This window comes from Melanotaenia boesemani, chromosome 2, assembly GCF_017639745.1.
Source record: "Melanotaenia boesemani isolate fMelBoe1 chromosome 2, fMelBoe1.pri, whole genome shotgun sequence".
Lineage (NCBI taxonomy): Eukaryota > Metazoa > Chordata > Actinopteri > Atheriniformes > Melanotaeniidae > Melanotaenia > Melanotaenia boesemani.
Genome location: NC_055683.1, coordinates 15,089,344 through 15,160,639, shown reverse-complemented (window position 1 = coordinate 15,160,639; position 71,296 = coordinate 15,089,344). Strand labels below are relative to the sequence as shown.

The 71,296-nt window shown below is 39.7% G+C and overlaps 4 protein-coding genes and 2 long non-coding RNA genes across 6 annotated transcripts; 2 read left to right on the top strand and 4 right to left on the bottom strand.

Annotated features, from left to right (window-relative positions):
* The first annotated feature begins 4,735 nt into the window (after window positions 1–4,735).
* On the top strand, window positions 4,736–6,952 carry LOC121649146. The gene is made up of 2 exons (XR_006012072.1): window positions 4,736–4,779; window positions 5,944–6,952. It is a non-coding gene; the product is annotated as an uncharacterized LOC121649146 (long non-coding RNA).
* Window positions 6,953–10,771: 3,819 nt separating this feature from the next.
* LOC121649157 lies at window positions 10,772–26,442 on the bottom strand. The gene is made up of 3 exons (XR_006012075.1): window positions 26,256–26,442; window positions 21,174–21,184; window positions 10,772–11,484 (listed from the first exon to the last, which is right to left on the bottom strand). It is a non-coding gene; the product is annotated as an uncharacterized LOC121649157 (long non-coding RNA).
* An 8,045-nt stretch (window positions 26,443–34,487) lies between these two features.
* tspan35 (tetraspanin 35) lies at window positions 34,488–41,983 on the bottom strand. Its single transcript, XM_041997127.1, has 8 exons — window positions 41,739–41,983; window positions 39,855–39,930; window positions 37,669–37,884; window positions 35,666–35,740; window positions 35,468–35,575; window positions 35,256–35,387; window positions 35,068–35,160; window positions 34,488–34,983 (listed from the first exon to the last, which is right to left on the bottom strand). Exons 2-8 carry the CDS (start codon window positions 39,909–39,911, stop codon window positions 34,924–34,926), a joined length of 741 nt encoding a protein of 246 aa, XP_041853061.1. The 5' UTR covers window positions 39,912–39,930; window positions 41,739–41,983; the 3' UTR covers window positions 34,488–34,923.
* A 4,857-nt stretch (window positions 41,984–46,840) lies between these two features.
* On the bottom strand, window positions 46,841–57,715 carry znf653 (zinc finger protein 653). Its single transcript, XM_041974590.1, has 10 exons — window positions 57,299–57,715; window positions 57,109–57,149; window positions 55,024–55,341; window positions 54,409–54,914; window positions 54,150–54,327; window positions 52,077–52,161; window positions 51,838–51,955; window positions 51,643–51,757; window positions 51,275–51,374; window positions 46,841–48,657 (listed from the first exon to the last, which is right to left on the bottom strand). Exons 1-10 carry the CDS (start codon window positions 57,712–57,714, stop codon window positions 48,480–48,482), a joined length of 2,055 nt encoding a protein of 684 aa, XP_041830524.1. The 5' UTR covers window position 57,715; the 3' UTR covers window positions 46,841–48,479.
* swsap1 (SWIM-type zinc finger 7 associated protein 1) lies at window positions 57,686–60,316 on the top strand. The gene is made up of 2 exons (XM_041974597.1): window positions 57,686–58,195; window positions 59,555–60,316. The coding sequence occupies exons 1-2, from the start codon at window positions 57,926–57,928 to the stop codon at window positions 60,110–60,112; spliced, it is 828 nt and encodes a 275-aa protein (XP_041830531.1). The 5' UTR covers window positions 57,686–57,925; the 3' UTR covers window positions 60,113–60,316.
* A 1,201-nt stretch (window positions 60,317–61,517) lies between these two features.
* Window positions 61,518–65,703, bottom strand: epor (erythropoietin receptor). Its single transcript, XM_041973502.1, has 8 exons — window positions 65,450–65,703; window positions 65,102–65,237; window positions 64,714–64,880; window positions 64,123–64,274; window positions 63,876–64,032; window positions 63,645–63,732; window positions 63,423–63,510; window positions 61,518–63,334 (listed from the first exon to the last, which is right to left on the bottom strand). Exons 1-8 carry the CDS (start codon window positions 65,544–65,546, stop codon window positions 62,594–62,596), a joined length of 1,626 nt encoding a protein of 541 aa, XP_041829436.1. The 5' UTR covers window positions 65,547–65,703; the 3' UTR covers window positions 61,518–62,593.
* Between the last annotated feature and the right edge of the window lie 5,593 nt (window positions 65,704–71,296).

The following is a 71,296-nucleotide window of genomic DNA, read 5'->3' as shown; positions in this document are numbered from 1 at the left end:
TAAAACAATACAAAATATAACCAAATGCCTCTTAATAAAGCAAATAATGAATTACTCCTAATAACTAAATTTTTCTAATCAGATGTTATGTACAGAATAAACATAATTTTTATATGGCTCTAACAGAAATGTTGAATTAAATAAATGTTTGTGCATTGTGCACTTGGTTTTCTCTTAAATATGAAGAGAATAAAAAAAAAACACTTACAGCATTTAATTGTAATATTCAAAATATTCTGTCCTGTGAAATTACAGGAAATCCCTAAAATGACAGGAAAATCCTGGCTACTGAGTTGTCGTAAATATAACTTTGTGCTGTAATATTTACAGTATTTCCTCCTGTAAAATTACAGGAAGTTCTAGTAATTTTACATTATTATATTGTAATTAATTACAGTTGGTTGTTGTATTAGTTACAGTACATTGTTGTAATTATTTCACAGTAACACTCCTGTACTGTTTACAGTAAATTTACTATTAGCCCGGAATTCCCTGTAAAATTACAAGAACTTTCTAACAGTTATACATACTGAACTACATTCTGTATATTTTATTCAGTAAACTGTGCAAAGTATTTCATTAGAAAATCGTACTTAATTCTAACTTGCTGGAAATATTTTCACTTTATAATCCAAATGATTAATGTAAATATATTTTATGTCCCTCTAATGTGACCACAGTTATCATTGAATTGTACTGAGTGTGTGTGTTAGATTAATCAGAGAAACACAAGTATACATTTTCTTAATGTGTGACTATTGAAAGTCTTTCCCACCTTCTGGCCAACCCAGAATCCCAGTATCAAAGTCCAGTTCTGCCACTGTCAGGGAGTGGCCATTACTGTATGTTGTCTTTCTTCTTTTATTTATTTGTTTATTTATTTTGTTTTAATGTACTTTTTAATGCTTCCTCCACACCCTTCTGTATTGAATTGTCTGGTACATGACATGAGTTATACAAATAAACTTGCCTTGTTCTGGAGTGACCCCATTCCCTTACCTGGACTCTACAGACATGGTCAGACCCCAAACCACTTCAGGTCCTCACGTGACAAGCAGGTGGATTGTGACTGGTTGTTCAGTAGAAATAGAAATAGAAATAGAAAGTTCATGCAGTGTATAGAGCCACACCTTGTAACAGAGCTGCTGTATGCTGTTTATGAGCAGGGCCAATGTCTTTTTCTCTGTCAATTTCCATGTTAGGAAAATGTCTAGAAAGAGTTTGTTTCAGTCTCAGCAGCTCAAGTTGATGTGCTCCACTAAATAGGACCAATCCTGTTACCTGCAGATTCATGCTCCAGTTCATTTATCTTTTTATTTTTGATAACATTTTCAGAATGTGGAAAGCAAGTGTGACAACATGTATATAACTAAAACTTCATGTATGACTTTCGCCTTATCTGGAAGAGGTTTAATGGTGTGTGGCTTGGACTGCATTAGTGGTCTGATATCCTCAGGTGACATGATATATAAATATTGTAATTTTTTTCATCTGACAGTTTGTCCAAAGACAGCAGTGTGTGTGTGTGTGTGTGTGTGTGTGTGTGTGTGTGTGTGTGTGTGTGTGTGTGTGTGTGTGTGTGTGTGTGTGTGTGTGTGTGTGTGTGTGTCTGGGGGAGCTCATTTTCAGAAATATGATAGATGTTTGACAAGTGAATAACTGTATGAATCTACATGTTCTGGGTTTGTATTTCAGAGCGTTTCACACTCAGACATGGTTTTGTTCTCTCCTCACACTCAACACGTCTCTGCTTGTCTTTAAAAATGACCTCAAACCTGTTTTTACTCTCAACCCTGATGCTGTGTGGAAAAACTTAACTCTCTGTGGACTTGACGTTTCTTTGTAGGTGTTTTTATTTTACTTTGCAGTACTTCGTGGGTTTCTGTCCTGTTCATTGAATTATTATTTCATTACAGTCATATTTTCACTCATGATCATATCTTTATATTTAAGAACACGTGAACAGCTTTCAGGACAGACTTCAGTTTGCTGGTTATACTGGGATTGGTGTTGAAGATGCTGTCATCTACCTGCTTCCTAGAGCCCACTCTCACCTGGACAGATCAGACGGGACTGTAATAATCATCAACACAGCTGAGTTCTGGTCAGATGATGGTCTTGTTACTTTGGTGCTGCGTAGGGCTGTTATTGTTAGATGTATTAAATAATGTAGAGCTGGATTTGAGGCTATAAACAGGTTTGAGGTGAAGTACAACATGTTTACACACAAACAGAGACTTAATGAGTGTGAGAACAGGGATCAGAGATGTAGTAGTACAATGTTTGGATGTAAAAGTCATGAAAAAAGTTTTTTTTATTTTTTAAATAAGAAAAAGGTATTACAGTGTCCAAAATGTCGTTGTCCATACTGACCATAAACACACCATCTGGTTTGTGGGTCATCATCTAAAACTTGTGATGTTTTGCTCTTTTTTTCATCTGTTGCTCTGGAAGAGAAGTCTGCATCAGCAGCTCTCATCTGTCCATCTCTTTCAGCTTTTTACTGGACAGACCCACAAACCCATCATGGGCTTTATCAACCAATAGAAAAGAAAGACGTGGAGGTGGTCCAGGTGATTGTCATGTTCAAGGAGAGTTGGCCTGGCTGTATTTATACACTGAAAAAAGAAATTTGAGGTTTAATTCTTCAAACATCTCAGTGGGTTTTCCATCATAAGCAGCAACCATGTTGTTGTTAGCTGTTAACCCCAAAAAGAATAGTTGTGGCTTTGCTATGGGACCTTAATCAACTAAATTAAGGTGTTTATAAATTCAAGACTAATGAGGGGTTCTTTACAGATGCATCATTTCACCTGCAGGTTGTACATGTTAGGATTAACGACCTCAGGAGAAATTCCCTCACATTTAACCTCCTGAGACCCGAGTTTTGATTTGACCTGCATTAGAGATTTCTTATTTGGGGTTAGGAGGAACCAATAAATAGAATTTTATGATGATGAATTATTAATATAATTATAAATATACTTATTAATTAAAAAACAAAATCTCTTCTGACACCACCAAATGGCAGCCTTCCACAGGTTCCAGTTACACAGCATTTATTATTCTGGTGCAAGAACAACCAAATACGTGATGTCCTCATAGAAGGAGGATGGGTTTCAGAAAAGGTAAACTCGTAAATGGCAGATACGATGAAATTTAAAGATACATGTGGGTCGGGAGAATTCATGAATCTTAAATTTACAACGATTTTTATTATTTTTTAAGGTTTTATTTTGTTTGTTGTATAATTCTCTAAAAATATAAATGGTTATTTACTTATATACATCTCATAAATCTTTCAGTGAGTCATGAATCACGTATTTTTATATACAATTTACATTTACTGAAACAAAGCAGCGAGCCTGTGTGAGGACGCAGATCTCGAGCCTCCGGACTTTCTTTCAAACATGAAGTCCGGAGCAACACGAGAGGAGACGCAGCTGAAAACTAAACACTACTAAACACCGCTGCCCTCTCTCTGTGAGTGGAAATAGTTTGTGTATAAATAAATATGATTTATAAACTTACTGGAAAAGAATGTATGTAATTATATTTTTCATTAAATTGGATACACAAAAACAGAATAAACCAAATTTAATTTTGTTTATAAAATTATGTGATTACTAATACAAATATACATTTTTCTTTCCAAATTTGACCGAATAGAGAAGCTCAAATAAAAAACTTATTGTTTAATTAAACTGAAATTTTATTTCCGCTTCGTTTCTTAACCCGGTGGTAACTTCAAAGTAGTTCTGCACAAGTCAGTAATTTTACCAGAGGCATGTAGATTCTTCTCGGTTAGGATTCAACACTTCACATTTTAAAAGAAACGAAGCTGCTGCTGCAGGAGACACCTTGTCCTAATCTTGGAGGAAAAGCGTCGCTGAAAGAGCCGCACCGACGCCGACATTCCCCATGCGCAAAATGTGAGCCGAGCCATGAAGCCTTTGTGCCCGTATGAGTCAGAGCTGCATGTGTCTCCTCTGGTTTCGCTCCTGGCTTCATATTTGTTCTAAGAAACTCACGAGTTTCTTGTTCTAATCTAATTCTGTGTGATTCCTATACTCACTGGAAGATTATATATATATATATATATATATATATATATATATATATATATATATATATATATAGTCGCTGCATCTGAATGTCAGCGGACACAGCTGCGTCTCATCTGAATTCAGTCATGGCTTTGAGGGAAGGCACGGGCTGGTTCTCGGTATTAGTGTCGCCATAAAGAAGATCGCATTGATCTCCAGGTGCAGCCTCCAGCGTCGCTGGGACCGTGGATCGCTGGTGTTCACCGTGAGGCGCTCTGAGCAGCAGGGAGTGGATTAAACCGGTGTTGTCAGCTCCGTTTGTCCGTGTGAGCTGGCGGTGATTCTGGGGCCGTGTGTGTGCATTACACGAAAAAAAAAAGTAATAATAATAATAATAATAAAACTTAATAATATAAAGTTAGTAAATTAAAGGTTCGTGAATGCTTTTGTTGTTGAATTGATAAAGAAGAAAAACACTTAAATTGTTTTCATTTTTGTTTTATTCGACATTGAAAATGTTTGCTGGTCGGCTTCTTCAGCTGCTTTAAGTGCTACCTTCAGACCGTCGTTGGTGAAGTATATTTCACTTTTGTCTCAGATCGTTTTGTTTCATATATTGTTGTGTATTTGCTGTTTCTCTGAGGCAGGCATGGATTGGGTCACGTCTTTGCCCACGTTTAGTCGGTGGCACGTTGCTGACAGCGCTCGTTGTTAAGGAGAACCGACTGGGTGCGTGAAAGCCTGCGTCGTCGAGTTGAACGATGAGATTTTTCCAAGTTAATTTTAAGCTACCAGCACTTTAACCGCACAAACAAACAGAGCTGACAACGCCGCTTTTATTAGTTTCCTGTTCCCTCAGGGTGAACATCAGCAATCCACGCCCCCATCTCCAGCGCCCCCAGCGCCGCTGCCAGCTCCACGGCCCCAGCGTTGCTGGAGGCTGCAGTGGAAGGTCAATGGGAGTCTCCGTACGATGACAGAAATATCGAGAACCAGCCCGTGCCTTCCCTCAAAGACCAAATATACACGAAGCCATGAGCGATTATAGATAAGACGCAGCTGTGTCCACTGAAGTTCAGCGACTCTTCTTTCCATTGTTCCAGAAATTTTAATGTTAGGGAGTTGTTCTTGGTTGCAGTCAGTCTCAGCAAGTTAAACTGCTTTCTTCTCTTTCTTTCCACAACTGCCTTCAGAATCCGCTCAGCACCCACTATTTATGTGTTTGGCCCGCCCACAAGTGTTGGCACCGCCTGCCATGTCAGAAAGTGGAGGATTTCATTGGTCCTCCTGACATCATAGATTTCTTCGGTTGTAGCTTCGGTCCTCCACACATGGAGGATTTCTTCCGTCCTCCCGTCTTCCTTTCATGGAGGATTTCTTCGGTCCTCCCGTCATCGTGGATTTCTTCGGTGCTCCCGTCCTCCTCACATGGAGGATTTCTTCGGTCCCACCTTCCTCCCGACATCGTGGATTTCTTCGGTTTTAGCTTCGGTCCTCCACACTTGGAGGATTTCTTCGGTTCTCCCGTCCTCCGCACATGGAGGATTTCTTCGGTCCTCCAATCCTCCCGACATCGTGGATTTCTTCGGTTTTAGCTTCGGTCCTAGCTTCGGTCCTCCACACTTGGAGGATTTCTTCGGTTCTCCCGTCCTCCCCACATGCAGGATTTCTTCCGTCCTCCTGACATCGTGGATTTCTTCGGTTCTCCCGTCCTCCCCACATGGAGGATTTCTTCGGTCCTCCAATCCTCCCGACATCATGGATTTCGGTTGTAGCTTCGGTCCTCCACACTTGGAGGATTTCTTCGGTCCTCCCATCCTCCCTTCATCGTGGATTTCTTCGGTGCTCCCGTCTTCCTTTCATGGAGGATTTCTTCGGTCCTCCCGTCCACATGGAGGATTTCTTTGGTCCTACCCAAAACGTGGATTTCTTTGGTCCTCCCCACATGGTTTGAACCTCTCCCCAGCCAGGCCTCGAACCCGCGATGTTCTTGCTGTGAGGCTGCAGTGCTAACCACCACACCACGGTGCAGCCCATGTCAAAATGTGAAGTAGTAAGTAGTAAATCCTAATCGAGAGGACTCTGCATGCCGCTGGTAAATTGACTCTGTGAGAAAGCCCTGCAGGTCAAGGTTCAACAGCACCCTCTGCTGGCGAGAAGAAGAATGATGTCTGGACAGGATGGGGCTTGTTCAGCCACACTGACAAGCCGCAGACTAGTTGCAAGTAGACTGTACGAAGCTGCGTGGACTTTCTGTGTGTTTTCCCAGTTATATGTGCGTTCTTGAGGAAATGCTTTCCACTTCTGAGTTATGGATAAGTTGTTCATTATTCCAATTCATGTTACTGTGGTTTACATTTGATGCTGTTAGGACATTTTTTTTTGCTCCTTGCTGCTTGTTAATGATGGAATTTGCACTGTTTCAACCCCCAATACTGTGTCTACGCTATCATACACTTATAAAGCAGTTTCTTTGTAATGTTTATTGATTTAAATGCTGAATATTATGTTGAACATTTTGTAATACATTTTATTATTTTCCTTTCAGACCACACACACACACAGAGAGACACGTATACCAGTATCCTGTACAACAATGTTAAACCTCAGAAGTTCTATTAAAGAAGAAGAAAACAGATCTCTCTCTCCAAGTGCCATGATTCTCTGACCGGAATCATAGTCCATAATCTGCCGCCTCAACCAGCATTCCTATTATTTGAGACTCGTCCCCTCAAATAGACTCACTTACAGAAGAATCAGAAGGTAAAAGTTCTCCCACCGAGAAGGAAAGAGTTTCACAAAAATATGCCCTACCAACGTGTCTGCACAAGAAACGTCCGTGAAAGCAGGTGAAGAAACTGAAATCCATTTTCAGTTTGGAACAAAATAAAAATGAAAACTTTTGACTTGTTGTTCTGTTCTTGTTCAGTCAGTCATTGAGAAACATGAAAACCCTACATTCAGTATTTGTATTTATTAATCTTATCTCTATGTAAATTCCTAAACAATTTTATTTTTTAAAGTTGATTCTTTCTTTATGTAGGTATAGATTTCATGAAAAATATAAATGCACACATCCTATTCAAATTTTGCAGTGAGTGTATAAATGATTCACACACAGATATATGTGATTATATCGCAGAGATCAGCAAAATAAATAAATAAATAAAAATGGGTCTGTGTGTGTGGGTGGTGGGGGGGAATTAAATAGAATATAATTTTATGATCATACATATTTTTTATTAATATACATATTTTTCCATACATGATGCAGATATAAATATAATCATTAATTAAAAAACTATGTGTGTCGGGAAAATTCATGAATCTTAAATGTATACACTGATTTTATTATTTTTTAAGGTTTTATTTTGTTTGTTGTATAATTCTATAAAAATATAAATGCTTATTTACTTATATAAATCTTATAAATCTTCCAGTGAGCCATGAATCACGTATTTTTATATACAATTTACATTTACTGAAACAAAGCAGCGAGCCTGTGTGAGGACGCAGACTTTCTTTCAAACATGAAGAGCAACACGAGAGGAGACGCAGCTGAAAACGCTCTCTCTGTGAGTGGAACTAGTTTGTGTATAAATAAATGATTTACATGTTCTGGGTTTGTATTTCAGAGCGTTTCACACTCAGACATGGTTTTGTTCTCTCCTCACACTCAACACGTCTCTACTTGTCTTTAAAAATGATCTCAAACCTGTTTTTACTCTCAACCCTGATGCTGTGTGGAAAAACTTAACTCTCTGTGGACTTGACGTTTCTTTGTAGGTGTTTTTATTTTACTTTGCAGTACTTCATGGGTTTCTGTCCTGTTCATTGAATTATTATTTCATTACAGTCAGATTTTCACTCATGATCATATCTTTATATTTGTGAACACGGGAACAGCTTTCAGGACAGACTTCAGTTTGCTGGTCATACTGGGATTGGTGTTGAAGATGCTGTCATCTACCTGCTTCCTAGAGCCCACTCTCACCCGGACAGATCAGACGGGACTGTAATAATCATCAACACAGCTGAGTTCTGGTCAGATGATGGTCTTGTTACTTTGGTGCTGCGTAGGGCTGTTATTGTTAGATGTATTAAATAATGTAGAGCTGGATTTGAGGCTATAAACAGGTTTGAGGTGAAGTACAACATGTTTACACACAAACAGACTTGTTAAGTGTGAGAACAGGGTTCAGAGATGTAGTAGTATAATGTTTGGATGTAAAAGTCATGAAAAAAGTTTTTTTTATTTTTTTTAAATAAAAAAAGGGTATTACAGTGTCCAAAATGCTGTTGTCCATACTGACCATAAACACACCATCTGGTTTGTGGGTCATCATCTAAAACTTGTGATGTTTTTCTCTTTTTCTCATCTGTTGCTCTGGAAGAGAAGTCTGCATCAGCAGCTCTCATCTGTCCATCTCTTTCAGCTTTTTACTGGACAGACCTACAAACTCATCATGGGCTTTATCAACCAATAGAAAAGAAAGACGTGGAGGTGGTCCAGGTGATTGTCATGTTCAAGGAGAGTTGGCCTGGCTGTATTTATACACTGAAAAAAGAAATTTGAGGTTTAATTCTTCAAACATCTCAGTGGGTTTTCCATCATAAGCAGCAACCATGTTGTTGTTAGCTGTTATATGATGACATTAAACATGGGTTTGCATCAAGAAATAGAGGAATGAGACTGTAAAGTGAGTTAGTTGAGGTGTTGTTGAAGCCTTTAATAACATCAACATGCAGAAAGTTTCCACTTTTGGAATCACAATAAATAGATCAAATAAAGAGGAAATCAAGAGTCTCTGATTGTAATACTCTGCAGTAGTTATTAGTTGTTCTGTCTGCGTCGCTTCAGTTTACAAACTAACTTGTTTTCATGTTGATTATTTATATTTAGCATACCAAAAACATTCTTCTATTCAATATCTTATTTAAATTATATTTTATGTTGTATAACTTGTTCGTTTCAGTTATATTTGATGATTTCTTTCTGCTTGACAGAAAGGAAACCTTGAATACATGCATGCAGCTTCTGTGTAAGTGGATAAAATTAGTTGTGAAAATGAATGTGATACAAGGGGGCTCCAGCTAAAATAGGACACCAAATTGCTCAGAGCCGATTCTGTGTTCTAGAAAGCAGCTGGAGATGATCTGAGCTTTGTGACATGGAGCATTATCCTGCTGGAAGTAGCCAAGATGCTGCACTGTGGTCATAAAGGGATGGACACGGTCAGCAACAATACTCAGGTAGACTGTGGTGGTTAAACCAGGTCACATTAGACCCCAAAAAGAATAGTTGTGGCTTTGCTATGGGACCTTAATCAACTAAATGAAGGTGTTGATAAATTCAAGACTAATGAGGGGTTCTTTACAGATGCATCGTTTCACCTGCAGGTTGTACATGTTAGGATTAACGACCTCAGGAGAAATTCCCTCACATTTAACCTCCTGAGACCCGAGTTTTAATTTGACCTGCATTAGAGATTTCTTATTTGGGGTTAGGAGGAACCAATAAATAGAATTTTATGATGATGAATTATTAATATAATTATAAATATAATTATTAATTAAAAAACAAAATCTCTTCTGACACCACCAAATGGCAGCCTTCCACAGGTTCCAGTTACACAGCTGGTGCAAGAACAACCAAATACGTGATGTCCTCATAGAAGGAGGATGGGTTTCAGAAAAGGTAAACACGTAAATGGCAGATACGATGAAATTTAAAGATACATGTGGGTCGGGAAAATTCATGAATCTTAAATTTACAACGATTTTTATTATTTTTTAAGGTTTTATTTTGTTTGTTGTATAATTCTCTAAAAATATAAATGGTTATTTACTTATATACATCTCATAAATCTTTCAGTGAGTCATGAATCACGTATTTTTATATACAATTTACATTTACTGAAACAAAGCAGCGAGCCTGTGTGAGGACGCAGATCTCGAGCCTCCGGACTTTCTTTCAAACATGAAGTCCGGAGCAACACGAGAGGAGACGCAGCTGAAAACTAAACACTACTAAACACCGCTGCCCTCTCTCTGTGAGTGGAAATAGTTTGTGTATAAATAAATATGATTTATAAACTTACTGGAAAAGAATGTATGTAATTATATTTTTCATTAAATTGGATACACAAAAACAGAATAAACCAAATTTAATTTTGTTTATAAAATGATGTGATTACTAATACAAATATACATTTTTCTTTCCAAATTTGACCGAATAGAGAAGCTCAAGTAAAAAACTTATTGTTTAATTAAACTGAAATTTTATTTCCGCTTCGTTTCTTAACCCGGTGGTAACTTCAAAGTAGTTCTGCACAAGTCAGTAATTTTACCAGAGGCATGTAGATTCTTCTCGGTTAGGATTCAACACTTCACATTTTAAAAGAAACGAAGCTGCTGCTGCAGGAGACACCTTGTCCTAATCTTGGAGGAAAAGCGTCGCTGAAAGAGCCGCACCGACGCCGACATTCCCCATGCGCAAAATGTGAGCCGAGCCATGACGCCTTTGTGCCCGTATGAGTCAGAGCTGCATGTGTCTCCTCTGGTTTCGCTCCTGGCTTCATATTTGTTCTAAGAAACTCACGAGTTTCTTGTTCTAATCTAATTCTGTGTGATTCCTATACTCACTGGAAGATTATATATATATATATATATATATATATATATATATATATATATATATAGTCGCTGCATCTGAATGTCAGCTGCGTCTCATCTGAATTCAGTCATGGCTTTGAGGGAAGGCACGGGCTGGTTCTCGGTATTAGTGTCGCCATAAAGAAGATCGCATTGATCTCCAGGTGCAGCCTCCAGCGTCGCTGGGACCGTGGATCGCTGGTGTTCACCGTGAGGCGCTCTGAGTAGCAGGAAGTGGATTAAACCGGTGTTGTCAGCTCCGTTTGTCCGTGTGAGCTGGCGGTGATTCTGGGGCCGTGTGTGTGGATTACACGAAAAAAAAAAGTAATAATAATAATAATAATAATAATAAAACTTAATAATATAAAGTTAGTAAATTAAAGGTTCGTGAATGCTTTTGTTGTTGAATTGATAAAGAAGAAAAACACTTAAATTGTTTTCATTTTTGTTTTATTCGACATTGAAAATGTTTGCTGGTCGGCTTCTTCAGCTGCTTTAAGTGTTACCTTCAGACCGTCGTTGGTGAAGTATATTTCACTTTTGTCTCAGATCGTTATGTTTCATATATTGTTGTGTATTTGCTGTTTCTCTGAGGCAGGCATGGATTGGGTCATGTCTTTGCCCACGTTTAGTCGGTGGCACGTTGCTGACAGCGCTCGTTGTTAAGGAGAACCGACTGGGTGCGTGAAAGCCTGCGTCGTCGAGTTGAACGATGAGATTTTTCCAAGTTAATTTTAAGCCACCAGCACTTTAACCGCACAAACAAACAGAGCTGACAACGCCGCTTTTATTAGTTTCCTGTTCCCTCAGGGTGAACATCAGCAATCCACGTCCCCAGCGCCACGACCCCAGCACCGCCCCCATCTCCAGCGCCCCAGCGCCCCCAGCGCCGCGTCCAGCTCCACAGACCCAGCGCCCCCAGCGCCGCTGCCAGCTCCACAGACCCAGCGCCCCCAGCGCCGCTGCCAGCTCCACGGCCCCAGCGTTGCTGGAGGCTGCAGTGGAAGGTCAATGGGAGTCTCCGTACGATGACAGAAATATCGAGAACCAGCCCGTGCCTTCCCTCAAAGACCAAATATACACGAAGCCATGAGCGATTATAGATAAGACGCAGCTGTGTCCACTGAAGTTCAGCGACTCTTCTTTCCATTGTTCCAGAAATTTTAATGTTAGGGAGTTGTTCTTGGTTGCAGTCAGTCTCAGCAAGTTAAACTGCTTTCTTCTCTTTCTTTCCACAACTGCCTTCAGAATCCGCTCAGCACCCACTATTTATGTGTTTGGCCCGCCCACAAGTGTTGGCACCGCCTGCCATGTCAGAAAGTGGAGGATTTCATTGGTCCTCCTGACATCATAGATTTCTTCGGTTGTAGCTTCGGTCCTCCACACATGGAGGATTTCTTCCGTCCTCCCGTCTTCCTTTCATGGAGGATTTCTTCGGTCCTCCCGTCATCGTGGATTTCTTCGGTGCTCCCGTCCTCCTCACATGGAGGATTTCTTCGGTCCCACCGTCCTCCCGACACCGTGGATGTCTTCGGTGCTCCCGTCCTCCGCACATGGAGGATTTCTTCGGTCCTCCAATCCTCCCGACATCGTGGATTTCTTCGGTTTTAGCTTCGGTCCTCCACACTTGGAGGATTTCTTCGGTTCTCCCGTCCTCCCCACATGCAGGATTTCTTCCGTCCTCCTGACATCGTGGATTTCTTCAGTGCTCCCGTCCTCCCCACATGGAGGATTTCTTCGGTCCTCCAATCCTCCCGACATCATGGATTTCTTCGGTTGTAGCTTCGGTCCTCCACACTTGGAGGATTTCTTCGGTCCTCCCGTCATTGTGGATTTCTTCGGTCCTCCCATCCTCCCTTCATCGTGGATTTCTTCGGTGCTCCCGTCCTCCTCACATGGAGGATTTCTTCGGTCCCACCTTCCTCCCGACATCGTGGATTTCTTCGGTTTTAGCTTCGGTCCTCCACACTTGGAGGATTTCTTCGGTTCTCCCGTCCTCCGCACATGGAGGATTTCTTCGGTCCTCCAATCCTCCCGACATCGTGGATTTCTTCGGTTTTAGCTTCGGTCCTAGCTTCGGTCCTCCACACTTGGAGGATTTCTTCGGTTCTCCCGTCCTCCCCACATGCAGGATTTCTTCCGTCCTCCTGACATCGTGGATTTCTTCGGTTCTCCCGTCCTCCCCACATGGAGGATTTCTTCGGTCCTCCAATCCTCCCGACATCATGGATTTCGGTTGTAGCTTCGGTCCTCCACACTTGGAGGATTTCTTCGGTCCTCCCATCCTCCCTTCATCGTGGATTTCTTCGGTGCTCCCGTCTTCCTTTCATGGAGGATTTCTTCGGTCCTCCCGTCCACATGGAGGATTTCTTTGGTCCTACCCAAAACGTGGGTTTCTTTGGTCCTCCCCACATGGTTTGAACCTCTCCCCAGCCAGGCCTCGAACCCGCGATGTTCTTGCTGTGAGGCTGCAGTGCTAACCACCACACCACGGTGCAGCCCATGTCAAAATGTGAAGTAGTAAGTATTAAATCCTAATCGAGAGGACTCTGCATGCCGCTGGTAAATTGACTCTGTGAGAAAGCCCTGCAGGTCAAGGTTCAACAGCACCCTCTGCTGGCGAGAAGAAGAATGATGTCTGGACAGGATGGGGCTTGTTCAGCCACACTGACAAGCCGCAGACTAGTTGCAAGTAGACTGTACGAAGCTGCGTGGACTTTCTGTGTGTATTCCCAGTTATATGTGCGTTCTTGAGGAAATGCTTTCCACTTCTGAGTTATGGATAAGTTGTTCATTATTCCAATTCATGTTACTGTGGTTTACATTTGATGCTGTTAGGACATTTTTTTTTGCTTCTTGCTGCTTGTTAATGATGGAATTTGCACTGTTTCAACCCCCAATACTGTGTCTACGCTATCATACACTTATAAAGCAGTTTCTTTGTAATGTTTATTGATTTAAATGCTGAATATTATGTTGAACATTTTGTAATACATTTTATTATTTTCCTTTCAGACCACACACACACACACACACAGAGAGACACGTATACCAGTATCCTGTACAACAATGTTAAACCTCAGAAGTTCTATTAAAGAAGAAGAAAACAGATCTCTCTCTCCAAGTGCCATGATTCTCTGACCGGAATCATAGTCCATAATCTGCCGCCTCAACCAGCATTCCTATTATTTGAGACTCGTCCCCTCAAATAGACTCACTTAAGAATCAGAAGGTAAAAGTTCTCCCACCGAGAAGGAAAGAGTTTCACAAAAATATGCCCTACCAACGTGTCTGCACAAGAAACGTCCGTGAAAGCAGGTGAAGACACTGAAATCCATTTTCAGTTTGGAACAAAATAAAAATGAAAACTTTTGACTTGTTGTTCTGTTCTTGTTCAGTCAGTCATTGAGAAACATGAAAACCCTACATTCAGTATTTGTATTTATTAATCTTATCTCTATGTAAATTCCTAAACAATTTTATTTTTTAAAGTTGATTCTTTCTTTATGTAGGTATAGATTTCATGAAAAATATAAATGCACACATCCTATTCAAATTTTGCAGTGAGTGTATAAATGATTCACACACAGATATATGTGATTATATCGCAGAGATCAGCAAAATAAATAAATAAATAAAAATGGGTCTGTGTGTGTGGGTGGTGGGGGGGAATTAAATAGAATATAATTTTATGATCATACATATTTTTTATTAATATACATATTTTTCCATACATGATGCAGATATAAATATAATCATTAATTAAAAAACTATGTGTGTCGGGAAAATTCATGAATCTTAAATGTATACACTGATTTTATTATTTTTTAAGGTTTTATTTTGTTTGTTGTATAATTCTATAAAAATATAAATGCTTATTTACTTATATAAATCTTATAAATCTTCCAGTGAGCCATGAATCACGTATTTTTATATACAATTTACATTTACTGAAACAAAGCAGCGAGCCTGTGTGAGGACGCAGACTTTCTTTCAAACATGAAGTCCGGAGCAACACGAGAGGAGACGCAGCTGAAAACGCTCTCTCTGTGAGTGGAACTAGTTTGTGTATAAATAAATGATTTACATGTTCTGGGTTTGTATTTCAGAGCGTTTCACACTCAGACATGGTTTTGTTCTCTCCTCACACTCAACACGTCTCTACTTGTCTTTAAAAATGATCTCAAACCTGTTTTTACTCTCAACCCTGATGCTGTGTGGAAAAACTTAACTCTCTGTGGACTTGACGTTTCTTTGTAGGTGTTTTTATTTTACTTTGCAGTACTTCATGGGTTTCTGTCCTGTTCATTGAATTATTATTTCATTACAGTCAGATTTTCACTCATGATCATATCTTTATATTTGTGAACACGGGAACAGCTTTCAGGACAGACTTCAGTTTGCTGGTCATACTGGGATTGGTGTTGAAGATGCTGTCATCTACCTGCTTCCTAGAGCCCACTCTCACCCGGACAGATCAGACGGGACTGTAATAATCATCAACACAGCTGAGTTCTGGTCAGATGATGGTCTTGTTACTTTGGTGCTGCGTAGGGCTGTTATGTATTAAATAATGTAGAGCTGGATTTGAGGCTATAAACTGGTTTGAGGTGAAGTACAACATGTTTACACACAAACAGACTTGTTAAGTGTGAGAACAGGGATCAGAGATGTAGTAGTATAATGTTTGGATGTAAAAGTCATGAAAAAAGTTTTTTTTATTTTCTTTAAATAAAAAAAAGGGTATTACAGTGTCCAAAATGTCGTTGTCCATACTGACCATAAACACACCATCTGGTTTGTGGGTCATCATCTAAAACTTGTGATGTTTTGCTCTTTTTCTCATCTGTTCCTCTGGAAGAGAAGTCTGCATCAGCAGCTCTCATCTGTCCATCTCTTTCAGCCTTTTACTGGACAGACCTACAAACTCATCATGGGCTTTATCAACCAATAGAAAAGAAAGACGTGGAGGTGGTCCAGGTGATTGTCATGTTCAAGGAGAGTTGGCCTGGCTGTATTTATACACTGAAAAAAGAAATTTGAGGTTTAATTCTTCAAACATCTCAGTGGGTTTTCCATCATAAGCAGCAACCATGTTGTTGTTAGCTGTTATATGATGACATTAAACATGAGTTTGCATCAAGAAATAGAGGAGTGAGACTGTAAAGTGAGTTAGTTGAGGTGTTGTTGAAGCCTTTAATAACATCAACATGCAGAAAGTTTCCACTTTTGGAATCACAATAAATAGATCAAATAAAGAGGAAATCAAGAGTCTCTGATTGTAATACTCTGCAGTAGTTATTAGTTGTTCTGTCTGCGTCGCTTCAGTTTACAAACTAACTTGTTTTCATGTTCATTATTTATATTTAGCATACCAAAAACATTCTTCTATTCAATATCTTATTTAAATGATATTTTATGTTGTATAACTTGTTTGTTTCAGTTATATTGATGATTTCTTTCTGCTTGACAGAAAGGAAACCTTGAATACATGCATGCAGCTTCTGTGTAAGTGGATAAAATTAGTTGTGAAAATGACTGTGATACAAGGGGGCTCCAGCTAAAATAGGACACCAAATTGCTCAGAGCCCATTCTGTGTTCTAGAAAGCAGCTGGAGATGATCTGAGCTTTGTGACATGGAGCATTATCCTGCTGGAAGTAGCCAAGATGCTGCACTGTGGTCATAAAGGGATGGACACGGTCAGCAACAATACTCAGGTAGACTGTGGTGGTTAAACCAGGTCACATTAGACCCCAAAAAGAATAGTTGTGGCTTTGCTATGGGACCTTAATCAACTAAATGAAGGTGTTTATAAATTCAAGACTAATGAGGGGTTCTTTACAGATGCATCATTTCACCTGCAGGTTGTACATGTTAGGATTAACGACCTCAGGAGAAATTCCCTCACATTTGACCTCCTGAGACCCGAGTTTTAATTTGACCTGCATTAGAGATTTCTTATTTGGGGTTAGGAGGAACCAATAAATAGAATTTTATGATCATACATATTTTTATTAATATACATATTTTTCCATACATGATGCAGATATAAATATAATTGTTAATTAAAAAACAAAATTTCTTCTGACACCACCAAATGGCAGCCTTCCACAGGTTCCACTTACACAGAATTTATCATTCTGGTGCAAGAACAACCATGTTAGGAAATGTATTTGGTTAAAGACAGTCAGTCAGTCTCAGCAAGGTAATCTGCTTTATTCTCTTTCTCTTCACAACTGCCTTTAGAATCCGCTCAGCATCCACTTTTTATGTGTTTGGAGAGACCCTGCCCACAGGTTTTGGCATACCAGTCACCGCCCCGCCATCTCGGAACGTGGAGGATTTCTTCGGTTCTATCCTCGGTCCTCCCCTCATATGCTTCAGACTGAGGCTGCCACACCTGTAGTCTTGGAGTAGCACCTTTCTCTGTCTGAGTCCATAGTTTGTAGAGCTTTTACTAACTTAATGCTTCCACAGAGTGACTGTGTGTCAGTCTCAGCAGCTTGTCTATGGGAGGAGTTTCGCATTTTTTGTCGTGATTCTGTACAAGTGAGTCATTTCATCAGCAGCGCATTGAGTCGCTATGAAGCTCAGGATTAACCACCGTTTCCAGCGCAATTCCTAGTTGGTGAACGGAAGTTTTTTTTCGGTCTCACCTCTTCCTCTGGACCATCGGAGCGCATATGCTGTTTCATCGTAAAGCTGTTGTCAGTCCACACTGGCACATCGGCAAGGACCAGTCTATATTTTGCTCATATCATAATAGGAGATGTTGATGTCAGTGCAGGTCTTTTCTTTCTGGAAAAGGCGTTCAGCAAAGTTTTTCTCAGAGATTAGTGCAAGGCGTCTCCCGCGGCGCGCACAAATCTTTCAGCAGCTTCGCATCATCTACCTTTTACATGTTAAAATATGAAGTAGTAAATCCAAACCGAGAGGACTCTGCATGCCGCTGGTAAAATGACTCACTTACAGAAGCATCTAGAGGGTAAAAGTTCTCCTACAGAGAAGAAAAGTGTTTCACAAAAATATGCCCTACCAACGAGTCTGTACAAGAAACGTCCATGAAAGCAGGTGAAGAATTGAAATCCATTTTCAGTTTGGAACAAAATAAAAATGATAACTTTTTACTTTTTCTTGTTCAGTCAGTCAGTGAGAAACATGAAAACCCTACATTCAGTATTTGTATTTATTAATCTTATGTCTATGTAAATTCCTAAACAATTTTATTTTATTTAAGTTGATTCTTTCTTTATGTAGGTATAGATTTCATGAAAAATATAAATGCACACATCCTATTCAAATTTTCCAGTGAGTGTATAAATGATAAATATTCACACACAGATATATGTGATTATATCGCAGAGATCAGCAAAAAAGAAAGAAGAAAACTGTGTGTGTGTGTGTGGGGGGGGGGGGTTAAATAGAATAGAATTTTATGATCATACATATTTTTATTAATATACATATTTTTCCATACATGATGCGGATATAAATATAATTATTAATTTCAGTTTCAGAAAAGGTAAACACGTAAATGGCAGATACGATGAAATTTAAAGATACATGTGGGTCGGGAAAATTCATGAATCTTAAATGTATACACTGATTTTATTATTTTTTAAGGTTTTATTTTGTTTATTGTATAATTCTATAAAAATATAAATGCTTATTTACTTATATAAATCTTCCAGTGAGTCAGTGAATCATGTATTTTTACACACAATTATAATTTACATTTACTGAACCAAAGCAGCGAGCCTGTGTGAGGACGCAGACTTTCTTTCAAACATGAAGTCAGGAGCAACACGAGAGGAGACGCAGCTGAAAACGCTGCTGGACTCAGCGCTAAACACCGCTGCCCTCTCTCTGTGAGTGGAACTAGTTTGTGTATAAATAAATATTATTTATAAAACTTATAAGAATGTATGTATGTATATTTTTCATTAAATTAGATACATAAAAACAGAATAAACCAGAAATAATTTTGTTTATAAATTCATATAAAATTATTAGTAATACAAATAAAGAATTTTTTTTTCTCTCTAAATTTATTCGACCGACCAAGAAAAGCCAAAGTAAAAGTTTTAATTATTGTTTAATTATAAACTGAAAATGTATTTCCGCTTCGTTTCTTGTGCAGACTCGGTGGTAAGATATTACTCTTAACGTCTAAATGGTTCTGTACAAGTCAATAATTTTACCAAAGGCATGTAGATTCTTCTCAGTTAGGATTCAACACTTCACATTTTAAAAGAAACGAAGCTGCTGCTGCAGGACACCCTTTGTCCTAATCTTGGAGGAAAAGCGTCGCTGAAAGAGCCGCACCGACGCCGACATTCTCCATGCGCAAAATGTGAGCCGAGCCATGACGCCTTTGTGCTCCGTCGGCTGCTCTACAGGTGATTCATTTCACCTGCAGCTCAGATCCACTCGGTTAGGATGAACGACTTCAGAGAGAATAGCTCTTCACACTTAAACACATGAAAGGCAAGTGAGGCTACGGAAAATCGACATTTCCACTTCGCTCAAGCACATGGGCTGGCGTTGTGGGTCTGCCCCCATTTAGTCTTGGACCGAAGGTGGCAGGTCTCGCAGAGGCTCCTTTCTTATTGGAGGAAACGTCAGCCGTCGCCTTTCGTGATAGAGGGATAAGGCGTCAGCAGAGACGCTGGAGATCTTTGAGCTTTTGGTTTTGTTTTTTGTGAGGTGAGCGGGTGTAAGAGCTGCAGGTAAATGACTCACCTGTACAGAACCATCTAGAAGGTTAAACTCCTCCCATGATCGACAGACACATAAAAGACAGGAGCTCAGCTCTTTCGAACCATACATTTTCTAATATTAACTTTTTCTGGAACAATGGAAAGAAGAGTCGCTGCATCTGAACCTCAGCGGACACAGCTGCGTCTCATCTGTATTCGCTCATGGCTTCGTGTATATTTGATCTTTGAGGGACGACACGGGCTGGTTCTCGGTGTTTTTATCACCGTGCGGAGACTCACATTGATCTTCCGCTACAGATCGACGATGTTCACCGTGAGGACTCTGAGTAACAGGAAACTAATAAAACCGGCGTTGTCAGCTCTGTTTGTTTGTGCGGTTAAAGTGCTGGTAGCTTAAAATTAACTTGGAAAGATCTCATCGTTCAACTCTGCGACGCAGGCTTTCACGCACCCAGTCGGTTCTCCTTAACAACGAGCGCTGTCAGCAACGTGCCACCGACTGATCGTGGGCAAAGACGTGACCCGAGCCATGTCTGCCATTCATGAACCTTTAATTTATAAACTTAATTATATTGTTATTAGTTTTATTTTACTTGTAATACACACACACACACACACACACACACAAACATATATATAATATTATTTTATGTTTCTCAGAGGCAGGCATGGATCGGGTCACTTCTTTGCGCGCGATTGGTCGGTTGAGATCTTTCAAAATAACGCGACCCTAAAGCCTCGTTAGTGAACCGTAGTTTTCATCGCTCGCACCTCTTTTTTGGGTCACCTGCTGTTTCATTGTGAAGCCATTTTCAATCCACACAAAGGCTCTTTCAGCGACGCTTTTCCTCCAAAATTAGGACAAGGTGTCTCCTGCAGCGAGCAGAAATCTTTCAGCAGCTTTGTATCTGTAAAAATTTGAAATATTATATCATAACCGAGAAGAATCTACATACCTCTGGTAAAATTATTGACTTGTACAGAACCATTTAGACGTTAAGAGTAATATCTTACCACCGAGTCTGCACAAGAAACGAAGCGGAAATACATTTTCAGTTTATAATTAAACAATAATTAAAACTTTTACTTTGGCTTTTCTTGGTCGGTCGAATAAATTTAGAGAAAAAAAAAAATTCTTTATTTGTATTACTAATAATTTTATATGAATTTATAAACAAAATTATTTTTGGTTTATTCTGTTTTTATGTATCTAATTTAATGAAAAATATACATACATACATTCTTATAAGTTTTATAAATAATATTTATTTATACACAAACTATTTCCACTCACAGAGAGAGGGCAGCGGTGTTTAGCGCTGCGTTTTCAGCTGCGTCTCCTCTCGTGTTGCTCCGGACTTCATGTTTGAAAGAAAGTCTGCGTCCTCACACAGGCTCGCTGCTTTGTTTCGGTAAATGTAAATTATAATTGTTTGTAAAAATACATGACTCACTGACTCACTGGAAGATTTATATAAGTAAATAAGCATTTATATTTTTATAGAATTATACAACAAACAAAATAAGACATTAAAAAAATATGAAACCAGTGTATAAATTTAAGATTCGTGAATTTTTCCGACCCACGTGTATCTTTAAATTTCATCGTACCTACCTACATTTACGTGTTTACCTTCCTGAGACCCATCCTTCTTAAATGAAGACATCACATATTTGGTTGTTCTTGCACTCTGAGGTTGTTAATCCTAACATGTACAACCTGCAGGTGAAATGATGCATCTGTAAAGAACCCCTCATTAGTCTTGAATTTATAAACACCTTCATTTAGTTGATTAAGGTCCCATAGCTGCAGCAAAGCCACAACTATTCTTCTCGGGGTCTAATTCTCGAGGACCTGGTTTAACCACCACAACCACAATGACATTAAACATGAGTTTGCATCAGGAAATAGAGGAGTGAGACTGTAAAGTGAGTTAATTGAGGTGTTGTTGAAGCCTTTAATAACATCAACATGCAGAAAGCTTCCACTTTTGGAATCACAATAATAAAGAGGAAATCAAGAGTCTCTGATTGTAATACTCTGCAGTAGTTATTAGTTGTTCTGTCTGCGTTGGTTCAGTTGACTTGTTTTCATGTTCAGTATTTATATTTTGAATATAACAAAAACATTCTTCTATTTTATACTTTATTTATATTATCTTTTATATTGTTTTGCATGTTTTTTCAATTATATTTCATGTTTTAATTCATTCTCTACAGACAGGAAGTCTTTTCTGACCCCAGAAAGAAAAGCTCTGGCTTTTGTTGCAGCTATGGGATCTTAATAAACTAAATTAAGGTGTTTATAAATTCAAGACTCGGGGTTCTTTACAGGTGCGTCATTTCACCTGCAGCTTAAACATCCATTATTTTAGCATTTTTGACCTCAGGAGAAAACTCCTCACACTAAACCTGCTGAGACCCGAGCTTTAGTTTGACCTGCATTAGAGATTTCTTATTTGGGCTTAAGTGTGTAAAGTAATCCCACTTTGTATCTTTTGTAGCAGATTCGGCCTCCGAAGATAAAGATTGGAACTTTTGTTTAATCATGACTGAATTAAACATTTTTGGAGGATTTTTCTCCTTACAGATAAAAAGTCTCTCTCACTCCCAAAGCGGGGGTCTGACTCACATTTATGACTTGGTTTCCAGTTCCACAGGTCAACAAAGGTCGCCTCTCTCCATCCTGGACTGGGGAGTCCTTTAAGTTATATCAAAGATCTGGTAATTTTCTGAACTTTAATCTTCTGCAACAAATCTGCCTTTTTAATTAACGGACTAAATGTTTTATGATTCCCAGATTATACTCATCCGGGTTGTTGTCCACTGATAAGCAACCTCCTTTCTCAGGCAATCTTTACTGGAAACAGGACATCTGGAAACACCCCAAGAAATGTTTATTTTACATACCAAGGGGCAATAAAACATGTAAGGTTTTCTTTGTCTGTATGAAGAGTAAAAGATTACCCTTTTATAGTTTAAAATGTTCATTTAAATATATCTATACGTGTGTTTTATCTTGATAGTCATACCATGCACATGCATATAATCATTATCATTTTTGTACAAGGTTTAATCAACAAGCTAGATTAATTTGTGATCTGAAACTTTATCAACATGTGTTTGTTTGAGATATAACATTCTTATTCTTTTATTGTCTTTTCAATGATTCACTGATGATTTTAATGATGTTTCATTTAAGGCTTTAATAACTTGGACATGCAGAATTTGATACTCTTTACAAAATGATCAGACCAGTCCTCTGTATCTGCTATCTGACCCAAAACCAGCCCACAAGACTGTGTATTGGTCAAGAAAATGGTCCCACATCCTTTCGTGGGGCGAGTCATCATACTAACACTTTTGGAACTCGGAACAAAGAGTCTAGTCTGTTCTTCAACCTCCCCTGGAGTTGTACCGGAATCTTCGTCAGACATGGTTCTTTCCGAGGTCCTAGAGACGCCAAAGAGAGAGAGAAGGCATGAAGAATTAAGTTTGCCATGATGTAAAGTACATCGCCAGATATACTAAAGTTTGGGCTGCATTCAAGATGCATGATTGATTTTGTTCCTTTTTGGGACTGATTACCTCCTTTTAGTTGATTCCTTGTTCAGCTGATATTTCTCTTTTCTTTAGTTATGTTTTTGTCTTTTGGATTTTTTATATTGATCCTAATTTGGATAACTGGTTAACGCAGGCTGTCTAAAACTTCAGAACCAGTTCTACAGAGTTTCTTTTTGGACTGATCTAAAGCTGGAATTTTTCCATCTTATGACATATCACTGCAAGCCATCCACTGTCCATCCTCACCACCAGCTGAGCCGAGGGAGAGTCCGCATCAGCAGAGCTACCTGATCCAAACCTTCGGACCACCATGTGACAAATCTTCTGGTCTTCTTGGGAATCATTCGGGATCCAAACCACCTGTGTCAACTTCCTAATGTGCCCGGGAGAGTCACCACAACAGTCATAAGTCGGCTCGATCCAAACAGAACCGTACGAGTCCTGCTCGGATCAACTCTCTGCTTGTCTGCCAAGGACTGGTTGGTCGTCCTGACAGTGAACTTAGTAGTTTACATCTTAGTTAAACTTCCAGATGAGATTTAGTTTATCATTTTTTCCCTTTTTGGATTTAGAGATCCTTTCCCAGTCCTAAACATTAGTTTAATTAACACCGCAGGTTAATTAGCTTTTTTTTCATCACTTGCATACATTTAATTCATTTCGACACATTACATAATCTTGAAATAAGATTCTGGTTTGAACACCATATTCTGCATTTTACAAAGTTTGATTCAGTTTCCTATTCATAGTCCTTTGTAAATATTCCCTTTTTCATTTATGCCTGATTAGACTAGTAATACATATCTCATATTTATCCTAAACTGGTCTGGTTATTGTGAACTCCTCCTTTGAGTCATGTTATGGGTCCCTTAGACTTAAGAATTCATGTTATTAGTGTCCTGAGACTGACTGATTGATAACGGATTGATTTGACTAGCTTGAATTAATTCATTCAATTAATTATTTAGTACTCTAATGGTTTTCACACAGCCATTAGATTAATATAAAGCTATCTGTGCGGTGGTGCCCAAGGTATAATCAAGATTCTGACTAATAATAATAGTAACCCCACCCTGTACGTTCTATAATACCTGCCCATTTGTGTAAAATTTATCAGACTTTCATAACCTTATAAGAACTACAAATCTTGCAGCTTAACTTTTTTGTTCAATCTGACATTTAAAAAGCTTAAAAAAATCCTATAAAATCAATCTTCTCAGCTAATAAATGATGGGTAGGCTGGTGATAATGATAATCAAGGTCAAATTTATTCTTAGAATATTGAATTATTGTTGTAGTTCATGATCAAGACTGGTACCCAAGTGGTTAACTCTTCTTGTGGATTTAGTAAATCATTAAATAATTTAAAATATAAGACAACTGTATAAAACATTTGAAACTTTTTATTATGTAATTGAGATTTAAAGTTCGAATGAAAAATCAGTTAACAGTCACAACAGAACATTTAAACAGGACATTAGAGTTAAATACATTTTTCATCTATTTTTATTTATGTTCACTATACAAGAGAAAGAATGAACTATTTCCATTCATGTGTTATTCCACATTATTGAGCATGTTTGTCTCTGCTTCATCAGCTTCTGTTTTACTGACGATTCCTGTGCAGATCCTCATTGGTGAAGCATGTTTTACTTCAGTCTCAGCTCTCTTTCCATATTTGTTGTGCATTTCCTGTTTCTTGTGGGTCAGGCCACATGTTGCACACAGCCAGTTAGTGGCATCTTGCAGAGGTACAGCTCTTTATGATCTAGGAGTGAAAACTTCAAAAGTTGTGTGTTCCAGTCAATGAGGAAATCTTTCCAAGTTTGTCTTTAGCCTCCAGCACGTCCCCACAGTTACAGATTACTGGTGCTGATGATGCAGACATGTTCACTCCCTGCTACTCTGAGCGCCTCACGGTGAAGGGTAACATCAACAATCTGGAGAGAAAGATTGATGCGAGTCTCTGTCCAGAGACAGAAATATCAACAACCAGTCCGTGAGCTTCCTCATAGATTAAATATATACGAAACCAGGAGCGGAAACAGAGCAGACAGAGCTGCTGTGGTGTAGAAGCAACACCTCTTCCAAGGTCTCCATCCATAGTTTGCAGAATTTATTGCGGTAAAAATGTTTTTGGAAAGAATGAGTGTCTATCAGTCTCAGCACCTGCTTTTTATGTGTTTGGTGATACCCTGCCCACAAGTTTTGGCATACCTGTCACCGCCCATCGATCTCGGAATCAATTCATCTGCGTTATGATCCCGCCTAGCAGTCTATGATCCCGCCTAGAAGTCTGTATGATCCCGCCCATCGATCGAAATGATCCCGCCCATTGATCGAAATGATCCCGCCCATCGAATGAAATGATCCCGCCCATCGATCGAAATGATCCCGCCCATCGAATGAAATGATCCCACCCATCGAACGAAATGATCCCGCCCATCGAATGAAATGATCCCACCCATCGAACGAAATGATCCCGCCCATCGAATGAAATGATCCCGCCCATCGATCGAAATGATCCCGCCCATCGAATGAAATGATCCCGCCCATCGATCGAAATGATCCCGCCCATCGAATGAAATGATCCCGCCCATCGATCGAAATGATCCCGCCCATCGATCTCGGAATCAAAATTCACCAGCATCAGCAAAGACGTGACCCAATCCATGCCTGCCTCAAAGAAACAGCAAATATGCAACAATATATGAAACATAATGACCTGAGACAAAAGTGAAATATACTTCACCAACGACGGTCTGAAGGTAACACTTAAAGCAGCTGAAGAAGCCGACCAGCAAACATTTTCAATGTCGAATAAAACAAAAATGAAAACTTTTGAAGTGTTTTTCTTGTTTGATGACGATTAATTTAACAGGAAAACGGATTATAAAAGCATTCACAAACCTTTAATGTACAAACTTTTTATTATTAAGTTTTATTAAATTTTATTATTATTATTATTATTATTATTAGTTTTATTTTTCGTGTAATGCACACACGCGGCCCCAGCATCACCGCCAGCTCCACGGCCCACGGTCTCCAGCGTCACCTCCGGGGACGCAGGTGGTTATGTTTAATTTATTGTCGCGTATTTGATTTTTCTTTAAGGCAGGCGTGGATTGAGTTATGTCTTTGCGCACGATCAGTCGGTGGCACGTTACTGACAGCGCTCGTTGTTAAGGAGAGCTGACCTGGTGCGTCAAAGTCTGTGTCGTCGAGTTGAACGATAAGATCTTTCCAAGTTAATTTTAGGCTACCAGCACTTCCTGCTACTCAGAGCGCCTCACGGTGAACACCAGCGATCCACGGTCCCAGCGACGCTGGAGGCTGCACCGGGAGATCAATGCGATCTTCTTTATGGCGACACTAATACCGAGAACCAGCCCGTGCCTTCCCTCAAAGCCATGACTGAATTCAGATGAGACGCAGCTGTGTCCGCTGACATTCAGATGCAGCGATATATATGGGCCTATATATATATATGTATATACATATATAAAATTTTTCTTTTATAAATCTTCCAGTGAGTATAGGAATCATACAGAATTAGATTTAAACTCACTGTGACGTCGCAGCGAGCCTGTCTGAGGACGCAAATCTCGACAAGAAACTCGTGAGTTTCTTAGAACAAATATGAAGCCAGGAGCGAAACCAGAGGAGACACATGCAGCTGTGACAGTTGTAGTCTCGGAGTAGCATCTTTTTCTCTGTCTCCGTTCATATAAATTGCAGAGTTCTTTTTTCCCCCCTCAGACTCAAACATGTAAAACCCAAGAAATTTACAGCTGCTGTGTCGCAGCGTGACTTTCTACACAGAAACCAGCGAAGTTGTACCGCTGTTGCAGCGCAAAGCCTCGTTGGTGAACCGTCGTTTTCTTCGCTCGCACCTCCTCCTTGGATCACCGGAGCGTCACTGCTGTTTCATTGTGAAGCCATTTGCAATCCACACGGGCACAAAGGCGTCATGGCTCGGCTCCCATTTTGCGCATGGGGAATGTCGGCGTCGGTGCGGCTCTTTCAGCGACGCTTTTCCTCCAAGATTAGGACAAGGTGTCATCTACTGAGAGCAGAAATCTTTCAGCAGCTTCGTTTCTGTTAAAATGTGAAGTATTAAATCCTAACCGAGAAGAATCTGCATGCCTCTTTAAAGCTTTTTACTTGTGCTGTTCTTGTTCGGTCAAATAAATTTAAAGAGAGAAAAATGTCTATGTATTTGTATTAGTAATCCTATTAATTCATAAACAAAATTATTTTTGGTTTATTCTGTCTTTTTGCATCCAATTTCAAGAAAATATAAATACATACATTCTTCTTATAAGTTTTCGAGTGAGTCTATAAATCATATTTATTCATACACAAACTATTTCCACTCACAGAGAGAGGGCAGCGGTGATTCATTCATTCATTCACAGTTTGTGTATGAATCTACCTCCCACATATCTGAACCTCTTCAACTGTATATGTAATAAAAACAAAAAGAAAACGAAATTTCCATCCTCCATGTTGGGAAAGATGGGAGGGGGATCATGTCACCTGAGGAAATCAGACCACTAATGGAGTCCAAGCCAAACACCAAAAACCTCTTCTAGATAAGGTGAAAGTCACTCATGAAGTTTTAGTTATAAACATTTTGTCACACAATGTTATCAAAAATAAAAAGATAGATAAACTGGAGCATGAATCTGCAGGATTGGTCCTTTTTAGTGGAGCACATCAACTTGAGTTGCTGAGACTAAAACAAACTCTTTTTAGACATTTTCCTAACATGGAAATTATGCAAACTTTGCATGAAGACAATGGCCCTACTCATAAACAACATACAGCAGCTCAGTTACAAGGTGTGGCTCCATACACTGCATGAACTTTCTATTTCTACTGAACAACCAGTCACAATCCACCTGCTTGTCAAGCAAGGACCTGATAGATGATGTGGTTTTGGTGTGACCATGTCTGTAGAGTCCAGGTAAAGGAATGGGGTCACTCCAGAACAAGGCAAGTTTATTTGTATAACTCATGTCATGCTTAATCTTGAACACTAGCGCCACCAAGTGTTAAAATGTGTCTGAACAGAGGAAACTGCAGCCATGCAAAGTGCAAACAGTTTGACCACCATCACACACACACTTTAGCCATAACAGTTTGCACAGAAATGAACAAATTCACCACCATGTGCCAAACTATCTTTGTGTAGATTCACAACAACATAATCCTTCAGTTCTGGTGAAAATCAGGTCAAGTATCTGGTCTGTCTAGACCAGTTTTATCTCTGGAGAAGCTGCCTGGTTTGATGAACCTCATGATTGAGGTCTTCTTAATCAGACTCAAATGTCTGTGTAAACACAAATAATGGCTGCTCCTTGAAGAATGTTGCACTCTTTGGGTCTAGAAACTGCACCCCTTGCATCATATCATGGGTCTACCAGGTGGTCCTTCTCGGGTGCCGTATGTGGTTGTAGAGAGAACAATGACTCTCTCTCCAAGCAGCTCTGATTCACTGTCTTCTCCCTCAGATTCAGAAGTATCGTTGTCACTTCCAGTCTCATCCCTTCATGAAACTGTGAGGTAAAAAAACAACAACATAACCAAAAAGTACAGCCAAAATAAACAGAATAGATATGAAATAACATCACACAAATTACATGAAGCTAAACTTTTACTGTTCAAACAGGGCACATGGTTCACTGGCTGTACTCTGACCGGTGGTGGTGTTGAGCTGGAGATTTGTGTGACCACACTGTTGCTCATCTAGCTCCATGTTGGGAGCTGTGGGAGCTGCTGACATTGAGGCTGGGGTCTCGGCCTGATCTGTGTCTTTCTGTGTCTTATATTCAGTTTTCTTTATTAATTTATTATTGTTAATCCATTCACTATTACGTTTTCATGTTGTGTGTTCTCATTTTACAGAATACTGAAGTTACAGTTTTCATTGTGTATGCATGTGTGAGGTCAGACTGACCAGAGCTCTGATATGGCAGAGTTGAGACTGGTTTTTGCACCTGCTAGATAGCAATAGTTGTTTGGGATATCAGCTTGTTGTGTTATGTGGGCCTTGTCTGAAAACTGGAAAAAAGTGGCGCCACTCAGTCTTTTATTCCTCAATTTATTATTTTGCTGTTTGACCTTCAGCTGGGGACCCCAGAGTCTTTCCCAAGTTGGGATGACCACTCTCAATTACTTGCAAGTAATTCTTTATTCAGTACTTCTCCTGTAATAAACTTTTTATACTTTTACTCATTCCAGACTCCTGGTAATTTTTCTACAACATTCCTCTTTACAAAAAAGTTATAAACATCTCCCTTTCTTTTCATTCTTATACCTTTCTGTACAAAATTTGACTGGTTAAGGGTTATATTTATCTTCATTTTCATGCTGTAAATTATTTTAAAATCATCTAGCAGCCTTGCTAGCCTCCTGTTTAAATTAATATGGATCATGTAGCTCTAGCCTAGTTAGTGCTAGAAAATCGGATATTAAGGTACTCTGAATATCTTTATAGTTTATTTTGATCTGTAGTCCTTAAATACACTCACTGAAAACTAAAATATGACATGGTTTCTCCACATTATCTTAAAACTAGTCTATTGCTATCATATGACTAGATTAGCACTGCTACATAGCTTCATGCTAACATAAGGTTAAAAACTTTAAATAACATTAATATTTGTAGTTGCACAGGGACAAAATATTTTCTAGACATCTGCCGAATGACATTTGCAGAAGCACATTTTATGTAACAATAAAAAGAATAATGTCCAACTGAAATCAAAAGGGCTGCACGGTGGCGTGGTTGTTAGCCCCACAACCTCACAGCAAGAAGGTCGCAGCCGAGGCTCTGGGGATAGGTTCGAACCTGGAGAAACCTGTGTGGAGTTTGTATGTTCTCCCCATGTATGTGTGGGTTCTGTCGGGTTCTCCGGCTTCCTCCCATGCATGTTTGGTTAATTGGTTCTAAATTCTCCCTAGGAGTGTGTGTGTGTGTGAATGGTGATGGACTGGAGACCTGTCCAGGGTGTACCCTGCTTCTCACCTGCTAAAATGCTGGGTTAGGCTCCAGATAAGGACAGAAAAGTGTAGATAATGAATGACTGAAATGAAAAGTGCAAGCATTAAAGGGTTAATACTTCAGACTGTTGCAGTGACACCAAGAATCCATGCCTGTCTTAAAAGACATTTCTGTTCTTCTCCAGTGACTGTCCCTCACCTGAGGTGGCGCCTGGGTGTCGGATCAGATTTCAGACATGGCCAGTGTCACCCTGACTCCACCTCTAGTGCTGCCGCTGGAATACGACTGACAAAGTTCTTTACTCACATGCATAATTACTGGATTTTTCTCTGGGACTCAAAGGTTACGGCATGGGTCCCAAGTCCAGAACCAGAATTATCCTGCAACATTTAGATGCATCCCTTCTCCAAAATACCTGAATCAATTAACTGCTTGTTACCAGAACTCTGCAGAGCTGAATGACATGTGGATGAGGGATTCCAGCCATTTGGTGCTGGTGTGTTCGAGAACGGATGCATCTAAAAGGTGCAGGATAGCAGCTCTCCAGGACTGGATTCAAGTACCCCTGGTTTAGCCAGCATAAATCTACAGATTCCATTTTTTTTTCTTATTCTATCACATCCTGCCCAAATTGCAAAACTGCAAGATTTGGTATCAGTCCAGTACCAAGTAAATAACGGGCTACTATTGTCTATAATCATACAAATACTTTTTAATCAGGCTTTAATAGGACTTTTCCCCTTATGGAAAAATTAACACCTTAATGCAAAAAGTAATCTGTGGAATTAATATTTTTTTTCTTTTACTCAATATTGTATAAACAAGTTATTACTTTAAGGGAAAATCCAAAATAGGTATTATTTTGGCGGGAAAAGCTGATTTCGTCCATGTAGGTGTCTTGTGGTAAAATCTATTACAAACTTCATATATAAGGAGGATATGTGGTTGTTTTCAAGCCTTACATTGAATTATCAATACCTTCACAATAGTATTGATAATATTGATATACTATTGATATACTAATAATTGATAACTAATTGCTATACTAATATATACTGTCGGTATTAATATCATCTATATTTATATCGACCTGCCCACCACTAATTTACAGCAGCTGCTTCATCATGTAAACCAGGAGGTACTGCGCTCCAACAGATGTTACTGCTTTGTGATTTGTAGGTTTCAGCAGGAGCAGCTTCAGTACCTGTAACCTCCTCATCAGACTTGCTGAATATCGTCCTCCTCCTTAGAAACTTGTTTCTCTATATCCTTAAACTGCTGTGTGTCCTCAGCCTCACGTTCAGCAAAAATATGATCCAGTCTTTCTCTCATTTTGCATAGTCCAGACAGGAGATATGTTATCTGCTAGCTTACTAAGTTGATCTGTACATGGTTTAAGTATCTACACGTCTGTCTGGAAGAGCCTTTTGGAAGCAGAATCAGTTCATATAAAACACCAGCAGATGACAGTGTTTGTTTAGACATGAGATGGAACCGACATGAGTTGAAGTAAATAAATCCCTCAAGAGTGCAGCTCCTGCAGGTCTTAGATGTTTTCCTGCTCCAACACACCTGATTCTAATAAAATGGCTTTCCTCAACAGCTAGTTCTACCTGAACATGGTGACCTATTAATCTTCAGCAGGAAGCATCCAGAACCAGCAGGACCTCAAGAACCGACTTTGGGCATTCAAGGTGCACATGTGGCCCCTCCTCCCCAAATTCCCAATCCTCTATATTTAATCCACAAATATTCCACAGTGTGTTTCACTTCACGAACAAAAAAGTCTACTGCCACGTTTCGCATTACATTCAAATATCTTAACTTAAGCCACCTCATCAAGGTAACTGATAAAAATCATAATACAAGTTAAAAAATCCTTGATGTCAAAAAGATAATTTTTTTTTATATTTACTTTAAGTCTTGAAATTAAAGTATCCAAATCAGGTTTTTCCAGTAATAATAATTTATTACATTTCAAAACAATAACAAAGCAAACAAATGGGGCCAAGCCTATTAATAACAAATCAAACCAGGCTATTATATTCTCACATTTTATTCTTTTCTTTTTTTTTATTATACATTTATATGTTAGTAAATAATAGCCTAGTTTGATTTCTGTTTTTATTTTGACAATAAAGTTCGTTAATTTGAATGTCACCTCCTGCATTACAGCTGAGTTCACTTATTCATTCAAAATAAATATTCTAATAAATCTGGTGGAGGGAGTTTGCAGCTGAGTTAGTATTAATCTATTCAGAGCAATAGTAAATAATAATTTGTGATATACTTGTCTTATTCCTAAAGCAATAGCAGGGACATCTAATTGGGATTTAATATTAAGATAAACTTTATTTGTCCTTGGAAGGAAATTTGAGGTCTTTAACAGGGTATTAATTAGAGGGCTATAAAATATGCAGTCAGTTTGATAAATTAATCATAAGTAATCCCAAAGTAATGTTAACCCATTAAGGCCCGACCCACGAAAAAATGGTAAGAAAAGTCCAATTTTTAAAATATGAGGTCTTTATTTGGCCCTTTAACAGAATATATATATATAAAAAAAAACGTTTTGGGGGAGGATATCTACCATTTATTACCATGTGATACATTAAAAATATTATAATGTGGTTTTCTGCTTTTGGGTATCTATTAGGGAACAGAAGACAAGAATCAGATTGTATTCAACAGGATTTTGAGGAACGTTTATACCATAAATTGAAGCTAAATTTCTTAAAAACTGTATGTAACAAATATGTCGGCTGGGCTCTTCTGGGTTAAGGCAATATTACCTGGTCCTACAGATTTTTCCCACAGCATTAAGACTAACTTATTTGTTTGACTGTAGCTGTCTAACAAGTCTGAAGATTATCCATGAAAACTTTTCATATTACTTCACTGAATTGTGTTGAATATTAACTTGTCATACTTTAACCAGTCCTGTCCAAAGACCAAGTTAAACCAGTATGAGGAAGTTTTTGTTCCAGACTAAGAGCACAGAACAACACCAGAGTCCAAACTGATGTAAAACATAAGCAGAGAAAGTGCTGCTTCCTTCTAACAGTGAACCATTATGCATACGCTGTTTCTGTTCAATGAACAAGACTGTTCTTTGTTTCTCTTTTGTTTTTGTTTTATTTTGTTAAAATGATATTAGGTTTTATAATAATTTGGATTTTACTAAAAGAAACTACCAATCAGTCAAAATAGAGTTTCAAAACATTAAATATGTTGTAAAGAAGAGATCATTTTAATAAAATATATCTAAACAAAAAACCTTTTTGTTTATGTTTATATAGGAGCCCTTCACAGATATCATCTTAACTACACCCGTCCATTGAACTAGAGGTCCAGGAAAGTTTCTGCCTGGATCTCATCTGAGGAAACTGAAATGCCTCCAAAAGTTGCTCTTTGTTTATCTTTAGATTTTCCCTTTAAGGATGCTTCACAGTTTTTTCAATAGGGTTGAGCTCAAGGGATAAAGGGGAGTTTATCTACCTCATGATGTGGCCACAGATTTAGTGTTAATTTTTCCAGCATAGAAGTTGTCTTTACTGCAGAAAGCACAGTTCTTCCTTTTACACCACAGCAGGAAATGGTCAGTTAGAAACTGAATATGTTTAGCAGAGGTCATTTTGACACCCTCAGGCACTGTAAAGGGGTCTACCATCTCACTCCCCATGAGAGTGAGCTGGTGCTGTCAGCTTGCTGATGCTGCAACCTTGTTGGGACATAGTGGGCATTCACCCACCAACCAGAACTCCACCCATCTGGACCATCAAGTGTAGCATGGCAATAATTAGTCAATAAAACTGTTTGAAAATTAGTCTTCATGTATTTCTGAGACTACGGAGCTTGCATCTCTTTGTGAACATTGTTAAAGGGTGGCCCAAATACAGCTTATATACAAGTGAAGCCTGTGGAGTATCCTGGATGGAGAGGTTTTTGGAACTGCACCAAGAACCTCTCCATCACCAGCAGCTACAAGCTGCTCATCAGTGACTTTTTAAGAGCTGCTCTCTTAATAGGATGTATTTACCCGAGAGAGACTTTTCTTGATATGTATTTATTTAACTAGCTTAATATTGTGCAGCAACCTCCTTAATTAGTTTCCCTTTACTGAAGCTCACATGGGAAACTGATTATCAGACCTGTGTGAGACTGTTGACAGGACCAACTACACAAGATAAATAAACTTCGAAGGTCTATTTATTATCAATGCTGTCTGACTCAAACACACAACGCTCGCTTATCTATAAAGTAGATATTATTTACATTAACTCATATATTGATGCCATCATGGAGTAATTTTTTCCATCTCTAAGCTCCCTTTAAACCGCAGCTTTAAAATGTTCCTCCACCCTCTGTGCTTGTTTTTAAGTGTGATAAACGTGGAAAGCAGGTGTTTTGTAGCTTCTTTTCCCCCCATATAGACTTCTCTGAGATTCCTGAAATGCACGAAACCAGATAAACACACAATATTTTTCCCTGGAGGTATAAGCTTTATTCCAAAATCAATCACTTTACAATTTACAAACACATAAAGATTTACCATTTTACAAGCTACATTATGGCAAAAACCTCCACAGTAGTGCTTCCCGTCTCCAACACAGACACCAGCTCTCGTTTCATTATCACAGTAACTGTACCGTGTGATTCCTCATTAACTGGCTCTGTGTTGAAGGCAAGAGCACTCCTTGACATTTACAACTGGTGCGTAGTAAACTGTTCTTAAGAAATAAACGATTTACATTCATAAATGGACTCTATTAGATAGATGTATGTCTATTAAAAATATCTGCGTTATGTCTTTAAGTAGTTCTTGATTGCACAAGACCAGACAGTCACTGTCTTCAGCGATGAGCCACTGCAGGAGGCAATATAAGGCGTGATTAAAAAGATCCTTTTGAGGCGTTTACTGTGTGTACTCAGGCCATCGTGGATTTTATTCTGCAGTACAGGATCATTGAGACAACCATGGCACATATCTGAGGGGGAAATACATTTTTAGTAAAGTTAACAAATGTATACTAAACAGTAAAAAAATTGCTCTGCATGATGTTTGGTCATACCTCCAAAGCTGCAATTCCAAAGGCTACGGCCACAATAACTACGGCGTTCTTATCAATCAGAAGCTTGATTCGTGGATAGCAACCATAGATCCCCTAATGAAGATAAAAAGTAGTAAAACTCATTATTAATAGAAATGTTTTGGATCATGTATAGAAATTATTCTTTCCACATGGTGAGAAGTTCATACCGTGCTTTGTGCCAGTGTTTGATTGCATTGGACAACACCCAGACAGCACTGTGGCGGATATGTGCTGTTCTTTGTAGTATAATATGGAGAACTTGTAAAGTCTGTGAAGTTGTTGAATCCACAGCAGCTTAACTGCAAAGAGAGCCCACGTTACAGAGAGTTTTGGTGAAGATGAACGGGAGAGAAATCGTTATCATTTCAGGTGCACGTACCGTGCTCATTGTACTGTTCCACAGTCCTGTGACGTCTGGATTCCTCCCGAAGTCCTTCCTGATGCTGGCAACAGCTGCCGTGCCAACCTGGGAGATCAGCTGATCTGCCTACGATTCAAGGATATATTACATCATTTTGAATCCCTGATGATGCTTCAGCCATGATAATCTGCTTTTATAAGATTTTTAATAACTTACCAGAGGTCTGAAGGCCAAAATCACTATTGCTCCTGCAACCTCTGCGATGAAGACCAGCAAGACTATGATGAAGAACTGAGGAGATCAGAGTTATACAGGTTATTGACGAGCATTAACTACAACAGCAAACATTTTTTTAACTAATTTACCAACAAATTCTTCATCTGTCGTAAGAGTAATCCTTTGCAGGCCTAAACGATGACTGAGCATCCAACAGGCTCCACTGAAGACAGCAGGTCAAGAGTCGGCTGAGAGTACCGGATTTTATACGGCTGGGCTTTTACCATAAGACATATCAGCAATGTAATGTATGTGATTGTGCCAACCTGATGTAGCAAATAACATAGTATATTTGCATTTGATGGTAAACATTTATGCATGCCCTATACTTTGTTATTAGGAGCACGTGTGTGAATGTATTAAGCCCAACGTGACTTTGATAAGAGAACATTGGGAATCTGATGTGACTGAGCCATGGGAATGGTCAGGGCTAGTCGAGCCCTGGGTGCTGCTCCATGGGACGGAAACCTATTTTTTAAGGCATGATCAGATTGGTAGATCTGAAATGTAATGAATGGATAAAAATAAAGGGGCAAGGACTAGCCAGGCCCTGAACCGTATAAGAACAGCAGTCCTGTGAGAGTAAAATCAGTCTGAATTGTATTTTTATGCTGGTGTAATAAATGCACCCTGATGCACCTCGCTGTCTTGATGCCAAATATTCAGATAAAAGATGAATTATTGTCAGATACATGACATCGCTTTACCTCATGTTTAAGTTTAGATAAACATTATTGTGCCTGGACAGAAGTGGCCCCAAGAAATTGTGGGATGGTATTATCATATTTCTTTCATAAAGGATGCTCTTTCCTTTGCTAAAGGAGCTAATGAAGGAGGCACTGAAGCTCCTTTCTGTAGTATTTAGAGAATCTAAAGCTCTTGTCGTGGCTGCTGCGATTTTACTCAGCTGGGAACCTTTGACCAGAGTGAAGTTTTCTCTTTTTTGTATGTTTTCTATCCACCAGAAGTCAATAATGTCTTTTTAGTTAGTCTGTTCTATGTAAACTAGTTCATGTAACCTATTCACCTTCATCCACTGACTGAGACACCCTCCCTTTTATCTAAACCTTAACCTCCCTTTTTTATCAAATGCATGGCTTGAGGGCCCCCTAGTGGGTCTGATCTGGGTTGCTGGTCGAATTTGGTAAATGTGATGATGACACTGGAGACATTAACTGGATTTTTAAATATATATATACAAAAGTAACTTCAATATTTAATTTGTCCACATGAGGTTGAATTTCTAATGTTTGAATATCAATAATTTACTGGATATTTTTTTAATATCTTCTTGCTTAATAGATCTCATTTTGATGTGTATGATAAAGTGATTCTGGTCAGAATTATTACAAAGCTGTAAAAAAGTTCAGGTATGTGCATTTAAAATAACTTCTAGATGTGGACAAGTTACTTTCATTTTTCTCAAAGAATTTCAGGTTGTTTATATTATGTTTTCTAAAATGATTGGACTAAGCAGTAGATAAGATGGTTAGATGGGTGTAGAAAACAAAGAAGGTAAAAATCAAGCGCTTTCATTATTTACGGAAATTAAACTCATATTTTTGTGTTTTGACTCACTTGAAATCAAACTGCGTTGCATGTGGCCCCTGAACTAAAATGAGTTTGACACCGCACACCTGTTTTCCTTCAGTCTGTCACCTGTCTGCAGCCCGTCTGTCTCTGTCCAGACATAAACTAAATCCTTCTGTTTCTACTTACTTTGCATGCCACCTTCTGCTCTAGTTTTAAAGTTTAAGACATAAAATTAATTGGAAATATTCTGCAATGTAGTTTAAAATGAACAATCACCAAATGCTCTTCGGCTGTTCACCACAAACACGTTAAACCTCTCATCTATCTCCTAGTAAGTGCACGATTAATACATCATAAGTTTATTTTATTATTATTTCTTTAAGCCTCTGAGAAGTGTGGCAACACCTTACCAGCAGCAGCATGCATTTGCTTTCCTTGATGGCTCCACAGCATCCGAGAAAGCCGATGATGACCAGCAGAGCACCTATCGCAATCAACAGGTAGCCCACATTGAGCAACTGACTGAGCGCTGCTGGCGCTTGTTCAATTTTCCCAAGGAAACTGAGGACAGATCCACTGTCCACCTTCACCCAGATCCCAACACCAAGGATAGTGGCACCTGCCAACTGAAGGGGAGAATATGGAGAGGAGAAGAGGTTCAGCTTTCAAGGAGCATTCTCCAGATTTAAAATGAAAATGCCACGTCACACGGGATGGATAAGGCTGCTTCAGCAGTAATGTGTATATCATTCATCTGCTGTTACATTGTCATATAAATCCATGTTTCTTTGCCACTGTGTGTTGGGTGTTCTTTGTTTTGTGCTTGAAGCATGGTGACTAGAAACAGACTTTTTGAGATGTAGCTTTAATTATCTGGGTACATGGGAGGCTAATAAATGTTGAACTAGCTGTTTCCACTAAGACTTGATGTGGATTACTGTGAAGTGATGAAACAACAATACAATGACAGAACCAGATGCCAAGACCACCAGTTCTGCACCAGACTCAGTTGGGCCTCAATGTAATGAGAGAGATTTGAGAATGAAGCAGATTGTCACAAAGAATGGTGACAGAGATTTTGTACATTGTACACTGGAGCGCAGAAACACTGTGTTTGCACATTATCAAGTAGTTGGACATATTTTTTGTTGATAGTCCTGTGTGGACATTACTTTTTTTCCTCTCTCTCTTTGGGAGCAATGGGGAGTAGATAAATAACATTGGCGTTTGAAGGATTTCTCTCTTCTCGTCATCAGAACCTTTACCAGGTTAGACCATTTTTTCTTCAGAATTGCCTTTATTCTTGGTGTCATAGATCCAACAAGGTGTTGGAAACATATTCCTCAGAGGTTTTTCTCCATATGGACATAAACAGCATCACACAGTTGCTGCACATCCATGATGAGAATCTGCTTTGTTGGATTGAGATCTGGTGGAGGTCATTGGAGTCCAGTGAACTCATTGTCATGTTCAAAACAGCAGTTGGAGATGATCTGAGCTTTGTGACATGGTGCATTTTCCTGCTAGAAGTAGCCATAAGAAGATGCTACACTGTGGTCATAAAGGGATGGACATGGTCAGCAACAATACTCAGGTAGGCTGTGGTGGTTAAACCAGGCCATGTTGGTACTAAGAGGCCAAGAAAATCTCCCCCCACACCATCACACCACCAGCAGCCGGGACTGTTGATACCAGGCAGGATGGATCCATGTTTTCATGATGTTTCCACCAAATTCTGAACCTAACATCTGAATGTGGAGCTGAAATGGAGACTCATCAGACCAGCAACGTTTCTCCATCTTCTATAGTCCAGTGTTGGTGAGTCTGTGTGAATTGTAGCCTCGGTTTCCTGTTCTTAGCTGACAGGAGGAACCCGGTGTGGTCTTCTGCTGCTGTAGCCCATCTGCTTCAAGGTTGGACATGCTGTGTTTTCAGTGCTTATTTGACTTCCTGTTGCCTTTCTATCATCTTCAACCACTCTGCCCATTCTCCTCTGACATCAACAAGACATTTTGGTCCAGACAACTGCTGCTCGCTGGATATTTTCTCTTCTTCAGACCATTCTCTGTAAACCCTGGAGATGGTTGTGTGTGAAAATCCCAGTAGATCAGCAGTTTCTGAATTACTCAGACCAACAACCATGAAACATTAAAAGTTACTTTAACTCTGATGCTCAGTTTGAACTTGCAAGTCGTCTTCATCATGTCTACAACAAGTAGTTGAACAGGTGGACCTGATAAAGTGGCCAATGAGTGTATTTAGATTGTTTAATTTACAAATAGGGGGAAAATATCCATTTATAGCAATATCTGAAAATGTTTGGCTAAAGAAGAGTCCTGTAAAAAATGCCACTTTCAATAGCCAACAGGTTATTTAAATAAAACATTTTCTATTCAAAGTATTTTTGCTCGCTTGGTTAAAAGAGCTATTGACTTCTGTCTCTGTTTCTGTGTGTCATGTATGTTCTTCCACTTTATTTGCATGACTGGACACATCATTCCTGTTGCAGACTAATGTTTCCGCAAAGGAGTAAACTGTAAAAAAGTTAAATCAAATTTAAAATAAAGGTAATAAATCAGTAAAATGTATTACTTACAAAGATGATGCCATTGAAAGCAAACATCATGACTTTGAGGAATCCAAAGCATCCCATTTCTGCAGCTGATATTGTCCTACAGTGGAAAACAATAAACAGGTTAAAGATGCTCGGCATTAGTCAGAATGAACTTGAAATACTTTTATATATAGAATTATTTTAGTTGATCTGATCTTTATTTAGCAGTTTAATGACCAGAATGTCAAGTTTTTACTTCCACTATGACTCATTCAGTGTTTGTCATGAAGATTTTATTTTTTTGGCTGCTTTTATCACTTCGGTAATAAAAAAAAAAAAAGAAACCACATCTGCACATGTAAGAGTCATTTGTGTCCAACATTTTAAAAATCTTCATGATCACTGCGTCATTATGAAATTTAAATTAAGCGATGCATTCGCTGAGCCTTTTCCTTCATGAAGTGGGAGCTCCCCCCCACAAGCTTAATAACTTATCTAATAGTTCGAGTTCTTGAAAGTTTATGGTACACGAGGGTTGTATGATTGAGGAAGTAAACTGTATTTTTCAGGTTTTTTTCACTGCACAAATTGAAAACCAGCCATATGCAAAATAAAGAAACCAAACTCTGGAGCTGCAAATCAAAAACACGGATGTAAAAGTTTCCACTCTGTCTTCAGTTTTCACTCTTTTTAAAATGTTATCGTACTAAAAATCCTAAACCTTAGGATGAATCTATATCCTTTACATTAAACAAACAGCAGGATGATACGATGGTAAATCAAGGGGTAAAATAATGAAAATTACAGCAATGCAGCCCACTCTGTGTGTCTACTCATGCACACACGTTGTTCATTTTAATGACTCCTACATGTGTACTCATGCAAATATGTTTATTTTTAAACCATATGATGTTTTTACCACTTGGTAAATGTGTGAATGTGTAGAGCTCCAGGAAGGGGAACAGTGCCCTTTGTGTGGGGCAACAGTGACAGAGCACAACCGTCTTGTATATAGCAGCAGGCTGTTTTCTTAGAACAGCAAAATCCCTTGATGCTTTTTCTCTCCATTATTTAATTGATACTTGTGGTTTTGCTGCATCGTTTTAGTTATTTTTATTTTCTTTATTTAGCCAGGATGGTTCCACTTAGACAGAAGAGCCATACCAACTAAAAATCCAACATATTTATTTATTTTTCCAGTTAAAAAAAACTATAAAACAGCAACAGGTTTCCCTCAGGGTACTTCTTAAAACACCTTTAAATGCATCTCTAGAGGGTAGTGTATATAAGCTGATAAGTTAATAACAATATCACCTTCTGCTAATGACTGCTCAGAAAAAAAACACCTCATTTAAAACAGGAAGTTGTTGGCCAGTTCTTTCAGGTCACCCAGTAAAGCTGTCGCTCATCAAGTTAATCATACATCTGGGGACAAGGATGCTGTCTGAAGCATGATGAGCCGTTGCCTTGACTCCCCAAAACTCCCACAACCAGTTCACTACTCTGAGCTTTTCCGACTTCCTCCTGGTCAGCAGCAGCGACACACCGAGGAGTCAGCTTGGTGATGTATTAACAAGCCGAAGTCACATGCAAATCGCACCATGCCCCAGTAATGGTTGAAAAATGATCCACCAGAAACCTTTCTCTGTCACAAAGTACAAAAGCCGAGATAAATCTCACTCTGAGCAACAAAACCAAACTGTTTCTGAAGAACGGGCTTCCATCAAAACAGAGAAATCTCAAAGGACTCCATTGAGGGCAATAATTACAGGCAGGTCTCCAGAGACAAAGGATCATTGTTGGATGGATCCCTCTCTGTGTTGGTACGGTACTTGGAAAAATAACAATACAAAAACCTAAGAAGATGAATCGTCTTGTTTAAATTAAGGTAACAACCAGTCAAAGTGAAGTAATTTTTCTTCTTACCTGTCAGAGAAGTGTAAGAATGTGCTGGGAGGCTGATTTCAGTCTCCACCTGCTCGGCTCTGATGGAGGCTGTTGTCGTAGGAGAGGTCACAGGAACACAGGAGTGTATTATTCTTCTGGCTTCACTAAATAACCCACAGTACACCCTCTGTCTCTTGTTTTCTATGGCTTTGTTACTCTGTAGGGCATAAAAGAGCCTCTGAGGGATTTTTTCAGTAGTCTGCTCTTGTTTTAAGGCTGCCGGCTGGTTATAAGTGCTAGGAAGAGAGGGAGGGGGAGTGGGTGGGTGGGTGTGACCAAAGCAGCTGAGTAATATCACATCACCATGGAGCTGGGCTTGTAGTTCCAGAGAGAGGAAAGGGGGGGAGAAAGGGTAGAGGGAGGTCACCTGAATCACCTGTGTGTACAGTAGCAGAACCAGCTCACGTACTGCATGTTAAACTCTTTCCCGATATTAAACTGAACACTTCCTGTAAACACAACAAAATGTAGCTGGTAATAACTGCAAAGATCACACACAAGAACAATGACGGTAGATTTTCCATTTGCAAAGGAAGCTGTGTCATCCGCTGTGGTAACCACAGCCATGGGCATAGCTTGATTGTAGCTCAACAAAACACATGCTAATAATAAAATAAAGAAAACACTCCAAAAGGGTTTAAACTGCAATGGAAAGCATAAAGAAAAAAATAAAATATCGTAAATCAATTTTTATTCCCAATAAAACATTAAAAACATATCAAATGTTAAAGTGAGATATTTTAATACAAAAAAAATGATAGTTTTAGCTCATGGATCAGCTTTTCAATTTGTACAGCAACACATCTAAAAAAAAAAAAAAGGGCTGGAATTAGATCAACAACAGGTTGGAAATAGACCTAGAGCTGAAGGGAAACAGTAGGAACAACATTTCCAACTAATTAGGTTTACTCACAACAAGTCATTAACTAGACTGTGTATTAAAAGAGCACCTTAGAGAGGAAGAGTCTCTCTGAAGTTCAGCAATATGCAAGAAAACTGTCTACAAATTCTGGAACAAATTCAGAATAATGTTGCTCATCTACAATAAGAAAGACACTCAATATTCCATCATCTATAGTAATCATCATCAACGTCAAAAGATTTAGACAACCTGGAGACATCTTGGTTTAGCCCCGTTTCCACCAACTCGTTCGGGCCGGGTCGGGACACATTTTTTTACACACATAACCCTAATATCTGACCAACCCATCCTAATTTTTTGGAACCCTTCTGTTCAGGTACCAATCTAACTGGTATAGAATAAAAGCAGCAGTAGCTCTTTGTTTAGAGCAACATATGTCTATATTTTTTGCTGATTAAATCTCTGTTTAAAATGTCATCACAAAGCACTACCAAGAAAAAAAGAACACTGTTGGATGATCGCCATTCTCATTCTTTCTTTCGTTTTGGTTATACTTTAAGGAACGTGCTACACTCTGACAGCATCATGTTAGCTGAGGCATCCATCGCTGTCCGGCTGATACTCCGCCTCTCAGGTAAGGTTACTGGCATTCAACAAGATTACAGTTTACAAACCATATCCACATCCACAGGTACATGGCAGAAAATAAGTATTGGATGTCCATGATCTTTGGACCCCTTAGGCAGCAATGCATGAAAAATGATGATGTCCTGGAAATCCCCTCCAGGAATCATTGTCTTTATTCACTGTGCAGTCCATTAATGCGGGTTAATGCTCCATTATACAAAGAAGAAGCTGCACATGAACACAATAAAGAAACAGTGCCAGCTTTTCTGGGGAAAATATCTAAATATTCTGAGATAAACAGTTCTGTGGTCAGACTAAACAAAGTTTAATAACTAGTTAACTATCTTGGTTACCACAAGACAACAATGACTACTCTTTTCTGAGATAATGGACTAGTTTATGTTGTTATCTAGAACCTGTCAAGTAGTGACTACTAAATTTTGAGCTCACCTTAACCATCTTGTGAGTTTGAGAAAAGAAAACTCATCATCTTGTGGTAATCAGTTACAGTAGGAGGTTATTTTCAGGAAATAAATGGTCTTCCTGGATAATAAGAAAACTTCACTTATAACAAATCTGTCAAGGTTAACGCATAACTGACGCATTAATGCCAATTCCTTTTAAACGCGCCATTTATTTTAATGTAGGATTAATCTGAGTAGTTACAGGTAGTGAAGCAGAAATACCGCTGTGGTAGAAAGAAGTAGAAATGGACACATAATGCATCTTTTCCACAGACTGTTTAGTTTTAAAGCTCTGAGAGATGGTTCTGTGGACAAGACTAAGGTCATTTTTATCTAATGTGGATGTGAACTAAGTTACTACTGTAGTATGTGACGTCTCAAATACCACCTGCTGTGCGAGCAAACAGCTGATTCAGAGAGCACTCATCCTCTAACGGCCATGATGGAGCTTCCAGTGAAGACATCCTGATCATTTTACAAGCAGGAACCTTTCAACAGCTAACCTGGATAAACAGTTTCTAGACCATTTACTCCAGTGTATAGTATACTGTTTCTACATGAAGACGAGGCTGGTGTGAGAGAATGTGTGAGTACATGCGTGTGTGTATGTCTGTGTATGTACACGTAATCCAGCCTCAATGGGTAAATGTAGCATATAACAAAAGTGCTTTATTCTATAACTGCAGGTAGAAAACTAAAAGTATTAAAAACATGATAAATATCCTGTTATGGTACATTAAGAAAATCTTTAATTAATAAGCAATTAAATATTTTGACTGACAGCCCTACTTTTAAAAACAAGCTTGACGATTTTGAGATAAAAAAATTAACTAGTAATCTTGAGATAACTTGAGGACATGCCTTTACATTTTACTTCCACTTGTTTTCATGCATTAAAATATGGTGGTAAAGACTTAAAGACTTGTGAGTCTATTTTAGCTCCATAGATATCGGTATAAGCCGGGAAGAAGGAGATATAGTAATATATCTCCTTCTTTAAATAGTCCATTTAAACTTGTTAATCCATTAAGAAAAAAAACCCAAAACAAAACAAACCTCGCAAGTCTTAATCTCAACGTCCACACATGCAGTGGGAAACACTAAAATCAGTTTTGTGGGTAACTTGTGTTCACCTAGCCAGCAAGAATCAGACATACTACAACAGTTTAGAGGATACAAACTTAAACACAGAAAGCTAGGTTTTATTGCACTTCATTGACAGCTATTTTAGGCTTTTATGTAGAATTTAACATCTTGTGAATAAGAAAGCAAATTACAATTTCTATTAATGCCAATTTAAATTTCCAAAAATGGATAATTCCTCCATCAGATTACCATCACTGTACAGTACAGGCAGGGACTCTGTAGCTTATCTTTATTAGCAAGGTATGATAAACGAAGCTGTTTGCTTTGATGACGTGTTGGAGGTGAGTTGATTTGAACAAGCTCAGGGTGGATCCTCTCTGATGCATCATCCAACAATAGCAAGACTCCTGCTCATTTTAAACACAGCCCCATGTGTACAAAACAAACATCCACTCCTCAGTTCAGATTTACTTTACTGCTTTTGGCCCCTTTTATTCATTGTGGTCTGGTGTATGATGCTCTACGGATTTAGCTAATGAACACACGTTACTCATTTTGTAGAGTGAGATTTAAAGGATATGAACATGTTAACTTTATTATCTATAAATGAATCCTAAAATAAGCAATCCATTCTTACCTTGTCAATACCTCAAGTTGCTCCCAGTTTGCAGATTTCTGTTTGTCCACTTGCCTTTTTGAGAACTGCCCAAAGGTTCTCGATTGGATTAAGACCTCAAAAGTTTTCAGGCCAAACTTTTTCACTGTTTGGCACAACATAGGACTCATGGTAGCATGTACCTTTTATATTTCCAGCTATCAACTTAAGGTAATCGTCTGTATGGAAAAAGAGCCAGTTTATAGGATAAGCCTGTCAAAAATACCCATACCACTGGACTATCATTTGCAACGCAGCACACCTAATCTCATTTTTGTGTAGGGTTAAAAAAAAAAACATCAGTTTACATTCCCACTCATAAGGACAGCCTAAGTACAGGTATATACAACCAAAACTTTATTGAAATAAAATTTGGAAGCAATTTGTGATTAGATTTGAACGGAACTGTGGCGTTCCTCCTCCTCTTGCCTTTCCTCCAACACAAACTGCTGCTGACTGCAAGACTTTCTCAGCAGCAGTAGCAAGGTGATGTAAGGTAACGCCCACCCCTATAACTTAAAGTGGAAAGGAGCGGAAATGAAACCTTTTTTCTTCTCGTGCACAGTGCACCCTTTACAGCACTTGCCCACATCACCCAGAGCAAAAACTGCCTCTGTAAGCGATACCATATCATACCAACTTTAGCATCCCTCACCTTCCTCCCAACCCATTTTTGTTTGGATATCAAGATCTTATCGTTTAAGTATTCAAATAGGTTAGCAGCTTCGTATCTTTCTAGCATTACTCTCAGTCCTTAAAGAGCTCTGAGACCTGCTGACCAGATGCTTCTGGTTGTCCCTGTGCGGTTTTGAGGTGTTTTCATTTCTTTTGTTTCTGAGAAAGTTTTTCTTTATGGTATTGGGACTTCAGCAACAGATTCTGTGGTTTCTGTAAGATGCAAGATGGTCCCTTGCAGATTGGGTTTATTTAGTCACCACCAGATCCCATGAGACTGGATATATTGGGTAGTTTAGAGTACAGTGAAAACCTCAGACACTCGTCTTTTTTTTTTTTTTAGTCCTTCCAGCTGTTCTGCTTATGGGATGTTTAGCAAGCTGGCATAATGTCAAAGTGACATCCAGAGCAGGGTTCCTCACTTACCTCCACTGATGGGTTTAAAGTTGAGGCAGATCAGTGTTTACAGTTTCCTCTTCACAGAAACTACTTACATCTAAAATGAAGGGAGTTTATGACAAAAGTTCATAAAAGTTTAAACCTTGAATGTCTTGACTTAATATTTCTGCACACACTTTTGCAGAAACACACACACCTAGATTACAAGACAGAAACACACTGAATGATCGGTGATTCAGTGTGTTCACCACCAGAAAAAAAGTTGAGGAAAAAAAAAACTATTTAGAGAGTGAACACTTAAAAAAGTGACATGTTAAGAGGGAAAAATGTGTTTACTTAGAGACAAACGGAACAACAGAAAGGGAAACAAAACGAGGGAGGTGAGTTTTCCTGAGAACTATCACATCAAACTCTCTTGTTTTCTTGTTCATGCCTGCGAGTTACGACAAAAACCGATTAAAAAAAGAAAAAAACAATAAAGAAAAGGAAGAACTTTCAGCTAAACAGAACAACAAATATTCATTTTGAATTTAAACCTTAAAGCAGCCCGAGCAGCATGATGCTAAAACCAAACGTCAAACTTGAGTCAGTCTCTCTGTTATGTATTAACATGAACCCACCACATTGGTTTGTTATCAGTAATCTCTCATGGTTGTGCATCAAAGGAAGGAGAAACAAATGACCACAGCATAATTTTTCCCTATTTTTAAACAGGTAAATAGAAACTGCAGAACACAGTCCAAGGCTGCAGGGAGGTTTATTACCTCTGAAAGGAGCCTGAACTCTGAGGTGGCGTCATCACAGAAGGAGGAAACGGCTTGCACCCACATGACGTCATCCGCCTCGTAAGCTGTGCCTGACATGTGGTCAACCCAGCTCATTGTGTGTGTGGCAAACCTGTTCTTGATCACAAGAAAATGCCTCTAGCGATTCTATGCAAATTCAGGGTTTCTTGGGAAGCCATAAAAACAGGAGAGCAAGGCAAAAATTTTATGAGATGTTGAAAAAAACCTAACTTCTGAGGTTTGTGTTGGGAGCTGGTTAGGGTCCTTCTTTTGTAAACTTCTCCCTTGTTGTGGATAAATTAAATTTCATAGGCTGATAAAAGCCATAGCTGCCGTTCTTATTTGAATTTCTAAGCTGATAAGACGCGAGTTGGGCTCAGTTTAACACGAGCTAATGTCTTTGCTTCATTCAGCAGGACGTCCTCGTGACTGTTGTGAAGAAGATGGTGTAGACTGGGCTCCCACAAAGAATCTAGGCCATGATAGAGTGAAAACAGCCAGCTGAGATTTGTTATCACCCAACGTATAAAAATATATAAATGTGTAATTGAACAAGCAGAAACTTCAGGATTTCAAATGAAGGGTCTTAATCCCAAAAAGTTACAGACTTCCAGGATTTTCCATGTTTTTATCGACTTGGCTGTAGAAGCTCGGCTGAAGCACCAGTTAGTTTGAGGTAACGGAGAGCCGAGCTGACGCTTACGTCTCCAATTTAAGGATTACATATTTCTTGGATATGTGTCATCACTTTTTTAAAGTTATCTAACGTGCAAACTTTACTGTGAAAAGACTCAGACGCAATGTCTTGCAACACTCCTGCGCATTAGCCATGTTGGTTTGACCACCTCTTCAAAGTGACACGACTGGATACAAGCAACACTCAGTGATAGAAAGCAGAGCAACAGCTGCTCCCTTTACAAAGATAAGTTAGCTGATGATGCTGTTGTTATAGCTTTGGTTCAGTTAACAGACACAGACTAAGTTACCCACGTTGATTTGTCCTCTACTCTGACAGCTTGTGTCCTGCACAGCTGTTACACCGCCAGACTTCTGCCTCGCGTGAACCGCGATGATGTTTGTATCATCCTGCATGCGAGCGCTGTGACGAACACAGTAAAGGAGGGTCTCTGGTAGTCTTCCTGGTCCATCTGATGGGCTCGCGATGCTTCATGTCACCTGCTTGTCCGGGTGGCTCTTCAGCTTGTGGAATTTAACGCTGTCCAGCTTCTCGAAGCGCTTGTCGCAGAAGTCGCAGGTGAAGTTGTAGTAGGCCTCTGGAGTGTGTTTCTTCATGTGCCAGTTGAGCGACGCTCGCTGGCGACACTGATAGCCACAGATTTCACACCTGGATGATGACAAAGAGTTAGCTTAAAGGTATCAGGTATTGTAAAGGTATTGTCATTGCAACAAGTGCAACAAAATTAGAAAGCCCTCCAGTCAGTGCAAAACAGAATAAAATATAATAAACAGAATAATTTTAACAATCATAATAAATACGAAAATACAGTGTATAGTAAATAAGATGAAATAGAGTAAAAGATAAAATAAAACTATACAGAGTATAATATATCATGTATAATATAGTTATTGCAACGTCTTCTCATTTTAAATAAGGCACAGGTTTTAAGTGCAAAATAAAGACATGAGGTAGCTTATTACGACACATGAGGTGGAATTATCAACTACTCAGCTATTTGTTCGGGGCTCTTACTGCTGTCGGGTTAAAACAGTCCCTGAATCGGTTGCAGTGATTGATCTGTGCCGCCTGCTTGACGGTAACAGATCAAACATTTGGTCACCGGGGTGAGAGGAGTCCTGGATAAGTTTGCCAGCCTTCCGGAGGCAGCGGGAACTGCTCAGAGGATCATCAGGCCAAGTTGTTACTGTCTTTTTGGTTTTGGGAGCAGTTTTCCGGAGGGGGATATATGCAGGGATCATAAGCAGGGACATGTGGGCTAACTGGCTATGGTGTGTTAGCTGTTTAGCTTTATAGACCAGCTTGATGTTGGAATATACCTTGTCCAGTGTATTAGCTGCTCTGGTGGCACATCTGACGTGCTGGCGGAGCTTAGGGAGCGCTTGTTTTAAGTCCACATGATTAAAATCCCCTGCTATGATGTGTGCTGCGTCTGTTCTGCTGTTTGCTAATGCTGCAGTATAGTAGTCCATTAACCACGGTAGCATTTGCATCAGGTAGAACGTAAATAACGGTCACAAACACCACTGTTTGCTCCCTTGGACGATACACGGGCCTGCATTTAACCATTACAAACTCCAGGTCCGCGGAGCAGTGACTGTCCATTATCATTGTGTCAGTACACCAGCTGTTGTTTATGTACATGCACACACACCCTCCTCTGCTTTTATCTGAGTACTCTGTTCTCTCCTGCAGAGTCCGAATGGATGAGTGAAGCCATGATTCTGTGATTAGAATGATGCAACTGTCCAATGTTGTTAGTTGCTATCTGGAGAATACTGACATCTAGTGGTAAAGATGAGCATAGAAATTACTTCATATACCAATAACAGCTGTGAATGGACAGTGGCAATAAGTGGCCAAAATTATTCTAAATATAAACATGTCTTCATCTGCCTCAGGTGCAGCAGTGATTTCAGGGAACTACTTCAACACTGTGTACACGTGTACTGTCTTCTTCTATGTGTCTTTTAGGGCATTACACATCCCAAACGGTGCTCTAACTCCGATCAAATAAAGCCGGTACTGCAGTTTCAACGCTCAGAGGTTCTCACTTCACACACATACAGATGTTTGTCCATTCAGAGACACTGTAGTAGAAATGGTGGCATAAATATGGCAGCTACCATTAATGTTGACTCACAGCAAATAGGTATAAATAGCTCGTTCTAAGAGAATAAAAACATAGTAGTTATTTTAGTAAAGGGATTAGATGCCAAAAGAAACACAGTTTTTAATGATATATTACATTTTTCTGTCAATGAACTTTGATTTTGTTACACACACGGCACCTTTAAAGTGAGTGAGGGTGTTGAATTTTAGACCAATGTCTGAATATTGCTGAAATGATTTTTAAATATTTCTAGAATGTTTTTGTGTAAGACAAATAGGTTTAATGTGGTAAAGTTAATCATGGGTCTTAAAGATAGTAAAATAAGAGCATGTGGTACAACTGCACCACCTGCTGGCATAAACTGGTATAGCTGTAGGACTGTTACAGAAACATTTGTGACCTCACAGACTATTTTAGATGTTTTGTGGCTTTCAAGACATAAATGAAATATGCTTTTCCATTACATGTATGACTCAGTACCTCTTTCCTTTAGCTTCGGTTTCCATTACACAAGGTACACAGAACTTTGCTGTGTGTGTTTATTACATTTCACTGGTTCAGACGTTTTTCTACAAGGTGACTTAAGAGAGGAGTGCAGAGCGGTTGTTGCACTGAATGAGTTTATGACTGGTATTATTTGAGAAGACTAAGTATCTGCAGCCAGTGATAATAACAACTGCTGCAGAGCTCAGCTACATCAGAAGAGGAGGCGGGGAACAAACTGATCTGTAAGTCCAGACTCGTGTTTAATAAATGTGTTCATGTTTTCATTAGTCTGCTCAAATATTCATAATTCATGTTGTAAATGTTCCAGACTTTATTGAACAAGGAAATGTGTGGAATGTGTGTGCAGCTGTAGAGCTGTTTACACCCACAGGTGATGACTGTCTGACAGCACAGTGCCGACTCGGTTCACTTTAGATCACAGCCGAGGTGCCAAAAAAACAGGTAAGTCCTGGACTGTATTTGTTCCATTCAACAGAAAAACAATCCAGAAAAAATGAAAAAAATAAAACATGATGAGCTGATCCCATGTGATGGAAAAGCACCAACAGAGAACTTGTGAAGTCTGCGATCTGTGTGGTGCAGGATGGCTCTTCCTACTGTTGGTCTGTGCAACACTTGACACATGTTCTCAGCTCGGTAACTTACTGGAGTGGTGTTTCTCCTGTGTGTGTCCGTCTATGAACCTCCAGATGATTCTTGCGTTTAAATGATTTCCCACATGTCTCACAGATGAAATCTCTGACGCCTGCAGAGGGACACACATTCATATTTAGCGTTCAAATTCGTGCTTTACTCTGTGGTGCATTTTGTTTCATTCAGTTGATATATTCATGTGTGGAAAAACCTTTTTTAACTTGTTTTCTTTTTACATCTTGATATTTGTTTACTTACAAACCATGTGTGTTTGTTTTTACCTTCTGTTGTAGCTAGAGAAATTCCCTGATGTAGGGACAGTTAAGTCTATTTATTAGGATATACTGGTTGACAGGTCACAGGAGTCTGTCAGAGCCCACCTGAATGGATGATCATGTGACGGTGCAGATGGTTTGACAGGTAAAATTTCTTCCCGCAGCCAGGATGAGGACAAACCTTGGTCCTGCCCTTCCGGTGAACTAGATTGACGTGATTCTACACACAACAAACGATTATTTTAGTCTTCCGCATGAGGAAAGGAGGTGAAACGTGAAGAGAATGAAGTGTTATTTTACCTGGAAGCTGCTAATGGCTACATAAACCTGACTGCAGCCTTCATATGGACAGTGGAACATCTTGAGCATCCCATCAGCCTCAATGACGGGGCCTCGTTTGCTTCTCTTTGACCTGACACTACAAAAAACACAAACTGTCAACTTAATGCACAAAGACAAAGAGGAGTGGAACTACACTGCAATCCCAGCTGATCTGACGGGAGTCAAATCTTGATTTCAGTGAGATGTGGAGAACAAACCTGCTCAGACACCTCTGCAGCTGTCTGCTGCTGCTCAGCTCCAACGTATCAACAGCAGGCTGCAGCAGCTGTTTGTCAGTCAAGCCTGCACAAGAACACAAAATGTTTTTAAAGAGTTAAAAAGTTACTCAGAGCATGAGTTGGTAAGACAAAGATAAGAGTTCTACAGTCACACAACTTCATTCACTGCAAATCAGACAGCAGTGATGTTAGCATGAACATTTTCTTTGATTAAATTCTAATATATATGAATATTTACTGATTATGGAGTTTATGTGAATTACTTGAAGTAAATTGGATTCATATTCTGTTTGCATGTTAGAGATTAATGGGTTACACCCACAATAAATCCTCCTTCACCACTGCCATATTTGCATCCATCAAAAGTTGTCATTATATCCGTATCTTGCCCCAAAAGTCACTTATAATAAGCAAAGCTGGCAAATGTAGAGACAAAGGTGTGTCATAAAGAAATGGTGTGCCCTGCCAGATGTGGTGAAAACTTTGGTTAAGGTTCATACATATCTGTATAATGCAAATAAAATACTGCATGTAGCGACCATTTTTAGTCCTTTTTAGTCGCTCTGGGTGCGGGGGATCCTGGTGATAAGACGCTTCATTAAACCAATGTCCAGACTTGAAGTCCAGGATGGTGGTATACAGCGACAGGATGGATAGATGGCCCAGAGGTTATGAAAGGAATGGGGGTATAATGAAAGGCAGCGGAAAAACAGTAAGAAACGTCAAGACATTAAAGCGTTTAGAAGCGGTAAAAACCGTGCGACCTTCCCTTACCCAAGCACACCGTGCACTTCACCTCCACGCCTATGTGCACTTCCCCTCAACACCGCCACCGGTGGTCGAGGGGAATACAGGTCACCTGTGCCATCCAAACATAAACAAACACCACCACCACAATAAACCTGGACCAAACAATAAAGAGAAATATCGGCTCCTACACTGCACGTTTGTCAACTAACTTGTCGACATAGCTGAGATTAAGATTGTATATTTTATGCAGATATTGCAGGCCTTATACTTATTGCAATATCCAACAATAATATTGGATGCTTTCCTAACATCATATAAATAAAACACAAAGGCTGAGAAGATGATGCTAAATGCTGGCTGAATCCCGAGGGGATGGACTCCCAGCACCTGACTCAATACATAAAGGAAGAAGTGGCTAGTATCATAACTGGCAAAGAAGAACTAGAACAGCAGCACTGTTCGATCTCTATTAGTTTCACTCCCTGGCTGAATTTACTTTTACACCCCAGAGCAAATCTAAAGCTCTGAAACACCAAGAGCAGCCTAAACCTTACCGCTTTGCTTTTTTAGACTGTCCCCTAGTGCCAGCAAAATGCTATGATGTTGTATGTAGACGTGCATTTGCAAAGCACCAGCAGAGATTGCATAGAGAACTAAACACACTTGCCACTTCATTAGGTCCACCTTGCTAGCACAGTTAGATCATTTTTGTCCTTCAGAACTGTCTTAATTCTTGGTGTCATAGATTAAACTAGGTGGGGGAAACATTCCTCAGAGGTTTTCCTCCATATTGATATGACAGCATCACACACTTGCTGTACATCCATGATGAGAATCTCCCGTTCCACCACATCCCAAAGCTGCTCTATTGGACTGAGATCTGGTGACTGTGGAGGCCGTTGGAGTCCAGAGAACTCATTGTCATGTTCAAGAAAGCAGATGGAGATGATCTGAGCTTTGTGACATGGTACATTATCCCGCTGGAAGTAGCATCAGAAGATGCTCCACTGTGGTCATAAAGGGATGGACATGGTCAGCAACAATACTCAGGTAGGCTGTGGTGGTTAAACCAGGCCACTAAAGGGTACTAAAGGGGCCAAAGTGGGACAAGAAAATATCCCCCCACCATTACACCAGCAGCAGCCTGAAAAGTTAATACAAGGCAGGATGGATCCATGTTTTCTTGTTTTTCATTATTTCTACATCACCTTCAACTCATCTCTGTTTATATTCTGAGCTAATTTGTGCTTATCAACAGCGGTCATATGACGGAGTTTAGTTTTAGTTAAAAATTCAGCACACCTGTCATGGAGTCTTCATCCTCAGCTGTTCTGACTTTTGAGTCAGGTGCGCAGATCTGGTTGTAGGCGGGACCCCCGATGATGGAGCAGGTGACTTCCTCCACATTTCCACTGCCCAAGTTGAGCTGGATTCCTTCTGATGCCAAAGCCTCATAACTGGGGCCAGTGATGATTATCAACTGAGACAAACCGAGAAAAACAACATTAACACTTCTAAAAAACAAGAATCAGTTCATGATGAGTAGTCTCATCTCACCCACCTGTGAGCCCTCTAAAGCCGTCCTCTGGTCAGGAATCTCACAGCCAGTCATCACCGTCTGCATTGTCTGAGGGTTGAACAGTTCAGCCGGCTCTCGTGGCTGCAGGGCCGGTGGGACCGTCAGCTCTAGCTGAGCTCCCAGTGGGGCAGAATCATTTAAACTCTGCGACAAAACCAAGTCCTCATCCGGCTTCTCCAGCTCATCGGCTAAGGACGGCGTCATGCACTCGTAATCGTGCCCGACAGAGCTGACCTCTTGTTCTTCTTCTCCGAGTTTCTCTCCTTCGTCTCCATCCTTGCCTTGCCTCAGATCCTCTGCAGGAATGGTGTGCAGCGCTCCTGTGAGGACACCTTCCTGCTGCATCATCTCCATCTCCCACACAGGCTGTCCTGTAGGCGTAGCATCTCTGGAAGGGGCCTCTGTAACGGGCTGGTGGTTTAGAGTTGTAAATTCCTCCCTCTGGCTCACAGCTGCTTGCTGTTCCTCACACACATTTTCTCCAACATCTACAGAGGATGTGAATTAAAAAGATAAAAAAATAAGTTATGTATAACATCAATTACTAAAATCAACACTAAAATGAAAGTATAAAGCTTCACAGATATCAGGCTGCACCTTTGAACTTCCTGTGTGCCTCTTTCCTTCTCTGTTGCCCCACTGTGCTTTTAGCCAGCAGTATGTCTGTTTTGGCTGCAGCCTCTCCATCACTGTCCTCGCTTCCTCTCACCTCATGCTCAGAGTCACTTGCCTCCCTGAGTGGTGAGAAAAGGTACTGCACAAAGGAATGGTTGGAGTCACACTGCCAGACAGCAGCGGTGGAGAAGTTGGCCTTGGGCTGCAGTGCTCTGAGCTGGGGTTCATGGGGGCAGGAGCACTTGTGCTCCTGGTACCAACACACAAGACTGTGGAGGGTGGACACGCTCTGCTTTCTACCTGTGGGAAAACAAAGGTTAATAGTTTTGTGAGAATATAACATGGATTTCAAGAGGAATCTGTGTTCATTTTGGCTGAATACAAGATTTCAGACGCTCAGTGGTCCACCATCGTAGCTCGTGTCCAGTTCTCTTCTTCATGATGCTCTGTTCATTTTCAACAGGAGGCTGATCTGGACTACATGCCGACCAGTCAAGAACTCATGTTTATGAAGTCACACAGTTGCAAGTTATGCAAACTTTTACCTCACAGTGTTATTAAAAGGTAACATCTAATATCTGTGCACCTTCATAGATAAACAACTGAAGTTTGGCTTTAACACGACCTGTTTATATAAGAGATTCCAACAATGATGACGTCAGGAAAATGGTCAAACTTCACTTTTAAGGGTTGTGGATTTGGCCAGTAAGATAGTGGGTGCAAAGTTCAGTGGTCTTACAGAAATTTTTAACAATCAGATGTTGAATTAAGTCACTTATATGAGCCAAGACTCCACTCACTCTGTAAATTGAATCCATGCTATTCAAAGCTGCATTATATTCTAAATTACCAAGTACTCTTAACTAGAGATACAAAATTGATTTTACCCTTCGTTCCATTAGGGCACTATACTCACACAACAAGCGGAGATAGCCGCAGTCCACTGTAATGTCTGTTTATTCATGTTCTATTACATAGTTATTCTGTTTTGTTTTTCTAGCTGTTGTTTTTCAATGTGTTCATTTTTGTATGTTTTCAATGTGCCGTATTCCTGCTGCACACAAACTGCCCCTTTGGACAAAGAAACTGGATCTGAATCTGTGCTCTAGAAATGAAGCTTGTACATGAAAATCCAGCTAAATTATAAAATGTATACACCAGTGGTGTCAAACTCCAGTCCTCGAGGGCGGTCTCCTGCAGGTTTTTATTGTTTCCCTGATCTAACTCACCTGACTGAAATTAATGGGCTATTGTGAAGAAGTTGAAAAGAAGCTGTTGGATCCACTTGATTTTATTCAGCTGTGTTAGAGCAAGGAAATAACTAAAACCTGCAGGATAGTGGCTTTTGAGGACCGGAGTTTCAAAGCCTCGGTATACACAATATCAGAGAAGAATAACGTCATAACAAAACTTTCAAAACATAGACTGAATGATTGAAACACAAAGAAGGTGGTTGTGGAAAAGATAAAATATACTAACATTTGTTTTTAAAAAAGAAGAAAAAAAATACCAGTCTGTGCCAGCTCCTCAGAGAAACTAATTTAACCCAAATCTACTAAACCTGCCATTAACAAATGTCAAATATCCAGCCAGGATTCTTCCAGAAGGTTGGTGGTGCATTTAAAAAGACCCAGTATGTTTCATGACCTAAAATACATTTTCAGAAAGTCTGCAATGAATTATTCAGTTCAGTTAAAGAATAAAAGAAACAAAAACTACAGGACAAATATTGCTGTGAATTTCAGATCAGTGTAAACTTTGTAACATCTGCTGCTGAAAAGCAACAATACAAAAAAACTAAGAATTAATAAGTCAACATTTTGTTAAATTTTTGGTTTATAAAATGTCAGAACATGATGAGAAATATCACAATTTTCCTTTTGTTGAAAAAAATCTGAGATATTCTTTCACTTAAATATCATGATAGAAATATTTCTAATATTAAAAGCAGCAGCTTTTTAAATGTAAGTAACTAACTGCCATAATCTTAACCTGGTGAAACAGTTCCAATTTAGTCCTGTTATGTTAATGTGGGAAATATTCCGACTTTGTAAAAGCAGCACTCACTTCTTTTCTGTATTCCTGAGATCTCTGATTCAGATTTCTTCCTGTAATGCAGAAAAACATAATTTACAATCAAACTATTATACATTTAAATCTACAGTAATGAAGGAAGTAAGTTAATATGAAAGCGCTGCAGTCAAAGCCATTTAATCATTTGTTTAGACGCTTAAAGACATAAATGGAAATTTCTTACCCGCAGTATTTTTGCTGATATTTTTCTCCGTACGTGGCGTTAAGCAGGATGAGATACTCTGCCAGCCCAGCATCGCTCAGACTGGTCCGTCTGCGGAGCTCGCTCCACAGCTTGTGCGCTTCTCCGAGGTACACCCTCCTCACATCGTACTTCTTCCGGGACTCCAGACGTCTCTGTGCTCGGTCGGAGTCTGTTAGCCTTGGACGTCCCCTGCAACGCCTCAAAACACCTAGGTCCCCTGCTTGGTTGTCGCCCTGGGGACTGTCAGCCGGGCGATACGCCATCTTGGCATTAACAGCTGATGTGATAATCAACATTCCGGAAGTTGTATCAAGCCTCACCGGAAGCACCGAAGAAAATGTTGTTTCTGCGTGTGTTTTTCTGACAATGGGCTTGTCAGCTAAACAGAGGCACATTCGAACTTATTTGTGTGCCAAAACCGATCACGTGGACCAAAGCGCCACCAGAGAAATGTTCACTGAGTAGGTCATGATCCCGGAACGTTATTTTTTCTAAATATTTTTCACTCGGACCGCAACAGCACGGACATCCATCTGCAACACGTAAACAGACGCGGGAAGCTTGAGCTTGCACAGGTCTCACTTATCGTAACTGGCATTATTAGTCATGGCGGATATTTTAACGCTTGTGTTCAGGACATTTATGTCACAGACAGGTCTGAAGAAGGACGTCACAGTCAGTCCTGCATCAGCAGCACCCTGCAGCACCTTGATGGTGGGAAACCACCGCGTCAGCCGCTCCGTGCTGCTACTCGCGGCCGTCACCGCTGCCTCAGAGTTGGGGATTAAAGTGGTGTTCTTTGCCCAAACACAAATTCAGAGCCTCCCAGTGTCTCTGCAGAAATGTGTTCCCAGTCTGAGCCCAGAGAGTCTAAAGGTAGAGCTCACTTTACCCTCACAATGTGTTGTCATACATGTTGGTTCTTGTTTTTAATTAGTTCAAGTTAGTCTTGAACCAACAGGAGTTGTGTTAATACGTGAATATGGAGATTTTATTTTTCAGTTAGAAGCTTTAATGGCAAAATGAAACCAATCTTTGTATTTATTTATTCAGTCTTGTCTAAAATCCTATTCTCTTTGTTTTCTAGCAGAAGTCTTGCTTCTCCTCTTTTTTTAAAAGTGCTACAATACCACATAGGAAAATCCTAAGTATTTATAGTGAGTTTTTGGTGTCTTTAAGAGACCAGTATCACCAGTACATGAATGCGTATTATATTAAGTATTAATAGAGATTTGCATCTAATAAAGTTGATACAGTATTAGGAAAATCCCTTTGGAAATTGCTTAAAGTAATGATAAAAAAAAAAACATTCCCTCTTTTAATGTCTAGATTTTATGGATCAGAACATCATAAATCTTTTATTTCTAGGTCACAGAATTGTATATATTTGACCTCAGATGAACAACAACACGACTGTCATAATTCAAAACACTATGTTTGGTGCAAATCAACCACATCGTATTCACACAAATACTTTCTACCAACTGTCAAGCACTGCGGGAGAAGGCTGCTGGTTTGGGCTTGTTGACCTTGCAGTCACTCAGTTGACATGAACTCCCCTGTATACCAAAGTACTGTAGAATCAAATCAGAGGCCATTTGTTTGACAGCTTTAGCAGACACTGGGTCATTCAATAGGACAATCATCCCAAATACAGCAGCAAAAAGAATCCAGATGTTTAAATAGTCCAGTCAAAGTTGAGGCATAATTCTGAATTAAATGCTGTCATGGGACCTTAAAGTAACACTGCTGAAATTCAGATTTTCACACTTTGGCATCCTTAGTGAAGGCTTACTGTGTCTTGTCTCTTCTCTGAGCTCTCTCCATCTAGTAAAAGTCAGCCCAGTGTTAACTTTCTTTCTTTCTTTCTTTCTTCCTTTCTTTCTGACAGTGTCAGTAACCAGTTCTTTCATTTCTTAGCTTACAGATAAATGTAGACATTCACTCATTTGCAGCTAAAGGCCTAAGTTTGATATGACAATGTTTGAGCTCCTAAGGGACATGTTTGTAGTTTGTTTGATGTTGTAGTATCTCTTTTTTTATTTACCATTTTTCAGCTGATTTTGCACAACTGCACTTGGCTGGTGAGCAAATAAAGACAAGCACCAGCTTGAAGAGCTGAGCTTTCCACAACCCAGCCAAACTTCACAATTACTATGTTTATTATTAACTGTAGTTATTGTCTTAACTATTTTCTTTACAGTCTGTTGTTATAATTTCTGTCTTTGTTTTTAGAAAATCACATTTTCCTATCCCCGAACTCTGGAGGAGCTGCTCCAGCAGGTTGCCAGCCTGCATGAGTCCCCCATACCTCCCTCGCTCATCATTATTGACAGACTGGAGGGCTTCCTACATGGCCGTGGAGGCGGCAGCCATAGTGGACTTCACTCGGGTGAACAGTCCTCCACTGCACACTTGGCCGCGCTGCTATGCGACACAGCTGTTTTTCTCACAGAGCTCCTGGAACAACGAGGGTCGAGTTCAGCCCCCTGCCGTATCATCGCCTCCTTCCTGTCTGAAGTGGACACTGATCACAGCAGCAAGGATTCCTCTTCTACAGATCCCATTCTTGATGTCCTGGATCGCTACTTCCAGGTCCGCTGTACTCTGGATCAGAACAGAGGCTATGAAGCTGCAGCGGCCGCAGCAGAAGAAGTGTGGCACATTTATCTGTCTGGGCGAGGAATCACAGAGGCCTCTTTTGCTGAAAACTGTGAAGACAAGCCAAGTTTAAATCAAGAGTGGCAGCTCTTCATTTTTCCTAATGGTTTAATGGAGTTTAAGGTAGTTTGAAAATACTTTAGAGGACTATCAGAAACAGCCATGACTCTTCTTACAATGTAATGTGATAAAAACCTTTAATATAAGCCACTAGTTAAAGGTGAGCAACATTTAATGAGCCTGTCTTTTTTTTACAGAATGTAAAGATATTTTATATTAACCATATGAATGAAAGCTTGTAAATATTTAAATTACTTTATTTTAATTGAATAATATCCAACATAAAAAATCATATTTTTTGTGAAATACTCAAAATCAGAATACCTGAAAATATATTTAATATGAAAAGGAAGATATTTTGTCTCCTCAGCTTGTGTTTAAACAGTCATCTTCATCAACCGGTTCAGATGTCAACGTCGTCAGACCTAGATGACACCTAATACGTGAAAACTTACTGAGACATTAATGAGTGGTGGAATATCATAGTATATGATAGAAAATAGAAAAGAAAAAGCACAACATAAAAACACATTTTTTAAGGTCTTCCTTGGCACTAAATATTGCAGTGAAGGAAACATACAAATGCACTAATTCTGAGGTGAAATAATAATTTATTATGCAAGCATATAGGAAAATAAAAATGACAAAATGCATTAGTTTTTTTTTTTTTTTCTTTATTAAGTTCTGTATGTTTATGCTGGAGGAAATACAAATTATAGTCTATCCCAACAAGGAGACAGTCGCCATTTTAATGCGATAAAGATGAGACATAACATTCTATGTAAAAATATATACAATTTATGTAGCATAGAACAGATTATGAAAAAACAGCAGAAGAGCAAATAGTCAAGCCGTAAATCTTTGTGGTTTAATGAAACAGCATAGCATATAAACAATGCCTATATTTTATACTCATAGAATACTTATTATTTTACTTAAGGTAATTATCCAACACCACAAAAGTGAAAAAAAAAAAAAGGTTAAATTTCAACATGGCAATGAGCTTAAATGTTTTGCATTCACGCATGCTTCACTCTATAGATGGCGGTATTACCTTTACAAAAGAAGAGACAAAACTTTAGTGACAAGAGAAATAGTTACCTTAAAATTAATATTACCTTATAGCTTCACTGCACAGCCTACAGTAATAATAATTTGATTGGATTTAGTCCAACATGTCATGAAAAAACATAAAATTTACTGGTTTAAACTATAGCAACTGTAATAAAACATTAAAATAATTATATACAAACAGTGTGATTCGAATTTGGAACTGACATTGGCATGACGCGGGTGGGGGTGTAAAATTTAAGAATTTTATCACAAGAGTGGCAAAATATATTTTTATGGTCAACAAATCCCTTGAAACCCTGGATCTTCTAAAGAGCTACAACCCAGTGTTAGCATGCTAACACATATAAGTACATAAAGCTCATCAACAAACCACTGACAAACATTAGCATAATTATTAAAAGCATGTTAGGATGCCGAAGTTAGCTAAAAACATTACAGCTAGCATAGCCGGGTGTATAATTTCAGTTCTTTTTTTTTTTATACAGACAATATTTGTGATAAATTAGCTGGTTTTCAGCTTTGCAAAGGAATTTGTTTACTATAAGAAAATAGGAACATGAACAGAGCATTTGTTTGTTCCACTAACAGTCTTACATTTCAGGAAGTCTGCTGTATTGTAATCTCAAAGTAATTTTGACACGTGCTAAAAATGAGAGCACACTTAGCTCAGTAGTGACTGGATAAATTGTTCGGCCTCTATGAAGACATACATTACCCTTCAGCTATACTAATTTAAAATTTTATTTTATTTTTTCTGGCGTTATTACATAAAAAATATTTGCTCAGTACTTTATGTATCGAAAAGATTATTATGTGCACCCTTGGATCTTGTTAGTAGCTTGAACCAAATGTTAGCATGCTAACATAATTAGTAAAATTGTACATAGGCCTAATAGAGCATGACAAACATTAGCATTGTTACTTCAAGCATGTTAGCATGCTAACAGTAATACTTAGCTAAACATGCTACAGCTTAGATAGCCGTGCACACGATTTGGTTGTGGTTGTATTTTGAAATTTGTTGACAATAGGAAACAATCAGAAACAGGGACAGGACATTTGTTTGTACCATTAACCAGTCTTACATTTCAGAATGTCTGCTTTATATTTTAACCTCAGCCAGTTTGTCAGTGAAAGCAGATTAACGAGCACATTCAGCTCAAAATATGAATGCATCACTGTTGAAACACCCAAAAGGGTTGTTCCATTAACTTGAAAACTCATGAAATTGGAAAGATACAATATTTATGAATCAGAATGCAGGCTTCAAAACTGCAGTATGTTGTGTAAATGTGTACTTTTAGTGTCCTGTACAGATACATCCAGTGGACCCTTCTCTCTGAGTCCTTCAGCTTACACAATGGTATCAGTCAGCTCCTCGGCTCTTTTTGACAGTAGTTGAGAGGCTGTGTAGCCTGGGTGGAGATCCAAAGCTATTATTCTATTCTTCACCTCATCTGCTTAAAGTCTTGCCCAGGCTCAGTAGTGATCATCATGGACAGAGAACTGCCTTGCCAGGAAGGGTCTTCTATGAGCAGGGATCTCATTTTTGTATTCGTTGGCATAGATAACCACTTTTCCAATGTCATCGACTCTGCTCATTGGGCTGTAATTCATAGAGACCCCAGAGTCAGCCACTGCCATGTAGGTATACCCAGAGTCTTTTGATGTACTGGCAAGGTTTGGATACTCAAAGCTGGATTGGGACGAAAGACGACCAGACCCAGAACTTTGCTGCACGGATCCCAGATCAGAATGAGACTCACATAATGCTGTCTTTTTAGAGGCAAAGAAGACCTCAAGGGGTGAGGCCTCCTCGAGAGTATCATCCATTTGATCATCACTGTAGTTGTTACCACTAAGGGTTACGTAGGTATCCTGAGATTCAAGCAGGGAAGACTTGGAGCAGGGAATGGGATGCTGTTGGAACGCCCGTAATCGATCCATCAGCCAGTGGTTGTGTGGTAAGCCACTACACACATCTGTCAGAACTGGATCACCCCTGTCCAAGGCCTCTCCCTCAGCCACCCCTTTCCTCATATCCTCGTCCTCACCTCTGATAGCAGTCAAGGCTTTAGAGGTCTTCGGTGGAAGAGGTGGGGAAGTCAGAGCGGGACAAAGGCTGAGTTCTGAAAGAACTTCCAAGGGAGAAGGGTATTCTTCAGAGTAGATGAAAGCTGGAGTCAACCACAAGCCTCCACTGGTCTGTCCTAACCACTCCTATATATACACAAAAAAAAAAAAAAATTGAGAATATTGTAACTGTGAGCATTGGATTTAGCTCATAGACTCATAGTCTTGTTCTTACCTTGAAGTCTCCACCATAAATAGTAAAAAGACCTTGGAATTTGCTGTCAGCAGTTGGAATGGCCGGCCAAATCTTCTTTATAAGGTACCTGAAAAGGAGACACAAGTAGAATATAGATTTCCCAATTTATCTTTTCTATCTGTTGGTGCTTAATTTTTTTTCCTAGAGCATATTTGTGGCTTGAAAACAGACCATTTGTTTGTGTGTTCTTTGTTCACTGACCTTTGGTGGGACAGAAGTATGATTACAAACAACAGAAAGATGATGAAAGAGATGATGAGAGTCAGGGACACGATGAGTGGGTCAAGTTCTGGAAGAGGCAAATCAAGATGAGTGTGTTAGATCTATGAATGCAGAATAGACATGTTGCATGACATACAATGGGACCTTTCAGAATATCCCTTTGCTTTGGAAAATACACATTTTTACTCAGTACAGTACATGAGTATCCACCTGCAGGTAAAGTTTCCATGAACACTGGGTCACTCCAGGCACTCCAATAGCCATCATAGGTGATCCCATCCAGCTTAACACGGACTTGCACCCTGTACTTTGTACTGGGCCGAAGACCTCTCAGAATCAATTCGGAGCTTGCCTGCGCCACCTCCACCTGAGAAAAAGATTCCCTTAATTATAAGTACAACCTCAATCATCGCCTTAACCTGTTACTCATGAGAAGCCCCAGAAATAACTGTCATACTCGCTCAACGTGGCTGTCTGCTGGAGCGTAGATAACCTCATATATCATACTGTCAACCATGTACTTGAGAGGTGGTGGCACCCAGCTAACATTCAGCTGGCCTTGCTGACCCGTGGTGTTCACCCTCACATTCGCAGGAGGGTCCAGAAGAACTGCCAAGCAGACAATGGTTCTTGTTAGAGAAGATTTTGGAAGGAATTGAAGGGAAATTTGCTCCATATGAGAAGTTTTTCGTACCCTGAAGATGCCTAGATATTGCTTGCTTGGTACATGTTTGTTGATTGCAGAATAACTGGAGGATTTTTTTTCTTAATTTTTATCATACATTTGCAGGATTAGGATTCACTTGGACTAGAGTTTGAAGCCAGTTAGTATATCTAAATTGTGAACTCAAAGTCTCATTTGCCCCATTTTTACCCTCAACAATCTCTTAAGAACTGCTTGTGGCATAAGTAACAAGGTCTTTTATTTTACAAGGGCAAGCAACATCAAACACATTTGATTTGTTTCCTTTAATAGCAGTGCATTTATTTAACTGTACTAATTGGCAAAGCATGAAAGAAGCAAAGTATTCAGTTTAAAATCACTCACAGACAAGCTCAATGAGAAAACTGCGATTGTGGATGAGGATTCCCTCCCGATGAACCTGGATATCCATCAGGGCGAACATCTTCGTTTGGTTCAGATGGCAGACGAACAGCCTTTTCCCGCCTGCTGCAGGGACGGCTCTCAGTGGGCACGTGCTGTTGTTTTCATTTCTACCCAGGAACAGATGGAAACATGAGCAAAAAGTTATTGTTTTGACAAAATTCTGAATGGCCCAACTGTATCTACACTATGTCTGATTTTAGAACTTTAGTTAGACAAAAATGAAGTGCTTTAAATAAATACTACATCCCAGATAGCCTGGTGTGGTAACCCTGAGCAGTTTGTGGTTCACTGGAGGCAACAGGCAGTTGCATACATGACATTAACTTACTGGTAGGTGTATGTGAAAGAATATTGGTCCACAGAACCAGCCCTCTCCTCATCTTCCTCCCAGAAGCACGTTAAGTCCTTCTTGCTTTCAGCGAAGCACTTGGGGTCTTTTCGTTCCTCTTTCAGAAGCATGGAGGCTGAGTGGGTAAAAGGGGCAACATCAAGAAAGTGTGAGCTCATCAAGTGGATAGTGTAAAGACGGATTAGTCTAAAGTCCTTCGCTGTGTGTTATTTAATATATAATTTTTTTCTTTTCTTTTTTGTACAATTACCAGTTTACCTATTTTTTTCTTCCACTTTTAAGCTTGAATTTTGTGCCAGCACAAATACAAACTAAAAGTTTTCCTACCCTTCTTATCGAAACCTCGTGCGCCCTGAACGATGGAAGCTGACCCCGTGGTGAGGATTAGAAGTACCAACAGTCGGCTGAGGTGATCACATGTCATCGTTTTGTCCTTTCTGTGAAAAAAGACTCGGACCCTTTGCTGTCCACCTGCATCACTGGACAACGACCTGTTGCAAACGCGCCTGTCGCAGCTCTTTGCCAGGGGTGAAGCTTGTTTTGTTCTTTAGATATGACGGATGGCGCAACCCGGTTACACGCCTGCGCTGGGCCGATAAGGCGCAAAGTGAAGCTGTTTACTTTTTTCATTCAGTAAAGAAGAGGTGGAGCAAAAAAAAAAAAAAAAAAGGTGTAAGAGAACATTTTACTTATTTGGGGGTAGGCGGGACTCGCGCGTTGATTTTTAGGACCGTTTGACGTTTATGAGAAACTGTGACCCTTGAACGTGCGTAAAAACAAACAAAATGATTAGATAGATAGATAGATAGATAGATAGATAGATAGATAGATAGATAGATAGATAGATAGATAGATAGATAGATAGATAGATAGATAGATAGATAGATAGATAGATATTTAATCTCTGCATGAACCCATGTCAATACAGAAACCGCAGCGTGCTCACTCTGTTTGCACGAGGCAGACCTAAACGGTTTCTTATCTTCTCACTGCACCCGCATGTTTTCATCGTTTTACCAGCACTATCTGCGCTGCAGACAACTCACGTTTCTTCACCAACGATAAATAGCTCCAGGGGATGTAACAGCCCATCCCTGACAGTTCACTTGGTCTCAGTGAAGTAAATGCATCTGATGACACATTTGAGGAAGTTATGTCACTTTTCTTTGAAAAAGAAAGTACACTAATGATGATATTGAAATGTATAGAATATGGTGTTAATAACAAACAGAACAACTCGGCTCATTGTGTCAAAACTTTACACACAAATACACAAGACTGGGAAATAAACCATTAACACCTATATGTTGAACTGAAACTCTGTAATCAAAACTTAACAATCCTTTGTCAAAATGTGACTCTGATGACAAAATGGCACACACTTGCATCATGTGAATACACTTTCAGATTAGCAGCAACACACTAGGGTACTTTACATGAAACACTGCCATCTTTAATTTTCACTGTTTTTATTCAGTTCATCAGGTAGCATTCTGTGAAGCTCAATGCAACACTTTTTTTTTTCCAAAAAAGGTTTTTCACAACAACCAAAAATGAAAGTGCTGAAAGGTTAAAAATGATATCAACTCCATACTGCACATCACAGTACTATACTTACTATACTATCACATGATCCACCAACGTTGCTCTAATATCATCTGAAATGATGTTCCGTGCATAACCTCTTCGACCATGTCCTACTCCTCTCTCTCTTTATCTTCCTCTTCCTCTACCTGCTCTCCCTGCCTCCATGCTTGCAAAGTTCTCAAAATGGCTCAGCTGAGGCCTGTTTGTGGTTGGCTGATCAGTTTTGTAAGTAAGTGTTTTCAGGTGTGTGTTTAAGTATTTCCAATCACCCAATGTGTTTTGTTTTTTGAATAGATGTGTTTTCACAATGGTACCCATGAGATTTCATTTATGAACAAAGTGTCTTATGTATGAAATAGTGTGTAGTGTGCAGGAGCAAGTGTGATGCAGAATTGCAACTGAAGTGCAAAGCAGCACTTTTGTTTCAGGTATGGCTACACTGTGTTTAAGGTATAGTAACAATAGTTTCAGGTTTTGTTACTTTTGTCTAAGTATGTGTCTATAGTCTATTAATGGGCACTTTTCAGTCCTAGTGGATGAAAAGCGACAGATTTTTGGAAAAAGCTTGAGAAGCAAGTAAAACACTAATAGTATATAATTAATTTTGGTATGCACCATTATAAATGTTGATAACTGTGATTTTTAAATATAGAGTCATTGCATGTTTGAGGTAATAACTTCTGTTGCCGCTCACTTCCTTGTTGTGTGTGTGTTGAGTGTTGTGGCTTATTGTGGGGTGTTGTGTCTTATTGTGTAGTGTTGTGTCTTATTGTGGGGTGTTGTGTCTTATTGTGTAGTGTTGTGGCTTATTGTGGGGTGTTGTGTCTTATTGTGGAGTGTTGTGGCTTATTGTGGAGTGTTGTGGCTTATTGTGGGGTGTTGTGTCTTATTGTGGGGTGTTGTGTCTTATTGTGGAGTGTTGTGGCTTATTGTGGAGTGTTGTGGGGTGTTGTGTCTTGTTGTGTCTTACAGTTTTTCTCTATTGCTTAAACACATTTCACGATACTGCCCTCACTTTTCACAAAACTCTAAACACAAAACACTTTTCTAAAGCTACGTACACTAAACCTCACAGTTTCTTTTCAAAACCAACCCATCACACCAAAACAGTTGCTCATATGCTCAAAACCAACCCATCACACCAAAACAGTTGCTCATATGCTCAAAAGCAAACCCATCACACCAAAACAGTTGCTCATATGCTCAAAAGCAAACTCTGACACCAAAATACCACTCAAGGCCTGCAAAAATGTAAACACTACTGAGCATCATTAACCACATTACCAAAAAAATTGAAAGCACAATTTTCACAGTGTGAGACTGTTCTTTTTACAGTTTCACAACTGCCAGGATGCATTTGAGCAACCCTTATTTATTCTCAAATATGTTTTGGGCATTTTCTATAGATTTGTGCATTTCATGGGAATAGTTACATAATGCAGAAAATGCAGTAATATCACAACTCAATGCAAAAATGAGTACTAAACTCCATGGAGGATCCATTACACACAATAGATACTGTACAGTAACAGTTGAGAACACAATGTTCAGGGTGCGATTTCTTTTATTACAGTACGTTGAAAATTGACACAGTATGTTGTATGTTGACACCGAAATCATGGAGAGGCATCACGTCGTCGGGCTGGGTCGGGCCACAGGACCTCATCAACGTCACAGGCAATATTGTCCATAGCCAAACAACGTGGGAAGAATGCCCTGGCATGCCGCACCCAGCCTTGGAACGCCTCCACAGCCACATCATCACAGGCCAGGTCCATAGCCCTGAGAAGGTTCTCTCTAGTGTAAGGTTGGCGGTCATAGACCTTCCACCGCCATGCTGAGAAGAACTCCTCTATTGGGTTTAGGAACGGAGAGTAGGGTGGCAGACACACATTAATGAATTGCTGATTGATGTTAAACCACTCTCTGACCTGGATGCTGCGATGGGAGCTAACATTGTCCCAGAGGATGACGTATATGGGAAGATCAGCCGGTCCAGGAATCTGCTGGTCGTGGTGATCTGCTGGCCGAGCATTCAGGTGGTCATTGTCATGCAAAACATCTCTGAGCTCTCCTAGGAAGGTGAGGAGACGCTCAGTGTTGTAGGCACCAAGTTCAGCATGCCGGTGGAGAAGCCCTCTAGAACTCATGGCAGCGCAGAGAGTGATGTTTTGGTTGGACTCGTTGTCCCGCTTCGGTCATTGTCATGCCGTGGACAATGACTGTTGCTCTCATTTCATCTGTAATGAAAATGCGTTGTCTTGCTTGCCCTCCTTCTCCTCTCGCTCCTTGGCCTGCTCCTCTTTGGACTGCTTCTCGCCCTCTTTGGCCCACTCCTCGGCCCGCTCCTCTCCCTCCTTGACCTGCTCCTCTCCCTCCTCGGCCCGCTCCTCTGCCTCCTCTGACACGAACTCCTCTGCCTCCTCTGACACAAACTCCTCTCCCTCCTCTGACACAAACTCCTCTTCTTCTGTCTTCATCATCCATTTTTGTTTTTGAACTTTCAGCAAACTGCACTGACTTATATAGGTGTGGTCACATCATTTGCAATAGGTGTTTTCAATTATGAGTCGTTGTGTTTACTGATTGACACCAGGTATGTTCATTGTGTTCAAGTTTTGCTGATTGTGGGTAGCATTTTGCATCACATGAGCTTCACAATGCATATTGGAGCAGAGTTATATGCAAAATGTGTTTTAGCACGGCAAATTTTGTTTTGAGTTTTGAGAAAAAGGGGATGGGTTTTGTGAACAGTGTCTACAGGTGAATTGTGTTTGTGGTTGTGGCAAAAGGGGGGGAGTTTTACTAAATGTGTTTAGGCAACTGGTCATTTGGTTTAGAGTACTGGGTTTTGTGTTTTGGCAATAGAGAAAAACTGTATTGTGGGGTGTTGTGTCTTGTTGTGGCTTATTGTGGGGTGTTGTGACTTATTGTGGAGTGTTGTGTCTTATTGTGGGGTGTTGTGGGGTGTTGTGTCTTGTTGTGTCTTATTGTGGAGTGTTGTGGGGTGTTGTGTTTTGTTGTGTCTTATTGTGGGGTGTTGTGTCTTGTTGTGGCTTATTGTGGGGTGTTGTGACTTATTGTGGAGTGTTGTGTCTTATTGTGGGGTGTTGTGTCTTATTGTGGGGTGTTGTGGGGTGTTGTGTCTTGTTGTGTCTTATTGTGGAGTGTTGTGGGGTGTTGTGTCTTGTTGTGTCTTATTGTGGGGTGTTGTGTCTTATTGTGGGGTGTTGTGGGGTGTTGTGTCTTGTTGTGTCTTATTGTGGAGTGTTGTGGGGTGTTGTGTTTTGTTGTGTCTTATTGTGGGGTGTTGTGTCTTGTTGTGACTTATTGTGGAGTGTTGTGTCTTATTGTGGGGTGTTGTGGGGTGTTGTGTCTTGTTGTGTCTTATTGTGGAGTGTTGTGGGGTGTTGTGTTTTGTTGTGTCTTATTGTGGGGTGTTGTGTCTTGTTGTGGCTTATTGTGGGGTGTTGTGACTTATTGTGGAGTGTTGTGTCTTATTGTGGGGTGTTGTGTCTTATTGTGGGGTGTTGTGTCTTATTGTGGGGTGTTGTGGGGTGTTGTGTCTTGTTGTGTCTTATTGTGGAGTGTTGTGGGGTGTTGTGTCTTGTTGTGTCTTATTGTGGGGTGTTGTGTCTTGTTGTGGCTTATTGTGGAGTGTTGTGGCTTATTGTGGGGTGTTGTGTCTTATTGTGGGGTGTTGTGTCTTATTGTGGAGTGTTGTGGCTTATTGTGGAGTGTTGTGTCTTATTGTGGGGTGTTGTGTCTTATTGTGGAGTGTTGTGTCTTATTGTGGAGTGTTGTGGCTTATTGTGGGGTGTTGTGGCTTATTGTGGGGTGTTGTGTCTTATTGTGGGGTGTTGTGGCTTATTGTGGGGTGTTGTGGCTTATTGTGGGGTGTTGTGACTTATTGTGGGGTGTTGTGGCTTATTGTGGGGTGTTGTGGCTTATTGTGGGGTGTTGTGTCTTATTGTGGAGTGTTGTGTCTTATTGTGGAGTGTTGTGGCTTATTGTGGAGTGTTGTGTCTTATTGTGGGGTGTTGTGGCTTATTGTGGGGTGTTGTGGCTTATTGTGGGGTGTTGTGTCTTATTGTGGGGTGTTGTGGCTTATTGTGGGGTGTTGTGTCTTATTGTGGGGTGTTGTGTCTTATTGTGGAGTGTTGTGTCTTATTGTGGGGTGTTGTGTCTTATTGTGGAGTGTTGTGTCTTATTGTGGGGTGTTGTGGCTTATTGTGGGGTGTTGTGTCTTATTGTGGGGTGTTGTGTCTTATTGTGGAGTGTTGTGTCTTATTGTGGAGTGTTGTGGCTTATTGTGGGGTGTTGTGTCTTATTGTGGGGTGTTGTGGCTTATTGTGGGGTGTTGTGTCTTATTGTGGGGTGTTGTGGCTTATTGTGGGGTGTTGTGTCTTATTGTGGGGTGTTGTGGCTTATTGTGGGGTGTTGTGGCTTATTGTGGGGTGTTGTGTCTTATTGTGGGGTGTTGTGGCTTATTGTGGAGTGTTGTGTCTTATTGTGGGGTGTTGTGTCTTATTGTGGAGTGTTGTGTCTTATTGTGGAGTGTTGTGGCTTATTGTGGGGTGTTGTGTC

Excerpts from the sequence above, each read along its gene's own strand:
- tspan35 (XM_041997127.1), bottom strand. The coding sequence starts at position 39,911 with ATGGGATGCTTTGGATTCCTCAAAGTCATGATGTTTGCTTTCAATGGC. Across the intron at positions 37,885-39,854 it reads CTTTCAATGGCATCATCTTT|TTGGCAGGTGCCACTATCCT; the intron begins GTAAGTAATACA and ends TCTCCCCTTCAG. Across the intron at positions 35,576-35,665 it reads TTTTGGCCTTCAGACCTCTG|GCAGATCAGCTGATCTCCCA; the intron begins GTAAGTTATTAA and ends CTTGAATCGTAG.
- znf653 (XM_041974590.1), bottom strand. The coding sequence starts at position 57,714 with ATGTGCCTCTGTTTAGCTGACAAGCCCATTGTCAGAAAAACACACGCA. Across the intron at positions 54,915-55,023 it reads GGCACACAGGAAGTTCAAAG|ATGTTGGAGAAAATGTGTGT; the intron begins GTGCAGCCTGAT and ends CATCCTCTGTAG. Across the intron at positions 51,758-51,837 it reads TAGCCATTAGCAGCTTCCAG|AATCACGTCAATCTAGTTCA; the intron begins GTAAAATAACAC and ends TGTTGTGTGTAG.
- swsap1 (XM_041974597.1), top strand. The coding sequence starts at position 57,926 with ATGGCGGATATTTTAACGCTTGTGTTCAGGACATTTATGTCACAGACA. Across the intron at positions 58,196-59,554 it reads TGAGCCCAGAGAGTCTAAAG|AAAATCACATTTTCCTATCC; the intron begins GTAGAGCTCACT and ends CTTTGTTTTTAG.
- epor (XM_041973502.1), bottom strand. The coding sequence starts at position 65,546 with ATGACATGTGATCACCTCAGCCGACTGTTGGTACTTCTAATCCTCACC. Across the intron at positions 65,238-65,449 it reads ACGAGGTTTCGATAAGAAGG|CCTCCATGCTTCTGAAAGAG; the intron begins GTAGGAAAACTT and ends TTACCCACTCAG. Across the intron at positions 63,511-63,644 it reads ATACTTCTGTCCCACCAAAG|GTACCTTATAAAGAAGATTT; the intron begins GTCAGTGAACAA and ends TCTCCTTTTCAG.